General features: G+C 26.2%; 1 protein-coding gene across 1 annotated transcript; it reads right to left on the reverse strand.

Moving 5' to 3' along the window:
- Window positions 1-20,727: 20,727 nt before the first annotated feature.
- LOC145834711 (uncharacterized) lies at window positions 20,728-33,292 on the reverse strand. Its single transcript, XM_082942209.1, has 6 exons — window positions 33,025-33,292; window positions 30,998-31,117; window positions 27,697-27,789; window positions 27,403-27,522; window positions 25,795-26,012; window positions 20,728-21,969 (listed from the first exon to the last, which is right to left on the reverse strand). The coding sequence occupies exons 1-6, from the start codon at window positions 33,239-33,241 to the stop codon at window positions 21,691-21,693; spliced, it is 1,047 nt and encodes a 348-aa protein (XP_082798335.1). The 5' UTR covers window positions 33,242-33,292; the 3' UTR covers window positions 20,728-21,690.
- Window positions 33,293-72,089: the final 38,797 nt, after the last annotated feature.

Consider the following 72,089-nt stretch of genomic DNA (forward strand, 5'->3'; position numbering starts at 1 on the left):
CGAGTCAAAGAAAAAATTAGACTTACTAAAGTATACTTATGTGATACTGATTATTTACTGATACAAATTAACTTAAAAATATTGCCTGAATTACAGAAAACAGTATATAAGTTGGTGTTAACTTACTATAAAATAAAATAACTCGTGATTGATTAAGATAAACTGATCTCTTAAAATGTACAAAAATCTCGTAAAATGTTCAATAAACATACACCTTTTATATTTCTCGAGTTATAAAAATAATAAAACGTATTTATGTACTCTTAAAAGAAAAGTTTAGTTGAATTTGTTACTAATTCAAAATTAACATTATTTTAACTCACCTTGTTTCGACTGCGACTCTTTTTCTAGAAAATAAAGTTGTTTTAACTATTAAACTTAACATAACTATTACATGTTTATTTGTTGTTTTTAATAACCAATTAGTTTATTAATAATAGAATTAAAAAACACGCTTTGCTAGCTGTTTTGTATATCTATATTATTTAAGGATTTACTTTTTTGTTTAAAGACAGTCACTAATTTTCTTCCAATAGAAAACAAATGAGTATGAACAAACTAAATAAATAAATGTTTTTAAAAATGGATGTTTAAGATGGTATAAGAAATATATACTACTTTTAAAAGAATAAGGTAGATAATAAACTAAAGTTACAAAAAGTAGGTTAAACTAGTATTTATATAAATAGTTTAAAACTTGAAAATATTTTTTTAATATATAATATAAGTATATAAAACTTAATAAAGTCAGTTTGTAAACAGTTTAAGTTACTTATTTGATGAAAATGTTTACTATTTTTACTGCTTTACTGTCAAGTTAGCTCTACTAGATACAAAATAGAATAGTTTAATTTAAATAGTTTTAATTGGTGTTAAGTTTTACATACACTTCTTCGCTGTTTCTTTTCATTTTCAACAGCATCTTTATTACAATATGTTTTAGTTATTGCTTCACCGCATTTGCTCTTTATTCTTTTATCATCACTGCACTTATTCCTTGTACTTTTCTCAAAATCTTGATATTCAGCAAGCTTCTTACATTTGTTTTTATCTTTACTCAAACTATCAATATTTTGGTGTTTGCTTATCTCATCATGTTTAATTTCTTCCATTTTATTTTCATGTTTGAAATTTTTCTCAAGATTTCTCCAATCATTTGCTTTTTTATTTTTGTAATCGCAACATCTTTCCTGTAAGTTCACAAATTTAAATTAATCACCAAATAGCTATGTACCATCACTTCCTTTGCATTTAGTAAAACATTAGTTTTACTTATGGTATATAGGTTACTAAGTATCTAAAAGAAATAAATTTTTAGTTCTAAATAAACTTGAAAATTTTTTTTTTAACAAAAACCAAAAATTGAAAATTAATTTACACTGTTTTTTAAGGTTATAACTTTGGTCAATAGTTTTATGTTAATATGTTTGAATTTCATAAAAATAAATCACCAATTAAAAAAAAGAAATAAAACTTTATCAAACTTTTAGAGCGTATCCATCATCTTCGAAATCTCGCTCGCAACTGTAACTTTCCAAAACTCTTTCCTGAAATAATTCCTGATAATCTGTAACTGAAGAATGGACTGTTACATCGCTGCACTGTGAAATATAGTAAGTAGGTCATCAAAACACTTACTGTACTAAATACACAAAAAATATAAACTATTATTACTAAACGTAATCGATCTTTCGTTAAAAAAAATATTTTTGTTAGATCATATCTGATAATCTAAGCCGCTTCAAGCCCGAATAAGTTGTGTTTTTAATTGAAAATTTACAAAAAATCATCATAAAATTCGTCTAAGTCACGTAAAAGTAGAAAAAGATAGTTTTTGTTTTTAGGCTCGTGTTATATAAAAATCAGCATAAACAAGAAAAAATATGTTAACAGTTTATATATAATTTTACTTTGTTTTCATAGTTAAAAATATGTATAAGTGTTATGAAGAACAAAATATTTTATTTATAGTTAGTACAAGTACAAAAAATAACAACTGACGTCATAATACCCGTTGCTCCCATGCGCCCTCCGCGGCCGCTCCCTGATGCCCAGTTGGGGCACGTTGCCACGGTAACTGTTGTCCTCGTCTTCGGTGAACAGCCTGGACCGGGACCTGACCACGTGGAGGCGCAGTTCCGGGTCCTCAATTGAGAAATTGGACGAACATCGGGACAGTTCCTTGGTCATCCCGTGCTGCCGGTTCTCGAAGTCGACCCACGAGTCGCACTTGTTCATCATTTCCTTCGAGTCACATTTGTTTCTTAAAATGCTTTTCTGTAAAATATAAGAATAAAAAAAGATGAAAAAGTATTAAATCTTGTTTGTTGTACAACTTAAACTGATTAAAAGTTAGTGCTGATAAAATAAACTTTAGCCTTTATTAAAACACATGTGTACTTATAATTAAAGATACAATGTAGCTTAAGTTATTTAAATCTTTTATAACCACTAAAGTTTACTCGGATAGAGAACATATAACAGTTTTTTCAGAGTTAAGTTTTTTCAATGAGTTAGCTTTTTTGCGTTAATCGTTTAAAACTTTTTGCGAATATTGAAAAAAAGGTTTTTTTTGTATACTGTACTGATTTAGAAGCAGAAAAAATTAAAATTAAAGTTTACATAACCTATATATAACTTGTACAACCTTTATAATTGGTTCTTGATCGCACGAACCTTCTTTGTACATTTCTTTAATAGCTCTGTTACAATTAATGTTGCTATTTTAAATTAAAAACTATATAAAAGTAATGATAAAAGTATAACTTACTGCACACATGGTGGGAGCTCAGATTTTGTAGATTGATCTTCAGCTAATTGAAAGTTAAGTTTCGACGTTAGTAAAACACTTTGAAAATTAAGTTTAAAAATAGACATATATGCTGTGATTTAACTTCAATTTAAAACTTGTCAAAGTATTTATACGAAACTAAATGAAGTTTCTTTTAAAAACGTTAGATATATAAGTTGAAACAAAGTCTAAGTTGTTTTTAAAAAACTAGTTTAATTTTCAATTGCTACATACTCGTAGTAAGTGCAAAAATCATATATGTTGTTTATGTAAAAATAGAAAATTTTCCACATACATATAAAAAAGTTAAAAATTTAATCTAAAAATTTTTCTCACTTTTTTCAATTTCAACTGTTTCTTGTTCCTCGCAAGAAATTTTTTCCTCGCTAGAACTATCACTACTTTTGCAATCATCTTCAGAAAAATTTTCTTCTAATGTTGGCTCCTTCTTGAAAGACACCCTGGTCACTTTGTCTTCTTCAGTCTTCTCGAAGATGCACGGATCTTCTTCAGTCTTCTCGAAGATGCAAGGATCTTCTTCAGTCTTCTCGAAGATGCAAGGATCTTCTTCAGTCTTCTCGAAGATGCAAGGATCTTCTTCAGTCTTCTCGAAGATGCAAGGATCTTCTTCAAACTTGAGCACTTCCTGACACACTCCAGCACACTTGTTGCCAGGATCAATAATGATTTTGTCTTTACGCTTTGGCTTCTACGGTAAGGTTTTATATTACTGTTATACATTTTAGCAGTACCAAAAACTATCATTAAAATTATCCTTTAAAAAAAAGTTTTGGTAGATAAAGCAGACTTTTTCATTTTATGATTAGTTGAATATTTTTTTAATGCGTTCTTAAAAACATTTATAATAGTTTTTCCAACTTTACTTCCAGGTTTAAATAATTTATTGCAGGCAAAATAAAATTATTGTACTAAGTTTAAAAAGTTTTCAAAAAAAAATTCATCTGATAATTTTTTTAAAGTATCCTAAATAAACACTAACGTTTTTATCAGACTGCAGTTTATTTCCCACAAATTCGTCATTTTCACCTGCTTTGGCCATTTCGCACAATGCAACGTTCATTAAATCTAAAAATATTACAAAATATGTAAGTTTTATTAAACAATTACAATAGAAAAACTTACGACTGGACACTTTTTCAACGATGGGTCGCATTTCTACGTCTATTGTCTTTTCACAATGATCGTCATAGGAGTCATAAGTGTTATTGATGCCTGTGAAGTATTTATTGGTTTATATAATGTAGGGTTTATTTTTAAAACTGTGTAGAACTTTTTAATAACACATCATCTCTGAAATATATACTTTTACCCAATAACCAATAGCATATTTTAAGTTAAACTGCATTTTATCTTGACCTTAAAACCAATAAAAAACAACCGTGCAAAAGTGTTATCCTACACAATAGTGTTATCCCCTGAATTAATTTAACCTTATGCAATCTATCCTGTTTCCTTAAATGAAGAAAATTTTATAGAAAGCAAAAAAATTAGTTTTTACTACATAATGTTTGAAGCCTTTATTTTTTAAATATTTTCTTATGGTTGGATGCAAAAGAGATCGAAAAATAGGTAACAAAACAACAGAAAATGTTTATGTAAACTGACGATTAAAATCTAATCTCTGCTGGATATTTTCTTCTTTGTTGATCAATAACTCATCTTGTCTGTAGAATGATTGCACGTTCTTAGATTTTTCTCTCGCTTAAAGTTTGTTTTCAGTTAATGACATAAAACTCTTGTTAAGTTGATTTAAAAAAGTAAATTTTTATAAAAATCAGTTTATAATCTTTAATAAAACTTAAATTCTAAGTTAAAAAAGTAAAAATTATGTTTGTTATAGTGTAGTGAAAAGCTACTAATAATCATAATTATGCTGCTAATACTCATCTGCTACATTAATAGATGCTTCTATTTTGATCTTTAAAAATGCATTTTATTTATGATAATGCTTTAATTATAATATAAAAGATAAAGTTGTTTATATAAAGTTATGAGAAAACTCGTTACTTAAGAAGCTACAAATAAAACTAAGTCTAACAAAACTAAAAGAAACAAGAATTTAGAATTTGGTTAAGTATTGTGGTATAGAACTTAAAACCACTTTAGATAGATTAGTATATATAGTTGGTTTAAAATTATTTTATGTTTATTTTTCTACGTCAGATTAACTTATCGGCAATAAAATTTTACCACTGTTAATCAGATTAAAAACCAGAAGAAATTTGTACCAACTTTATAAAATTTTAACTTAACATTTAATATAAAAACTCAAGTTTCTAACATTAAATGTTTTGATAAACAATAACATTTTACTACTTTTAATCAGATTAAAAACCAGAAGAAATTTGTACCAACTTCATAAAGTTTTAACTTAACATTTAATATCAAAACTCAAGTTTTTACCATTAAATGTTTTGATAAACGAGAAGTTAATATTTTATCTTTCTATGTATCGTAATAATTAAGTTTATAGATTAGATTTTATTGTTCGTTTTTATCAAAAAACCAAATTAACGTGTTTAATTTCTAAAATTTTTTAAGGAGTCAAACATATAGATATTATGTATAGACTATTATGAAAACAAACAGTTTCTAGTGAAAAAAAAATTATTGTATATAAAAACGCTTTATTAATTTTAATAGTTTTAAGTTTACGTTTAAAAGTACTTACAATTAGAACATTTTTCTGAAGGTGGCTGAGTTGGATTGGTTGTAGATTCAACCAAAAAATCTTCAGTACTTTTCTGTTCTTTGCTTTCTTTAAACAATAGGTAAAGTTTGTAAAATTTACAAAACTATGATCATTTATTACATATTGGTAAAAAAAACTAATCTTTAGTAGCTTTTAAAACATATTGATTAGTAATTCTTAATTTCTATTTTTACATTGGAAACTATTAACTTTTTAATAATTCAAAAGAAAAAATTATTTAATAATTTTTGGCTTTTTGCTTTCTGTTTAATAATATTTATTATAAAACTTTTTTTCGATAGCTATTTTCTTTCCTTAAAGCTTATCTAAACACGACTAAAATTAAAGTTTAAACGTATACTGATTATGTTTATTATTTAATCAATTTACTATATTTTGTGTACAAAATGTTTTTTTTTTAGAAACAAAAGCTGATATGCTGATAAACTTTTGGAAATAAAAGAGCTTTGTAATTTATTAACATTCATTTACTCTTTTTTTTTACAAAATGATTAACTGTTAAGTTAAACAACTTGCTAAACCTTAAAGCTTAATTTTTTTAACTTTTCAAAAACTTTTTATAAACTCATAGTCCATCTAAACATTACTAACAACAACTATTTTTTCTACCAAATTACTGTGTACTTTTAAATTTAAAAATACTAATATATTTAAACTAGAGGCTTAAGATTTTACTTTTGTCTATTTCCTATTTAGTTCCATAGTTTTACAAACTTACTCTGTTTATGACGTTTTAAAAAAAAACTTTATTTTTAAACTTTTATGAAACTAGTATAAGACTCGTTTTGATATTATAAAAAATGTTAGATGTATAGCAGAATATTTTGTATTAATCTTCCTTCAGATAAGTTTAAAAACTTAACTGGTAAGTAAATTTGTTAGTTTATTTTACATTTACACTTATTATGTAAATATCTTTCAGCTATGTGCAAGTTTTTAAACTTTTTGTTTGTTTTAAATATTAATATTTAAGCTTTAATTAAACCCTTACCTAAAACACTTTCAACTGTAAGTTTTTTTGTCTCACTGTAAACTGGGTTAGAATTGAAAATACCATTATTAATAGAACCTAAAAACAAAATAAAACTTGTGTTTACTTAAGTATTTTATTTATTATTAAACCTTTTTTTTTCAGCTTTACATAAGCTGAAAACAATATTTTTGATTTACTACTGAATTTACTACTAAAATATGTTGCACAGATTGGTAAGTATTTTTCGGCACATTATTTTTTTTAAAGTCTTTGTTATGAAATATTATTTCAAACAGAAAAAAAAAGTTGTTGTCTAATAATATTCTTATCTTGATATTTTCCAATTATAAGCAAAAATAAAAATTCCCAAGTATTAAACATACTAAACGTTGGAGTATAACTTCGTTTAACCTTCAAAGCTTTATACAAACTTATTACTATTTTAATATGACAAAAATAAAATACTACTGTGTATAAATTAAAAGCTTAGCCTAAAACTTGGCATAAATAATTGACTTTAACCTTGTGTGTTTTCAGGTGTAGAATTTGTAATGTCATTGCTGGGCGGACACATGTTGTATACATTGTTGCTATTAGAACCTAAATATTATAATTTAACATAGTTTCACAGAAGCAAAGACAAAAAAGCTTTTCACTTAAAAAGAAACAAGCAATATTATCTCGAATACAAATAATAATCGTAAATTACCAGTTTGTTTTAGCGATTGTTCAAATGAATCGTCGTTTAAATATTCTTTAAGTTGTTCTTGTTCTTTGACATCTGTTCAAAATTTATAACTTATTGTAAAAAATAATTTTTAATGATCATATTAAATGTTCAAAGCTTTAAATTAACAAACACTTTTTATAAACTTGATACTATCTAAATATAACAAAAAGCAAATACTTCTGTATATAAATTGAAAGCTTAACTTTTAACTTGGCATAAATAATTAACTTTTACCTTGTGTGTTTTCAGGTGTAGAATTTGTAATATTATTGTCGGGCGGACACATATTGTAAACATTGCTGTTATTAGAACCTAAATATTATAGTTTAACATAGTTTGACAAAAACAAAGACAAAAAACTTTTCACTTAAAAAGAAACAAGCAAAATTATCAAAATAATAATAAATTACCAGTTTTTTTTAGCGATTGTTCAAATGAATTGTCGTTTAAATATTCTTCAGGTTTTTCTGGTTCTTTGACATCTGTTAAAGTTTAGAATTAATTGTAAAAAAAATTTTTTTTTGAACTCATTAAACTTTCAAAGCTTAAAACTGTTTTAAAATTTTTTACTAAAAGTTAAAACACACTTTTTAGTTTTAAATGTCATTAAACTAGATATCTTTTAAGTTTCATAATAAATTAATTAGCTTTTTTATAGAATCAAGTTTTATTATTTCCTCGTCTATAAATAGATCAAAACAATTTTGTTACTAAAACAACTTATTATTTGCAAAAAAATATTACAATCACAAATATTTAATAATTTCTATCTATACTTAGGAAGTTACCAAGTGTGGATCTCTTTTCCGGTACTGAGTTCGAAATGCTGTCAAAACTGCAACCTAAATAGAAACATTAAATTTAAAGTGGTATAGATAAAATAATTTCTAAAAAGCTTGTTTTATAAAAACAAATTATTTTAAATTTTATAAAAGTTATATAACTAACAACTGTATTTATTCAGCGGTTCTGATTTATCTAAGATATCTTTGTTTGAATTTTCTTCGGTATGTTCCGGTTCTTTACTTTCTGTTGTTTATTTAAAAAAAGAAAGAGTTTATAAACATGTTGTTTTGGGAAAGTATTTAAGTATTTCATATTAAAAATTGTGAATAAGAGCTACGGACATAATATTTAGAAAACAATGTATAATGAGTTTTCAAAAAGTATTTTGTAATTTAAATACTTTTTCCTTATTAATACAGCAAAAGATGAAAACCAAAATAAATTCAGTTTTATAAATTGCCAATAAAAAATTGTGATTATAAAAAGAAGGGAGCTTTTTTTAAGTTACAACTTTAAAATAAGTTTAGTTTTTATACAAAAGAATACACATGTTGTATACATTGCTGTTATTAGAGCCTAAATATTATAATTTACCATAGTTTCACAAAAACAAAGACAAAAAAAAATTCATTTAAAAAGAAACAAGCAATCTTATGTTGAATATAAATAACTGAAAAACTACCAGTTTGTTTTAGCGATTGTTCAAATGAATAGTCATTTAAATATTCTTTATCTATTTCTGATCATTGGAGTTAAAAATTTAAATTTATTGTAAAATAGAAAATTTATTGACTTTATTAAATGTTCAAAGCTTTGTATTTATTTATTAACTAAAAATAAAAACACACTCTTTTTGTTTTCAATGTCATTAAACGAGATACCTTTTTACTTTCATAAAATTTAATTAGCTTTTTTTAGAATGAAGTTTTATTATTTCATCGTCTATAAAGAGATCAAAACAACCTAGTTACTAAAACAACTTAATACTTGCAACAAAATATTACAACCACAAAAGTTAAATAGTTTGTTATAGTATTTAATAATTTAATAGTTTAACTTCTATTTATACATAATAAGTTACCAAGTGTGGATCTCTTTTCCGGTACTGAGTTCGAAATGCTGTCAAAACTGCAATCTAAATAGAAACATTGAATTTAAAGTGGTATAGGTAAAATAGTTTCAAAAATGCTTGTTTTATAAAAAACAAATATATTTTAAGTTTTACTAAAGTTATATAACTAACAACTGTATTTACTCAGCGGTTCTGATTTATCTAAGATATCTTTGTTTGAATTTTCTTCGGTATGTTCCGGTTCTTTACTTTCTGTTATTTATTTAAAGAAAAGGGTCTATAAACATGTTTTTTTGGGAAAGTATTTAAGTATTTTATATTTTAAAAAAACTGTGAATAAGAGCTTAGCCGAAAATGGACATAATATTTAGAATATAGTTTTTAATGGTATTTTGTAATTCGAATATTTTTTCTTTATTAGTACAACAAAAGATGAAAACCAAGATTAATTCAGTTTTATAAATTTTCAACGAAAAATTGTGCTTACAAAAAAAGAAGCTTTTTATAAAGTTTTAACTTCAAAATAACTTTTGTTTCTATACAAACAGATAATGATAACTTATATCTTACCTAAAATTTTTGCGTTTGTTTTTCTTTTTTCATCATCTGCAAATGAATTCAGCAGGCTGTCACGGCCTAAAATTAAAAATAATTTAAAATTTTAACACGATAATGTTAAATTTTTTACTCAACATGTAATAAGGTCGACGCGTGGGGTGAATTCGAGAATTTAAAACTTCCTAAATCAAATTTTTAATGTAAGTATTTAAACAACAACTTCCTAAATTAATAAAGTTTATTTTAATTCAACTCACACGTCGCCACTTATTTTCAATAAAACTTTACATTTCAAAATAAAACATGAAACAATAAAAATTGCTTGTTTTTTTTTAACAAAACATGTCATGTCCGAAGATTTAATGCCTAAATATATTAGTTAAAATTCATAATATAATTGAAATTAATTTTTAGGTTCGGTGGAAATAACTTTTAATCTAAATACTTATGCTTTATTTTTCTTTTTTATACTAACGGAAGTTTTTTATTAACCACTTCATAAATCTAATTTGGGTTTTAATTGAATGGATCATAGATAAAGTTAATAGATTTTCAAAATAAATACAATTTTTTCTTAGGTCGAATAGAAACAATTTATTCAATTTAAGCAACTATATTTTATTTCCAATTATTTTTTTATGTTTTTGAAACTTGTCATTGTATATAATTAATAAGTTTACTTTTAGGTTCAGTTGAATGGAACCTTTCATCCATGGAAGTGTCGCTTCCGATCGGAGTGTAAATATCAGAAGTGTCTTTCCTTTCTGAGGTGTCTAAATAATTTATTATTCAGAATTAAATTCACTTTTAAGCTTGGTGGAAGCGATTTTTAATGCAAGCACTTATGTTTTAAACTTCAATTGGGTTTTTTTTATGTTGTCGGAACCTAAATATTGTGTAAATTTCAAATTTACTTTTAGGATCAGTGGAATTTAGCCTTTCATCGGCAGAAGAACATTCGGTGTAAATCGACCCTGAGACGTCTTTCCTCTCTGAGGTTTCTTTCCTGTCTTCCCCCTTCGAGCTCGTCGCTTCTGACCTGACCCTGTCGTCGTCCGAAGGCTCCGTCTCCTCTCGGTCTTCAAGATTATAGAAGTCGCTTTCCCCGCCGCTGCTATTAACCTCTATGTCGTCATAATCGACAATTTCGAAGTCGTCGTTTTCGGATGCCATGTTTAGTTGCTTCTTTGGTATAAAACTGTCAATAAGAATTTATAATAAAAAAACGTTGCAATTTAGTTGTGATACATAAACATAAGTTTGATTTAACTGTTTTTATAACGTATTGCTAGAAAGTTTCTTATTTTATATAACCAGTAACTTATGTTTTTTATGAAAAAACTAAGTGTAAAACTGATATTTTACACAATTTTAACTTTATCAAAGGCTTGTTATTTTTAATTGTAATTCAATTAAGAAACTTCTAAGTAAAACTACTAGTTTTTGCAGTATAAATGCAATTTGAGCAAGTTATTTTTACTAACATATTGTTAAAGTTTCAAGTCTTAATACATTGAAAATTTAATATACACGACAAAAAGTTAATATAAAAAAATTAACAAAAAGTTAATACTATTTTGATTTTAAGTTTAGTGTTCTGTATGTACACCAGTTTTTATATCGATGATCAAGGGCTATACTTTACTTTCCATGAATTAACAACGCTACCTTTAATATAAGTTTACAACTTTAACAATAAAATGTCTGTTTGAAACTTGAAAATTTAAACACAATATGAGTATTTGATACAATATTTCTAATAATAGACTTAAGTTATCTTTTTAATTTCTTGTCCTTTTGTATAGAACATCTCTAAATATTATATATTTAAAAAGTTACATCTTATATACGACATGTTTTCAAAACTTAACTTTATTTTCAACATTTATTTCTTAATTTTGGATTATCCTAATAGTTTGTATAATAAAAATTGAGGATAGAAAAACTTTATACTTATCAAAAACTATAAGAAACACAAACTTTATAAATTCAAAGGTGAAACAGATGGAAACTTCAACTTGCAACAAGATTTTCAACTGGTGTTTTTTATTCAACCTACAATGTTTTGCTATTATTACAGCGCTTCAGAGTGTAGACAAATAAATTAACTTTAATATATAGAGATTTGATTATGCATAAGTAGAGAATAAAATTTCTTACAGATTTCAATCAAAACATTTACAGACGTTTTACTAAAATAACAAACATTGAATAAACTTTAATCTTAGATGGATCAGTATAAAAATACTAAATAATTGCATCAAATTTGTTTATCTGTACCTAAGGTTACGTTTAAGTAATTTTTTGGTTTCAAATAAAAAACTATACTAAGCAAACTTACGTTGACTTAAAGTTTTTCTTTTTATTTGATTTGCTTCAAATTGCTATTTGTTTTGTAAACCAGCGTGAAAAACTTCTAAAGGCTATGCGCAGCTAAAGTGTTCGGTTTTTTTATTACGTCACAATTAAAGTATTAAACTGTCTTATTTTTATCAAATTAAATCTAAAATGCGCTAAAACGAAATTTAATGCAGAGAGCTTCATTGAAGTTTTACCCACATTTAAAACTACTTGCATTTATAATTTGTTGTACATATATGAAAAGTTTTTGAGAAGACTTTATAGCTGATACCAAGGTTAATTTGACTAATTAATAATGAAACTTTTGTAATAGTTTTATTCCAATTAGTAATAAAGTATATTTTTACAGCTTATGCACTAGTATGTACTTCTAAACTTTATATTTTAAGATTATTTTAAAATTAGTGTCCAAAGCAATATGTATTAAGAGTTCTTGCTATATTGAAGTTTTTAAGCAATATAAAATATCTTTTATTAAATTTATTTGTAAACTACATGTATACTACATGTTTACATAAAAAAGCTTAAAATAAGATTAACTGACAGCTGTTTAAGATGTATCAACGATTAAATTTTTTTTTGATGTATATTTATGTAAAATTTCATGGTTGTCCAGCATCTGATTTATAACTTTAGATCAGAAATAACTACTGTAAAAAAATAAACATAATATTTTAAAAAATCAAAGGAAATGCTTTCCAAACATTGTTGCAAGAAATCTTGAAATTAAGAATATTTTCAAAGTACTTGAAACTTAAGTCAATTAACTTTAAAGGTGCTTAACACTCAACAACATTGTTGCTTTGATCTGTTTTTATTTTCAAACACATTTCTGTGTTTTTATCTTTTGAAGTAACCAAACTGAAAGTAAATACAAAGAAATAAGACTGGTACGTTTAAAAAACAAATAAAGACTTTATAATTAGTAAACATGAAATAGAAAATTTTCATTAGTAATTATTATTTGTTCAATGGAGACAAAAGTTAATAACTGTCTTGTATTGCCATAATTAAATGTGTACTATTAGGCGTAGATAATAAGCGAATTCAAAGTTCAATAACTGAAAAACATATTTATTAAACAAACAGCTATTAGAAGTATTTATTACTTTTATAACGTTTAGTAACTTATACAACGTTTTGTTAATAATATTGAAGTTAAGATAACATACATTATGAAAATATATTACGCAACTTTTCATAATGTTTTTTATGCAAAATTAGATTAAAGCAGTTAAAAAAATAGGCGTAAGGTTTAATGCAAAAGTTTGTTTTTTAAACTTTTCTCTAGTTTTATTTCTATTGTTTTAGATCCCGCCTACCAAAAATAGAAACTATAAAAATAAGTTAAAGGTCTAAAAATGCAATTATATAAGTGCAAAAAGTTGCATAACAGCTTAGCATATGTTTGCTTCCTGTTGGTGAAAAATAGGTTAAAAAACTATTATGTAAGTAAAAAGTCCACTAAAATCTAACTACTTTGTTTCAAACTATAACATGAAGCCAAAACTTGTAGAAAGTTAACAATGTTTGAAATAAAATACAAAAGTAATTAAGTTCCAGTAAATAAAATACATTTATGTAGAGCTGGATTTACAAATAGAAAAGTATTATGACCAAAACTTGTTTTAATAGATTTTTTTTTAACAAAACAATAATCCGTGAACTCATCATGTGTATATGCACATTTTGATGCAACTTTTTGCAAAAGTGGCCTCGAGCAAAAAGTCGCTATAATCTGTGAGAGCTGAGCATCCACTTTTATATAAACTTTTATATTTTTGCACATAGAAAGGTCACTTTACCGGACGCTGTAAAAGCGAAGTTGTAAAATAATTAATTTTATGTGTAACAAAAAACTTTTGTTTTTAGAACAATAGCTTATTTTTGTAAAAATATCAACCTAAAATAAAATAATCTTAAAGTTTATTAATATATTTTAAACACTAAGCAATTGTCATTTGGTTTTGTGTTAGTTTACCGATCTAGAATGTCACGATAAATATGATTTGTAAATTACTTTTTACATCAAACAATTTTACTTTATGTATAATTATATTGAAAATAAGTTATTTGATATAGCGGAAAGGCCAAAAACGAACTTAAAAATCATGAGATGACTAAGCTATTGTTTTAGATTACGTAAGCTTAACTGAGTTTAATATATATTTTAACTATATTATAGTTCGTTAAAATATTTTACGTAACTTACTAGTTTTAAGTTTAAATGGACTGAAGGAATTAAAAAACTGTGCATATGCATGTTCATTTTAAACAGTTGTTGCGACTATTTCAAAAATAAGCTTTATTTTTAAACATTTGAATATAATTGAAATGTCTATAAAATTTAAAACTTTATAAGGGAAGTGATTTATTGAAAAAACACTGAAAGTGTTAAACTAACTTCATATTCTAAGTACTACACATAAAAAACGGTACTGCTTATAAAAAAATAAACCACTACAACTTTATTTTTAAAAACGCCATAAAAATATACAAGTTTTTCAAGATAAAACGGTTAAAAACAATCTATTTACAAACTTTTTGATAGCTTATCGTCTACATTCAATTCAAAAAGTCAATTTAGCAAGTTCAAGCCAGTTTGAATGGCCTCACTTTGTAAATATTTACCTTCAAAATACTCGAATCTCATTGGAGGAAGTTCCAAGCAGACTCGCTTTCATTGGCTGAAGTTTTGTGAGCGTCCACAGGAGTGTTTCGTTGCATAACTTGATTGTTTCAGTTTAATTCAATTAAATTTCGACGTGCAGAACTGTTTCATATTACCAAAACATTTTTGCGGCTTGTAATCTTGTAAAACTGCCTACAGATAAGAAACAATTAAAAATTATTTTGTTTTGTGTTCTCTGCATAAAGTTAAGGCATGAAACATGTTCAACTTTTGAATGTTTTAATCTTTGCATTTAGTGGAAAGTTGTCTGTTTTCAAGTTGTTCAAAAGTTTAAGTTCTACCTTATTTAAATACGTAAATTAATTTATCGATATTATAGATTTTTAAAGTTATTGAAATTGTTTAAAATTTAAGAAAATTTTGTTAAAAAAAAACAACTTTATTCATTTTGTTGCAAAAACATGATAAAATAGTTTTTTTAACTATAAGCATAAAAATTGACATTAAACTTTACGAAAGTTCATTAGTGTAGTCGTAGATCTGACTTAATTACATTTTCTTTTATATTTTAAACAACGACTTTTTCTTGCTAGCGAGATTACAATCTTTTTATAGCTCGTCAAATAAAATATCTTTTGTTTGAAAGTAGTTAAACTTAATATTGCAATTTTAGCATTATATAGTTTGCACAGTAGTTGACTTTCACTTGTTCAAGTTGTTATTTGTGCCTTTATAATGATCCAATTTTCTTTGTTATCCCATTTAACTTTATTTCAGTAGCAAACAATTTGAACCACTTTAATAAACAATTTAATAAATTAAATTTTCAACTTTAATTTACAAGTGCAAGGCTAATTACTATGTCAAATAAATATCTTTACTTATTTTATTAAATGCATTGTAAAACTAGTTAAAACACCTATATAGTCAGCTTATTTTACAAAATATCTTCATTATTTTAGTTTCTTTTTTATTATTTACATAATTAACCAAACAAGCTACTAAAAATAAATTATCTCTTAGTTTTGATTTTTTGTTAGTATTCACAACATATAAACCATGAAATTGATAAGTAACCAGCGATGCGTAAAATTCAGCTGCCGAAACGATGCTGGCAAAATATTAATAAAAAAATCATAAAACTCGTTACGTGCAAAAAGCAGGAAATTGAAACTCGTAAATCTTTTTTTTTGTCCCAGTTTCGTCTTCCTGTGATTGCTAACCGGTGGTTGATGTAACTACAAACAAGTATGTCGTACAAACCTAACAACAGATTAATTATTAATATATAATTACATTTCGCTACATCTTCTGAAGGAATAATTAATGTTTGTTTCCTTGTACACGTCAACTCCAATGATAAAAGCAATTTTTCTTTTGAAGTTGTTCTAGTTTAACGGTTGGTTATTAATATTTTAGTGAATAATTGTTTGAGTTGGATAGTTTCATTATTATGTTTATAATTTACTTTTATAAAAAATATTTATTTTTGTATCTGGTAAAAAAAGTTTAAAAATAATTAATATTATATTTAACAAGCAAATTCAATTTTTACCCTACACGTAGCTCTAAAACTATATGTTGCTGCTAAATACTAACAACTTCAATTAAAATTTTTCGGTTTTAGATTAAATTATGGTTTTTAATTAAAATTTTTCAATGCTTTATCATTCCAAAGGCGATAAACTTAAACTTAATGTGTTTAATCTGAAACCAGCTATTTTAATTAAACAGCAAAACAGCTAAAACACAATACCTAGACAACTATTTTTTTATAATGTCTGAAATTTATCAAAAAAATCTTCATTAAAAAAATAATTAAAATTTAATGTTATTGTTGCAAACAAAAATTAAGTTGTTTTTCAACTTTTTTTATACTTATAATTGTCAAGAAAACTAATTTAAATATCAATTTATAATCAAGTCTAAAACATCAAAGTAGTATAAATTAATATTAAATTAAAGCTTATATTACAAAATTGTTTACTGCTAATGTAAAATACCATTATTAAAAACCTTATTGCATAACGTTAGCTATAAATCAAGTTTAGCTTTACTTGTCAAGCCTATCAAAACTGTGAAATCTAGGTATGATTCATTGTGCTAAATAAAAGAACTAGAGTTGATGTGTTTATATAACCACAATTTATTTTCTTAACCTACCGTTTTTAATAATTTTATTAAAACATTAGTTATGTTTTAGTTTATTAGCTTATGAATACATATTTAAATTTTTTAGCTTAAAAATAAAATAATACAATATTGGATATAAATTAACCTACAAAGTATTACTGCTAAAACTTTTAAAAAATTGATCAATATATACTTAATGAGTATATCTTTATTGTAAACTTATAAGCTAAACATAAGTTTCAAGTAAATTAAGCCTAAACATTTTAGATAAAGCTAAACTTTAGAACTAATTTTTTTTTCTACGGTTTTTTAACCATTGAATGCTGTATACTTTAATGTATTATAATCGTTTATAATACAAATAACAAAAATGTTTCAATTAATGACTTAAAGCTAAATTATTTTAAATAAAGTTATTAAAACAATTATATAACTGTTTATAAAAAACTAAAGATTATATAACGGTATTTGTTAAACAAAAGTCTTTAAAATGATTCACTTTGTCTTTTATGATTTATTTAAACTTTAGCATAAAGAAACAGCTATTTTGTTTTAATACAAACACTAAACCTAGGAAGTTTTTTAACAATAAATTAAAATTCTAAACACACAAATTTTGCATTGAAATACGAAACATTTTCTAAAGTATTGAGCAAAACTATTTTTATTTAAGGTTTTTTAAATAAAAAACATTTATTTCTGATACTATAATTATTTTAGTTGTTTCGTGTTTTTTAATTAAGATAATTTATAACAACAGTTTGTTTGTAGAAAATATATAATCTTTTAAAAATTATAGCCAGAAAACTTATAGCCAATTGCATGTAGCTAAATTTCAAAATCAGTTATATGTTTTAATATAAAGTTTGTGCATAAAAACTGATTTGATATGCTGATTTAGATTATAAAACGTAAACAAAATTGTCATTTAAAAATGGTTTGATCAGATCACACTTATATAATCTATTTAGTAAAAGTAGGTTTTATTGACCTTATAAACTAGTTCAATTTTATTTAAGTTTTTTTTGTTGTCGTTATAGATTTTCGTTAGTATTTTTAATATATAACTATTTGTATATTGAATGAAAAGAAAGCTTGTACTTACTATACAACTTTTACTACTTTTACTATTTATAAAAAATAAAGTTAACAGTAAAAACTTTTTTAGAAGTTGTAAAACAGAACATTATATTATTTATTTTTTTAAAACAAAATTTACAACTATTGTGAAGTTTAGTATGAATAAATATTTTTTTCTTATTCTGAATTTTTTTTTAAATTTCTAAAACTATTTAACGGTACATTTTGAACGCACAAACACCCGAAAAACAAAAAATAAAACAAACAGCAAAAAGAAAAGTTTTCTTTTTGTTTTTATTTGCACAACAGCCCCATAATCTGAAGGTCGAACTTCAAAACACGAACAGATGCTAAAGAAGAAACAAACATCAACACGAAAATATCAAAACAACACGAAACGTACCAGCACTTTAAAGTACAAGCTCTTTCTTTGTTTTCAGAAAGCTGCTAAAACTTTTCGCCCGATAAGAAATGATTTGAAGGTTTATCGATTTTAACACAGTGGGCAGTTTTGTTTTCGAACGAGGAAAACAAGATAAGGTTATACAACTTGTTTTCATGTTAAATTGCGAAATTTTAAAGTTGTCATATCCAAAACTGGCTTCAAAGTTTTGTTTTTGCGAATTCAATGCTAAGTTTTACGTTTTTGCGGTCAGCAAGAAATATTTATGGTAACTATTTCACTTTTAACTTTGCTAATAAGCTTAACCAAAAATTTGGAAAATTTGTTTGAACTTTTTGTTTGAACAATTTTTTATCAAACGTTTTTAAATCTTAGTTACTAAAGAAAGTTATTTTAAATAATTTCTTGTAACGTCAGCAAAAAATGTAAGAAAAAATCTGTTTTGTGCAGATTTTTTTTCAAAGATATAGCTTAGTCGCTATTTTTGTCTAAAATAAGCTATTTTTTAAGTTATGTGGCTTATAAGTTTTAGTTTTACAATTTTGTAGAACTTGAAAGAAAAGGAGTTTAAGGTATATTCAAACTTTTTCATTTTAATTTTAAGGGCATTTGAGGCAAGTTTCTAATTTTTTATGTTCATTTAGTGTAAAAAAAAGTAAATGCAAATGGTTCAAAATAAAACATAAATTTGTGTTACTATTCGTGGAAAAATGTTTACGCTTAGCATGCGTTTAGTTAAAAGTTTAAGTTTTTACATAAAACTTTCCACTATCAAGCAACTTAGTAATGACTAGCTTGGTTTTCTAAACAATTATAAATATAACTATTTTCATTTTAGGTTAATGGCAAACTTAAACTGTTTTATTTTGTAACTTTTTTTTAACAACTATTAATATGATAATAAATTTAAATTCATTTTATAGCAATACAAACTTTAAGGTTTTATTTTGAAATATGTTCAACAAATAATTTTTTCAAAACTTATGAATAAAACTATTTTCTAAAAACTTCTTGTATTTTAATTCAACTTGACTAAATTTTTTATTTCAGATATTTTCAAAATACTTTTACATATCTGTATATATATATAAGTTTTATGTTAACAAAGAAAAATTTAAACTTCTGTATAGCAGACATTACATTTTTGAATTTTAACAAAGTTAAAATTTACATAAATTCTCATGTTTAAAAGTGATTTTTCATAATCTGCAAACTGAATTACTAATATCCACTTTATTTTGCAAAAAACTTTAAAACAACAAATCTTAAATAAAAATAACAAATTTGTAACTAAATCGAATCACGAATTATTTTCAAAACAAACTGGTATAACTGATAAATCAGTTAAAACGTGTACAATATGAATTTGCATAGAAGAATTCGCTACATTTGAGATTAAAATCGGGTTTTCAAAAAATTTTATTAACTTTTTAATTAATTGGATTTTGAGAGGCTTAAATTTCAATTTAGTTAATATAAAATTAATTTAGTGCTAATAGATTATTAGCTGCCACATTTGCATATAGGTTTGTGTTTTTATTACATGTTTTTATGCTCAACTAAATTGCTGTAACTTTTATAAACATAATTCAAACTTTTTTATAAGTTCTTTAAAATTTTTGAAACTGTATTTGAACTCACTTCAACACAGACTGTTTTTAATAAATTTAAATTTTAAATGGTCCTGACAATATTTAATTGCAATTATATGTAATGATTTATAAATATTACTGACTGCCAAGTTTGTTGTACTTAATAATATTTACTAATTAATTTATGTTTCATCTTGCTTGGATTATCATTGTCTTAATATTTTTCACTTTTAAAAATTTTCTCTTTTCTTCAAACTTTTATACTTAATTTTCTAAACTTTTACTTATAACTGTTTGTTTATTTATGAACAATAATATTTTATTTATTTATATTAACTACATCATACACAAAATACAAATTTGTTTTATTTTTCTATCATATTTTATTGTCTAATAACGAATTTATAATAAAAAGTAACAAAAACAATAAAAAAACTTTTAAAGAAAACAAAGAAATCGAGACATGTATAAACTGAAGTTTATAAATAAAAAATTCAAGGAGTGTAGTTTCCTTTGTAAGCAAGAAAAATAAACTTTTCAAGTTTTTACTTGTACAAGTGCATACTCAATAAAATAAAAAAGGAAAAACAAACAAAAAAGTAATAAAAAGGGAACTGAAAACAATTGAATATTTTCAAAAGAAAAATACGTAGCTTTTTGTGTCTAAAAATAGAAAAATGTCCAAACGTTTTTAGACATACGTCGAAATCAAGAGAATCAAAGAAAAATGAAATTAATGGAATTTATAAAACAAAAACTAAATGCACTTTTTTTTGTTTGATTTTAAATTGTATCAAAAATTGAAAAAACAAAGTAATTGAAACTAACTGTAATGTGAGAAAAGAAGAAAGTAATGTAAAGGGAAATTAAAACAATGCTGAATTACAATAGAAATGCCTTATTATCTTAAAATAACTAATTAAAACTTTAACAGTAACTCGGTAACCATTTGTAATAAAATTAAATGAACTAATTAAGAAAAAGATTTAAATTAAAACGGAACAACTATTAACCCATTAACTTGAAAATTAATTGAAAATACCAACTGCGGAAATTAACCAATAGAAACGCCCCATTTTAACGCTCAACCGAAATATCAACCAATCAAAGGCCTTCGTAACAAAACTAACTTATAAACTAACTTAATGTGAAGATAAATGGAAAAACTACAACTTAACGACTACGCATACGAATCTGGGATTTAACAAAACTGGAAATATAAATAAAATTAAAAAGGAAAGCTACAATTGTTTGCGTTTTAAAGCAAATTTACCCAGGAAGAACTAACATTAACTTTAAAATAAAAACCTTCTCGACAACCCAACTTAACTTAATAAACTTGTTAGAAATATTTTTTTATACGGATACCGTCTACTATATCATGATCAATTCTTTTACTTAAACTAACTTAACAAAATAAATAAACTACAGGCATTCGGGCAAAGTTTTTGAAAATATACCAGAAAATCACTGCTACGTATTTCATATTTGGCTGCTACAGAACAACGTTAATAATTTAATTTGTATATATATATATAGATGTGTACAGAAAAAAGGGAATATAATTATCTAGAAAATAAAAGACAGCGTTCATGTATATGCTATTTGAAAAATAAATAAATTAAAATATGTATTAATATAAAACTTATAGCTTCGAGAGATTACAATGTAGTACCTTTTAATAAAAATTATACAATTAATATATATTTATCATAGAAAACACTGACGAACGTACGAATTGATTATGAAAAAAAAAACATTCATATAAATAGCTATTTTGAAAAAAAAATAAAAGCTTGGCTATCGAATTTCAAGAGAAATCCTCTTCGTATTGTGACGTCACAACTACCTGTTGTTGGTCGTTTGGCTCAGCGACCCGCAGAAGGAAAAGTTCAACCCCGAGAAATTGTCAGCCCTCTTCATATTTGCGTCCATGGCAACGCGCCTGGTCGCGAACGAGGTGATTCCCCTCTCGTAGTCGTCGAGGAGCAATTCTCCGTCGTCGTGGCGAATCGTTTGGTTGGTTCTGGAGGGGAGTTCCCCGAATATGAGCTCGCTCTTGCTCTCGTAAGTCTGCCTGTTGAGCTCCTGGATCACCGTGAACATCTGGTCCGGCGGCGGAATCTGTAATGAGAAAAAATTTGGTTGAAAAAAATATTTTTTAATTATATCTGTGTCTGATTTTAAAAATAAAACTATTTGATTTGTTTCAATTAACAAAATAGTATTAAAAAAGACTTATTTAATTTAAACACTTTTTTTATTTCATTTTCCCAGTTAAGTACATTGGAAATACATAAGTACAAAATTTAAAAAACTAAAAATAAAACTTTTAAAAGTAAAAATAAAAGCCGAGTGCGTTGATGCGCGAAAAGATAATTTCGTATTTGCCAAACAAACTGAGAGAGAGAGATTATATCTTGAATAAATATTTAAACAAACTTTTCAATTTTTTTGAGGCTCGCGCGAGCGTAGCGTGTTTACCTCAACTGTAAGCGAAGGATTGAAAAGTTTAAGGGGATTAAAACAACATTTTAAAAGATTTTGAAAATTATGAAACCTTCTGTCGCTGAGTGATTATTTTGTGCAGCAGATGAAAAACGGAGCTTTGTGTTTTGTAAAGTCTGGAAAAACTGACTTTTTATGTGGAAAATTTTTTTTTAAAGGTGACGTAATCTTGTGCAAACACAGTTTTGAATGGAAAAGACCATAAAAAAGACAAAAGGGAGTTGTGTTGGTAATTTGCGCTAAAAATAGAAAAACTTGCGAAATTTCCAACTCAGCTTGAACGCCGGCCAAAAAATTTGCTTCAAAGCGCGAAAGGCGATTGGCTCAATTTTTTCCCGGAGGAGGATTTTTCTAATTTCCATGGCGACCGAGGTGCGCGGGTTCGGTTGCTACGTGATCAAGTTGCGCAACGTAGCCGGCAAGTTGTTGGCAACTTTCGCAAAAGCATATGCTGTTTTTAGAGGCGCGCCAACTTAATCAAATCGAACCACAGTGAACCCCGCCGAGTTTATTATATTTTATGAAGAAATTTGAAAGTTTTAGGAATTTTCCACTCGAAATTTCGAAACTTGAGCTGATTGAGGCGCGAATTAATATCCAGTTGATTTAAAACTGAAGCTTGGGATAAAGTGAGTTTTGATCAACTTTCGTTTTATTTAAAACAGATTTTTTTATAACAGTTCTAAACATATCCAATACACATAAAGTTTTGAAATCAGGCAAAATTTAACATTCAGTAAGAACGTGACAACATCTTGCAAATAAAACTTAACTTTTATTAATAATTCAGCACAAACGCACATCTGTGTACGGACGATGTTTTCCACGTCGGCAAAGTACGTGCCGCGCATATAAAAGTTCACATTTAAATGTCAATTTCGCGAAAATTTTCTGCAGTCGGCCGCTTGTCAATCAAGTTTATTGAAAATTTTTACCACGAAGGCACTTGTTGAGAAAATGGCATTTGAATCACAATAGATTTTTTTGTTAATTATTTTAAAATATGTTTAGTTCAATACAAAAGAAGAACAATTTTTTTAGTTTATTGCGGAGTTTTAAAATTAAATCACATGAGCTTTTTCATTCAGTTGTTTTCAAAAAAGTACAGGTTAATAAAAAACTTTTTCAGTTCATCGCGGTGAAACGACCTTTTATGCTTTTTATGAAAACAGAGTGCGCAATTAATAACAATGAAACAAGCGCTGTTGAAAGTTTACCGCACTGAGAGAAAGGTCATGAGATATTAAATTCACATGAGAGTTAACAAAAACAACAGGAATTAAAACAAAAACGCAAGGCCGCAGCCTGTTTTCTTGTTTTTAAATTTAGAAAGCGGCCGCAAATCAGGTCGATAATAAAAAGATAATTTGCCTCTCCCTCTTACTTACTTTCCTCATTTCAAAAAAGCCGGTTTTTTTCGGCAGCCGACCGATTGCGAAATTATTTTCTTTTCTTTTTCGAAAGCCGGCAGCCGATTTTTCTCTCTCGGATGGAAAAATCGCCGCTTTGAGAAAATTCTCTCGAGTTTTCGATTTTCTCGAAGTTTCATGGAAAGCTGAGACGTGGCAGTTTGAATTTTTCTGCTGAATCTCGATTCGTTTGAACGTTTGAAAATTCGTTTCAACTTTTGAAGCCGTGTTCAACGTGGGTGTTTCGCAACGATTTATTTGGCCAAATTTATTATTTCAGAACGTTTTAATCGGCTGATTTTATTGTTTTGCGACGATCTAATTAGCCGAGTCGGCTTCCTTAATTGCAACACTTCCACACTACGACGTGTTATTGACAGACTGAAACTTCTCCTTATACTTCCAAGTGCCCCCCGAGTGCTTATCGTTAAAACGTTTAATTCTTATTCGAAACGAGAATGGCTCGCAGCTGGAAACTGTTGAGAGTTATTGAGGGGGCAATGAGCTATTGAGTGTCTGAATTGCAGCAGAATGGCAAATACATGAGCAGTAATAAATCTGGCATTGCGAATTGATTTTTAAACTGGCAAACGTCAAAGCTCTCTGTGCAAACTGCAGAGACAAATGTTTATTGTATAAAAAAACAAATGTTTTTAAAGTTTGTTTACAACTGTTTTAACGCTTTAATAAAACATCTAGAAACTTTACAAACAAAAGTAGAATTTTTAGAGACTTGTTTATAGTGCAACATTCATGTTGTTTGTGGGAAAGATGAAATTGTTAAAGCGGATCAGACTTATCAGTTTTAAATTATTTTAAGAAGGTTAGAGGTGAAAACAGTTATGAAAATCTTCCCTACAAGCCAATGTTTAATATAATTTTGTATATAATTGCTGTAAGCTTACACTTGCTAAAGCCTGAATAAATCAGCAGAAGCATTGAAGCTAAAAATACATCACTTTTATTACTTTACTGATAAAATAAAAATTATTTTGTATTTTTTTATTTGCACAGCGGTATAAACTTGCAATTGCGAAATATTTAAAGTTAATGTTTTACTAAAACTTAGTTTAAAAAGAACCCTAAAAATTCTAAACAAAAATCCCCTCACAAATTTTTTCGACAAGTTTTATTCTAAAATTATATGAAAAACTATTAGGAAAAAGCGATTTTTGCTGATTTTAACTTGACTTAGCACCCTAAAAACTCCCTTGCAACTTTTTTGAAAAATTTATTTAGAAAAAAAAGTTGAAACTCTACGCTTGCAATCTCGATAAAAGCGATTTTAACTTGACTTTGCGGCGACACGTTTGTGCAATCGATCACCCGAAAACAGGAAGAAACTTTTACAGAGACTACCAGCAGCTGTTTTTGCAGAAAGCTGAAACTGCTTCGTGCCGAAATAAAAGCGAAATTAATCCTGATTGGGTTTTAATGTTTGTTAAATGAGCCATGATTTCTTTTAGTTGAAAAATATTTTTCCCGAATGTACATAATGACCATGAGCGAAATTGGAGAAATCACAAAAACGTTACAATTTACAAGATAATTGCAACAATGACCAATTCTGAACGATGAATTGAGTTTACTAAAATAAGATTATCTAAAGCGTAATAAGATTATTTTTGTTTTACAATAAACATTGTCGTGCTTTTTATTTTGGATCACGCTGCTAAACACTTCCTGCTAATTAGATAAAATTTGTACTCAATTTTTAATTAAAACAAACTTACTTTTAGTTTGCAAAAACTAGTTCAATGTGTTATTTATTAAAGTTTAATTATATCATTCTAGTTTTTTACTCATTAAAGCTTGAATGCATATATATATATATAAATATATGTACAAACTGGCTAATGATTAAGGCGTCTAGTCATATGAAACATATGTACCAGTATTTTTAAAATCTTATTTTTTTAATAAATTATTTAAAGCCTTTCAAGTGGACTCAGTAGAAGGTGTTCAAGTTTAAATAACAACCTTTTATTACAAACATATATATACAACTATAAAAACATATATATAAACTTACATTATCGGGAACCCTGACGCTTTTTTCCTTCTTCTCGTTGTTGAAGCATTCGCAGTTGGTGTAGGTGGAAGGTTGGACGAAGGAGGAGGAAACGTTGTGCGACTGAACCGAGGACTTTTGGGATTTCGACGAGATTGCCACCGCCTGCGACCTCGTCGAGTTGGGGCGGGTGTTGGGGTTGGCACCGTTGCCGTTGACAACCAAGCTGTTGTTAGCACCTGAGGTTTTATTATTATGTTAAAATATTTGTAAAATAAGTGTTAAAGGATAATATTATAAGAAAACGTTCATAACTAAGTTTTAAGGCGAATTTCTTTGTTTATGTTTAAGGCTGTTGCCAACAATTTATTTCAAAAACAAAGAAAGCAATCAGTAGACAAAAGGTAACAAATAAACTTCAGAGAGTATTTTTGAAAAGGAAGTTATATTAGTTGCTTCCTTGTTTTAATTTTCGTAATTTGAGTTCATTTCAGTTGTGAATGCAATTGCACAAGGAAGAAGTTTATTTATTTTGTGGTTATTTATCAGTATTTTTAAAATTTAATTTTTTCTTCAATGAAAACTTCCACATCATGAGACTGTTTCGCGAAAATAAAACAATCAAACACGGAATAAGTATTTAATATTTCATTTGAGTTGAATAGAAATAAAATAAAATGTATGGGAAATTTTCTTACTTATCCGAGTTTTATTTAAAACCTTTTTACTTTTAAATATTTTCAGGCAGTTTTTATTCAAATCGGCTGACATGAACAATTTTCAAAAAAAAAAAAATTACGTTTAAAATTATTTTTACGTTCAGCTTAGATTAATTTTAGTACTTTTTCGCTGTGTGATAGAAAACACAATTGAAAAATTTTACAGCTTCAAGCTGATTGATAAGTGCAGATTAGGCACGGTTTAAGAGCAGACAAAATTGCGGTTTGCGTTGCTCGAGACACAAACTGACTCATTGAGCAGAAGCAGACTTCAAATTTTCAATTTAGAAAAAAAAACCATTGTTTCAACTTTTCGATTGTTTTTTCTTCAGCTTTTCGACTGAGGCTTAGCCGTTCAGTCGAGTGGGGATTTCGAACAAAAGGCCTTTTTTCTCGGGTCTTCAAATTTGCACCGGCATTGTTTCAAGGGGGGTGCTGTCGTTACAAGTAGAAAACGGCACTCGAGATGGTCGAAAGCAAACGTAGTTTACGGGTTTTCGCTTTTGGGTGGTCTCCTATGACTTTTACGGCTTGTTGTGCGTGTAATTGTGTTAGCACGAGCGAAATGGCTTAAAAATTGCGTAATGGTTGTTATTATTTACACACCGCACAGCTCGCGAGAGTTTTAATGAAAAAGCAATTTTCCACAATGAAATTTCGCCTTGCAATTTGGGAGGTGGTTGCAATAAAACCTAATAAAAAATCAGTAATAAAAGAATTGGTTGGTATAAAATATTGTGATAGTTTTCAGACAGGTTGCTGCATAAAGTCTTATACTTTCTTTGTGATAAATAATGGCTGTAAAACTTTGTAATTGTATTTTTAGAGGAAACTATATAAAACCATATAGATATTATAGAAAAAAAACTTTCTAATTTTATTTTTATTAGTAGATGTATTAAATTAAAACCTTGCGCTTGTATTTTCAGGGGCAGTGATTTGCTCGATATTTGATGATTTCTGTTGTGAATTGAATTTCCGTTTCTGTGGATGCAACGCCTCGACACTATCTGCCTAGAGTGAACGCAACCTGATAAAAAAATATTAATAATTAAAAAAAAAAAGTAATACTGCAAAAATTAACTGACGTCAAACTTTGCAACAGCTTGGTTCAATTTTTAACAGAATTCTACCATTCAAAATTTATAAATAACATCAGTAATTGCATAAAAACATCTTAAAATTATTGATTTAATTAAAAAACCTGCGCCATGACTTCTGTGAGGCCTCATCGGGCTCCTTTCGAAATTCGAACGCTGCTGCGTTTCGCTGCTCGACTCGATCTCGGCGAATATCGCTGCAAAATTAAAAATATGTCAGAAAAAAGTGAATGTTGCCGCAACAAGTCAATATTAACAAGAGCATGAGAACCGTAATCGAATTATATTCTTAAGAAGCACAAATGCTTGTGAGAAAGGCGAACATATGTTGCGAGAAAAACTTTTGTGACAGAAAAAATTCAAGTTATTGACTTCTCGTTTGTTTTTGTTGCGAATTTTTCTGTATTTTTTTTCGTTTGACGCAACGCATAACAAGAATTCTCGTGAAAAAAGGTCGACATGTTTTTGATTAGAAATTTGCGCTTTTCACGCTGAAATGTGTGGGAATGTTTGGTATTAAAATTTCACACTCGCCGCCTGAAGGGAGAATGAGAAGTTTGAAAAAATTTGAAAATTTGTTGCGTAACCTACTTTTTTTTGATGGCTGGCACCGACAGTTGGAAATTTTGATAGATGACGGATAAATAAAACATTATATGAAAACTAATTCAACATGTGTACATTAGAATGTGTAAAATGCTCGAATGAAAATTTGAAATTTTCCTGTCAACATGTTATGGTCAGAAAAACAAGATAAATTTAATTTTTTACATTATTTTTCATGTTGTGGAACAACAAAAAGCAACAGTGTAGCTTTTTTGTGTTTAAAAATCCGGCGTGTTAGAAAATAAAGAATATCGGCAATGTAATCGCTTTCTTTTCAGACAAAAACACAATGGATGTAAAGAAAACTGGCACCTGACAATACACATAACAATGAAAAATATGAAAATTTTTCATGAATAGAAAGCGCAAACGCAGCAGACAGGCGTCAGTTTAAATCTTTCATGTGTTCAGTGTTTAAAGCGTGGTCTGGTTTTAAAGCAAGATAGATCGAGCAAGCTGAGTTTATTCGAACCTCTTGAGAATTGAGCAAACAGATAAGAGAGTTCAGGCGAACTGAAATGCGCTGATAAAAAAGAGAAAGTTTGCAATCAATAACCTCTTTCTTATCTGTTTATAACCGCGAAGTTTTATTAAGACATATGTTGTAAACCTTTTTACGAATTTATAACAATTGTTGGCTTTTCAACCCTCTTCATATAATTGATTTGAAAGCAAAATCGATTTTTTTTAATACTTATGTTAATGCAATAAAAGCGATTTAAAACTCATCATTTCTGTTGCACAGAATCGATTAGCTGCAATGTTGCAGATGTGTAGTTAGGAAAAGAATAAAAAATTATATGAAAAATTAAGAGCGAGAAAAACGATTCTTAAGAGCCCTTCTAATCTAATTAAACCGAAAGGTCGACGTCGTTAGAGAAAAGAAAAACCAAAAGAAATTGTTAGGCAGCAAACACACACACATTCGACAGCTAATTAGATTTGAGCGAACTTCCAACCCTTGTTCTGAATTGAAAAGGTTATCAACGCTCGAATTTAATTTGAGAACCTGCGCAGAGCGATTGCACACATTTTAGCTGCAATCTCGCAAAAACTCCCCTTTCTTATTTGCGCCGAAGTCAATCACAGTTGTGAGTCAGACTCGCTGGTTTTCTGTGCGAGCCGGGAAATTTCGCTTGCGAGGTGGATTTTTATTTCTTAAACTTTTCTGCACAATTTAATTTATTGCTTATTTTTAGCACAAACCAATTCATTTTAATTTACTGCTTTTTTTAGCCCGTTTAATTTTTATTCGGCGAGTGTTGATTTAGAACAGCGGTGAATAATAGGATTAAAACGGATTTGTTCCTTCAACTGCGCTTTTATTTTAACTTGAATGCGCACTTACACACAAGCTTTTCTAATTTGTTGTTCATTCGAAAAACACTTGACCTATTGAGCAAACGCTGATTAAAAAGCGCTCGAAACGGGCAATTTATCGCCATGGAAACCATCGAGCGCACGCACGCAACCTGGAAAAGAACGAAATTTAAAAAAATTGGCGTTGTCTCTTGCGGTCACGGTTGAATTGTTTCCTTGTACACTTGCACAAGGATGTGCTCGTGCTTACACGAAAATTTTCAACACAATGTTAACTGTTTGACATCTTTTTCTTCTTCTATAAATACATTGACAACACATTTCATAAGTTTTCGCGAAGTCACGGGTTGTTGTTTCAATGTTTTTTAATTTAATCTTAATAGGATTGAGTATAAATAGACGTAAGCTTGTGATGGACACGTGTTATTTAGAAAAATTAATCAGCGAAATTAATTTAATTTAAATGAATTACGCGCGGGCGAAAGCAGATTTAATTGTTCGTTTGTTTTTAACACACAAGATAATTGCTCGAATTTAATTTGCAAATTTGAAGGCAACGGGAGGTCACTTTTTTTATTGGCCGCAATTAAATTACGAAATTCAACCGCTTTTAATTAATTAAATAAGTCTTTTCACTGCTGCAATGAAAAGTTTTAATGTTTGCGTTTCGGCCAGCAGAAAAATAAGCAAAGCGAAGAAAGAAAAACAACTTAACGACTTAAAAACGAAAACAAAGCTTTAATATAAAATGAGGGCATGTGGGCAGCAAAAAGACGATTAAAATAAAGTTTTTAATGCATGCACGGATTTAAACTTTTCAGTTAAAAGCAGCTTATAAGCCCTTAGTCATAAGACTGAGCTGCAGGTAACGACTCTTACACAACTTAGAGAGTTGATGGAAAATTCCGTGGAAAATTGCGCGTTAGTAATACATGATTGCCACTCATTTGTGTGAGGTTATTTAATTTGTTCTTATTCATTGAAACTTTTTATTAAACTTTTCAAGCGACCTAAGTTTCTCACCCTTTGGTTAATTTAAGAATTCAATTATACAAAATTAGCTGTAAAAATAAAATTTACAAACAAAAACAAGCTTTTTAGCTTTTTACGACCGAAAGGAGTTTCAAAAGAGAATTTTACTGCTGACACAAGCAGAAAAATCTTTGAAAAAACAAGAAAATTAATTTTTCCTGCACAAAAGCGAAGGAGGGATTTGCAAAACAAACACAAGCCACTGTGGTGAGCACCTGCACATTGAGAAAAATCGATAAGAAAAAATTTTGCAAGAACCTGTTGATTACTTGTAACTCAACTGGGGACAAGTTTCAAATTGAAACACTCGACTTGTTTTCAACTAATTTCAAATAAAATCAAAGTTTTTAGGGATTTTAAGCAGTAAGAACTTGATGTATACTTAGTATTGTGCTGAAAATTTATTTTTAAATATCAAATGATGATAACAATTTTTTAAAAACTAACAAGATTCATCGAATTCAAAATCGTCGTAGAACTGTTTTTTGTGTGGCGACTGGAAGTTTTGTGAGCTCAAAGTCGCTTGAGGGTCGAACTCTGTCAAATTTCTCGATGAGTTTTCTTTGGCTGTTAAAATAAAAAAAATGTTGAGTATCTTGTACAGTTTATTACACAGTTTGCTTGTAAGAAAAAATAAAGCCTAATTACTGCGTGTTTACAACGTTTTAAGCTCTCAATTTTCAGAGAACTGACTATATTTACATGAAAATCTGAAATTTCAGCCCAAAACATTTAGTACAGGTAAGTGCCACGTGTTTACAAAAACTCAACTTTTTCACAGAAATTGACAAAACAAGTAAAATTTAAAAAAAAAAAATTGCTCATTGCCCAAACAAGGCAAAAAAGGAGTTTTTTTTTTTTTGAGCAAAACACTTGAAAAATGATGCAATGCGTTAGACAGGAAAAGCGCTTATAAGCGTTGTAAGATAAATGTTGTGTTGAAGCGCGTCTTATTCTGTGCTAACAAAATGCAATTAGTCACTGCACAGCTAGCCTTGCAATCACTTTGCGAAGTTTAACACAATTTTCATTGTTTTCAAATTGTTGAAAATTCAACTTTTAAGCACAACTTGTTTAGATTTTAAACATAAACAAAACATATGTGAATTTTTCCTTTTGTATCAAAACCATTACTGTTTTGGATAGAACAACTCTAAAGCCATTATCACTTAAACCTTTTAACTTCAAGTGCGCTTTCAAGAAAACAGAGTGATAATTCAATTTGCTGCCTTATGTTACAAGTCTCAAATGATAAAGTGAGCAATTAAGGAGCAATTCAACCGTTTAAAAACACCAGGCTTCATTAACTTTACTCGAAATTGATACATTAAATTCAACTTAATTTTCAGCAGGTTTTTTAATGATTACAAAACTTTTAAACGTTCGCAGCTTAAATATTATTTTAATAAAAGTTAAATTGATATTGCCAGATAATGCATTTAATGATTATTTAATTGTTACAACATTGTTTACAGTAGCTAAACAAGTAGAATGACATGTACACTATAATTAAATATTGCTCATACAATTACTTCAAAGCAGCTTTTTGAGTGTGGGCTTACCAAATAAATTAAAATCCATTGAACTCAGCTGATCATTTAAATTAATTGCAATTTAATTACATGCTGATAGATTTACTTTCACTTTATTAATTTTTTCCATTAAGATAATTTTGATCAAACCAAGCAGAGCATGTGTCAATAGAATGGAAATCGAGCATATAAATTGTAAAACTGCTCATTGTGAAATATTTTTCTATGCAAATATTACAGTGGAATTTTTTTTCTCCCACATTGCCATATGCGCTCACAGAGAAAATGTTGCTCAACTTTTTATATTTGCTTAAATAACAATGTACAAATAAATTCAAGAGTTTAAAAGTTTAATTTCATGACAACACACTTTTTAAATACAAGTACAAATAAAAATAGAAAACAAACCACACTAAAATATATTTAAAAAATAACTATACTTATAATTCATAACAAACAATGAATTTAAATGAGCTAAATTGAGCAAAATTCCTATTCAGTTGGTTTTTATTGTTATAAAAAATTTCAAACAAAGTTATTTAGAGCAGTTTATTTTTGCCTATTGTACAATATCCACTTTAAACAAATCTTTTCATACGACTACATTAGTGTGAATTTTTTTTTCACTTATTTTTAAGATTTAACTATAAGCTACTTTATTGAAAACTAAAATTGTTACATTGCTTTTTTTCAAATAAATTAAGCTATTTTAAGTAAAATTGATTCTACTGTTAAAATTACCCATACTAACAGTAATTTTTAAGTAAAACTTAATTAAAAGCTACCTTAGTAAAAATTTAAGTTGTCATTTTACTTTTTTTTCAAAAAAACTAACGTTTTTAAATTAACTTGAATTAAATTTATTGTTAAAACTACACATCTGAAAGTTATTTTGAATAAAATATAGCTAGTAGTTTTATTTTTATAAAAAATCAAACTAACAGCTGTTGGTAGCAGTTTTCAACGGCGAGTGCCTGGGACTGGGCGTTCTCATGTTGGGGGAATTCCTGGTTACCTGCAGGGACGTCGGGGTCGCCCTGCTCCTACTGCCGTGGTCCACCACGGGAAAAGATAAAGACGAGAAGTCAGAGTTGTTTCTGCCTGCGTTGGAGGTGGCCACCGTCACGGGCGGGGAGGTGTAATCGTCGAAGGGTGGCATTTTAATTGAAAACTAGTGTTAATAATTGGCAGGAATTTAGCAAATTTCCTATCTGTGTCTGAAAATAAAATTTGCCTAGTCAGTGTTAATTTTCATAATAAAAATCAATAAAAAAAATGACAGAATTGATAAATATCGAGCTTGTTTGAGTGCACAGCTAAAAGGTGAGGTTTCAAGTGACTTCACGTTTGGAAGTTACAAGTTTTCAGCGAAACCCCGAAAAACCTCATCTGATAAGTGAGCATGAAACAAAAAATAACTTTAACAAATAAAATATAAAAATTATCACAAAGCTTATCATAAAACATTAAAGTCCTTCTGATCAGCCTTCAAACAACTGTAATTGAACACTAGTACAAAAAACATTGATTTCTCTCTCAATTGTTAGCTGTTGTCAATGGTATTGCGAAATAGCAACTGAATGCAAACCGGCAACTGACACAAGCTATATCAGCTACATCGGCCATACAGCGCACGAAAAAATGAGAGAACTTTTTTCCACCTTCTCACTCTCTCTCATTTTTATTTCAAACAGCAACAGATTTCTGACGCAACACCTCTCTCCTTTTTTCATTATAACTTTTTTTCAGCGTGTGCAAAATTGCCGTCACGTCTCATATTATTATTTCAGTTTGTTGCCAGCAGCCTGATTTTTTTTCCATCATAAACACGTTGGCTCGCGTCCATCTTTCAAGCTTGCTGCTCGTGAAGTTTAGTCATATATTTTCAGCGTTGCGTTGACAGCAAGCAGCTGCAGTGTTGGTGAGTGAATAAGCCTGTCTGATGGCAAATGTGCGCTGGGTGATAGGAAAGGAAGTTGCTTTGTGAGCAAGTGAGCTTAACAGCTGTTCTCTTCTGCTGCGTTTTGTATCCAATGTATGTGTGACAAGTTGGAATTTTTAAAGTTGAAATATTCATAATATAAAAATTTCTTTAAAGAATATCAGTTTAAGTTAAAACGGCAGTAAATTGCTTTTGTATTATTACCTTAAGTATTGCTTTATTTTTATTTGTTTAAAAACAAAAGTGGTGCGACAGTCACAAGACATTTCAACAACAAGCACCGGGTTAAAACCGTTCATTCAAGTTCAATGAACTTTAAATTGTTTTGATATGGTATAATATTGGAAAACATTACTTGGAAAGTTGACAAAACAAAAACTTAAATGACAGTTGATTGAGCTTTTATTGCACATTATTAAATATTTTATAATACTAATTAATACAATCAAACTTCCTTTAAAAAATTTAATCAATAAGGCTGTTGTTTAATAATTATTTGTCAAAATATAAAATTGTATTCAAAAAAAAATATGATAGTGAAAAACTGTTAACACATAAAGTTAGCTTATTTCAAACTAAAGGTATCTCTAAACAGTTTTATCAAATACACCAAAAGCGAGTCAGGTGCAATCTGTTCGTTCACCCCTGGAACCTTTTCTCCCTCGTCATTGTCACCTTCCTCATCCTCGTCATTGTCAGCCTCTTTCTCCCAAACGTAGTCCTCCCTGTCATCTGGGTAGATGAACTGGCACGGCTGCTTGCGGCTCATCCTGGCGTTTTCATTCTCCATCCACTTGTAGAACGTGTAGCCCACCACGAAGGGAGGGAAGAAAATAAACGCCTTGTCCTGGATCCTCCTGGACAAGTTGCTGATCCTGTTGAACTGCGACTTGAGCTGGAAGGGCGACTGCTCAAACGGGGAGACGGAGAAGATTATGATGCCTTTGGGCCGCCACCAGGGTTTTTCAAACTTCAGGCCGCGCCTGAGCAGAGGCGTCAGTTTCATATTTACAAAAGTTAATTTAGCTAAATCTGTTGGAACGATTTACAATTAATATAGAAAGTATTGCTTGTACTCTATTTCTTAGAAATACAAGTAATAACAGTAGAAACTATTTTGTTATGTTCTACATACCAAAAAAAAAATTATACATTTTTATACTTAAGCAAAACTAATTTAAAGCAAAAAAAAAAAGTTATCATTGATAGTAACTTACTGGTAACAATAATGTTATTCACAAGTGTTGAGAATTCATTTTTTAAGCCACTACTGTGTGTTTTTAATAAGTTATGATGAACAAAAAATAATTGTTTAAATTGGTGATGTAAACACAAATAATTGGTTATTTAAAACAAATGAGTGGAGATATGCACTTAGATAGTTTAAATAACATTTTTAGTATCAAAATTACAACTTTTAAATCTGAATTTAATGCTAAGCTAAGAAGTTTTCACAAACAATTTTGCAAAACATTGAGTTCAAACTAATTGTAGCATTTCTAATAAGATTTAGTTGAAAGCTAAATTGAAAATTATATGTTCAGTTTATATCTTTTTTGAAACTTTAAATCATAAGGCAAGTAAATTTTAAGATTATTTCTGGTCACACCCAAAACAGTATTTAAAATCTGCTACTTACAATGATTGTAAAAATAAGATAAAACTATAGAGATGAGATAAAACGCAGTTTCTCAATTGCGCTTTCGTAATTTAAAAAAATAGTTATTTGAAAAAACTAAACAATTCTCAATGTTTTGTTAAATGCATAAAATATTAAGCAATCTATTTAATATTACCTATGTAATACTGTATAACAATATTGATTACTTGTCAATATATATTTTAATTATTTTTTATATTCTGAAGAGAAATAATCTAAAATTTAATTATAAATTTTCAAGTGTTTAGTTTATTATAAACAAATTGGTTATGTAAAAACCCTTGTTCTCAGTAAACTATATTTATTATTTACTTACCATTCTGTATATATTTGTTTGTTTTAAAAATAGTTTAGCTATGCACAAAAATCAAAACAACATCCCTAACGATGTTGAGTGTAATTCAAATTTATGCTTTAATGGCATAAATATTATTTAAATCAAAATAACTTTATGTTAGAATTATGTTTGCACAAATCTTTTTCTTGACAGGTAAGACTGAAAGAGAGTGAATAACAAGCAAACTTATTTTATTACTTAGGATTTCAATTTAATTTTTTGTTTATAACTGACTAAAATAGGAGAATAAAACTTGTGCTTTTGATAATTTAAACAGTAATTCAATTGCTTTATTGTTACAAACTTTTCATTATAACAAAACATTTCAAACTTTTAAGTCAACTAAAAAGCACCAATATTTTCTGTAGGCGTATGATGAGAAGCAAAAAAAAACTTTTCATTACAAAAACAAATTGCATAACAGATGGACTTGAGAAAAACAAACTTATTGTTATACTTATTAGCAAAAATAACAATAACAAACACATATTCCTCTATTTAACAAGTATTTTTCAACCATAGTTTGTGTTTATGGTTTTATAGTATCTTAAATTAATTGAAAATTTAAACTGTGGGTATATTTGTTGAAGTCCAATGGTATATAATAGGTCCAAAATTTTTTGAAAAAAATAACATGGACTTTTATAGAAAATTTTAGTATGAACTATAAATAATTTTATATAGAATACAATAGTTTAAATTATAAATAGACATATAATCACTTATGTAAAATATTTCGTATACAAACCTATAGACTGAAATTTCTTAATAGTAAAACTTTTATCTGGAAGTTAAAAACACACTAATAATATATTGTTTATATTTTGAGCTAATGACTTTAAATTTTCTGGAAGTATTCTTATTCATATTAAAAATGGTTTGTTGGTAATATTTTTAATTGAATAATGAAAAATTTTACGACCAAAAAGCTTTGGTTTCTTATTAGTTTTAAAAATAAACTTTTCCAAATTATTCTAATATTAGACTGAAAACTTTATAATAGATTACTAACAATTTTTTGGAGATATTTTTTTATTGAAGCAGTCATTTTTCACCTTTTTAAATTGCACTTTTGATAGGAACCTTACAAATTCTTAAACTTGGATCAATTATAGCTCAAAAGATACTTGAACATTTTTAATGGCAAGAGGGTAGCTTAGTTATTTAGGTAAAAAATTTAAAATAAAGTTAGTGTTCACCCCCCTATGCACTCAAATGAAAATGTTTAAAATTATCTTGTTAAAAAACTACTCCTGAAAATATTTTTCACATATGTTTTACAAACTAAAAATAATATTAAGTTCAAGAAACTTTGAGCCAATATAACTGTAAAATACTAAAATGTTTACTGATTTGCTTACAAAACAGATTTGTATGCAAAATTAACATACTAAAATTTATCTATTTTCTCAACTTTTTCACACTAAAATTATCTATCAATTAAACAAATACTTGATTATTTAATAATAAAAGCAATGTCTAGACTAAAAATTGCGTAACTTTTTTAGCTTAGCTAGCTTTAATACATTTTGCTAAATTGTAACTTTTTGTTATGTTTAGTATGTGAAAAACAAAAATAATAATAATTTAAAACTTTACTAAAGAAAACATTTATAGTTGCCAGTTAAAACTTATCCATAATTAGAATAAACATATAAAAACTTTGATTGACTTATTTGTAAACCTTTCAAGATAAAACTCTAAAATTAAAAACTGGAACATTTTGTTAGAAGCATAAAAAGTTAATTGATATAAGACATATTTTACTCAAACTAAATTTAAAATTATTTTATATTATAATTTAAAATTTTGATATTAATAATACTATTTGATATTATAAACAGTAAACTTAAGTAAATAGTATATGAATTTATTCTTTCAAGAATTTGTTTTACAAATTAAGTTTGGATCAAAGACCTCGTCAGTGCTTAAACAAATCTAAAAAGATTTGAAACAGTCATGGAAAATAGCATTTAAATTGATATATAACATAACAAATAGAAAATAATATATAAACAAACTAACTTCAATATTTTTTTTACTAATAATTTTTTTAAAGTATTTTTTCTAATAAACCTTTGCTTTACTGAAGAGTATATGGGACGTTATATCTTATATACAAAACGGATGTCTAAATCTATTTGTTTATTATATAATCTAATAAATTAATGTAATATATATATATAAATGAAACTGAGCTTTCGAAGTATGTTTGCGGCCTTAAGCGCAAAAAAATAGATTTTAAATTTACTTGGGAGATGATAAAAAGAGCACAGCCAATAGCAGATGGTAACAACCCTGTTTGTAGGCTATGCTTAAAAGAATCTACAGCCGTTATGTATGCGTTAAAAAAGGAAGGTTGTTTAAATAAGAGGAGCAAATTTATATTGCCTTGTCGACATATGAAAAAGCTCCTCTTAAAATACAAGAAATTTTGAAGTATTTTATAGTCAATTAACTGTTGTATTTGTTAATTTTGGTTGTTTGATTAATTAGATGGTAGATCGATTTTTGTGCTGAATATTTGTAATGTACAATGTTCATACGTCATATTGTTTTTGTTTTTTTGTAAACTTTTGCATCTTTGTTTACCAAAGTGCTTTTTATTTTAAACTTGAACTGGCTGAAGATTAGAGACAACCTTCTTATTTTTATGAAACATATGTTCCAGAATTTTTAAAATCGCCATTTCAATAAATTATATATATATATATATATATATATATATAGAAAAATGGTTTATTTAACATCTGAAAACTTAAACAATACTGACTTACATGCTTATTAAGATATTTAATAAATAACATATATTTGACATTAAAATTTTTTTTAGTATATTGTTTAGAAAAACATCTATTTTTTAAAATTATACATATCTACAATTAGTATTTTGACAATAGTTATTAATTTATTTTTGATATTAATAGTAATAAATTTCAATACTGACAAAATATTTTTTGAAAATTAAAAAAAAAACAATTATTAAGTAATAAAACTAAAACAATAGCTATTGCTTCATATCAAAATATTCATTTTATCATGCTTTTAATATTTCTCAATTCATGACTTAGTTAATGATATTCAATGATGCTGTGTTTATGAACTTTAAAAATTCAAAAAAAACAAATTACATTACACTTTTCTTTAAGAAAAAACTAACTAATAATTAATTATATGTAATTTTATGTATAAATAGCTGAAAACTTGTTATCTCAGCATTTAAAAGGTATACAAATTAATTATAGCAGGAAGTATAGTCATTTTATAAAATAATATGTTTATTTAAATTTTTATATCACCAATATTTTCATTATTTGTTTTTATTAAATTTCTTAAAACATAAATAAATCAAATATATGCAAAACACCCATTTGTTTTGTAGCAATAATTTTTTCTCACCAAACACTTTACCATAAACTTATGTAATTTTTTACTCAAAATATATCACGACTGATATTTCAAGTATATCGCTTTGTAAATTACATGAAATGTTTTAATTTTGATTGACTTTTATAGAGCATGACCTTTTGCAGCACACCGTTTAATCTATGTAACATTTAAAAGTAACCACAACCTTTTCACCTGGGATTAATTTAACGTTGCAGTACAAACCACATTCAAAATTGAAACTATAACAGAATTTGAAAGCAGAGTGCAGTTGAAGGTTACATGTGCTTAAAATAAGCATTGGATTGCTAAAGCTGACAGTTTATGAGATAATGTCACACATAACCACTCTATTTGAATATTCAAATTAATTTGTTTAGAGTTTGTTTAAAATTTAGCTTTAAGCTCGAAAAAAAAAACAATGTTTTAATGGATTTTAAACTAGGTAACAATTTTAGTAAATTATCAAAATTAAAAATTAAATTTAAAGGTTTAATAAAAACTTTTTGGTACAGAGCTAATAAATAATCTAACTAAAACAATGGGATGGCTAATTTAATGTGTTGGTAAACTATTATGTTTTTATTTTTATTAGTTTAAATTTATATTTAAGGAACAGTTTTATGGCTGTAACAAAATAATTGACATGTCAGTTTTCATTAATGTAGTTTAATTGAAACCAATTAATTTCGTAAAAGTTCACTAGACAACTTAAAAAAAGTTATATGAGAGAAATTATTAACTCACATCAACTAACTTGCTTTCTTTCCAGCTTGAGCTGCATTGAAGATACTCATTGATATTAGTGAGCAATGAGTTCCTCCAATTTTGAATTCAAATTCTAGAGAGTGACTTTGATAAAATGGTGGTTTCTTGGAAATGAACCATTTTAATGAAAAATCAAAATAGTATATTCAAATTGAAAGTTAAAAGTAAACATAGATTCAATTTCTGCCCGGGCGAAAACTAAAAACCAAGAGTTGATAAAAAACACTTGGGAACAAAAGAAATCACGATTATTTTTCTTAAGTATCTTATTGATAAATGGTTTAAATTTATTATTATTTATCACACATATATTTTGCCCAGGCGAACATTTCATAATGAAATATCTGTCAATCTGTTTGATAAAGCGTAGCGAAGGATTCTAAAATTAGCCGAAAAAAGAGAAAAAATATTTACGTTAAGCTTTGTATTGTACATTATGATTAAACACATAATGTAATTTAAAAAAAATGTAAATTTATACGTGGTAAAATTTGTAAAAATGTAGAAAGTTTTAAAACTACTAAACTATCGTTTTTATCGTATTAAGCAAAAACAGTTATGACTTTAACGAGAATATATGTGTTAAATAAAATAACTTTATTTATCAAAACTAATAAAAAAGTATTTAATTTCTAGTTTTGGAACAGAATTATAAAAGTTAACACTATAACTTTCTACGAGATTTTTTTACACTTTATTTTTCTAATAGCCATTTAACAGGACTATTTAAAGCGAAAACATACTACGATTTATAATTTATATAAAATATTTTTGATTAGGTTTTCAACTAAGTTTTTTACTAGTTTAAACAGTTTATTTTTTTTTTATAAAAGGGTTGTTTGATAAATAAATAAAAATTCATCAAGTTCCTAAAACTAATGTTTAAAAGGAGTAAATTTTTTTTTAAGTAACAAATTCGTTAAAGGTTTGTATGTAAAACATAAAAGGTTTTAAAATGTTTTTAAATAAATTTTGTCTATCGATGCTATAAAAGAAAACAAAATATTGTTTAAACAGTAAACAAGTCTTTGAAAATTAAATACAATTAACTTTAAGCTTTAAAAACTTTAAGTGTATGTACTTTGTACAAAATATTAAGTTTTAATTGTAAAATAATTAAGTTGTTGATTAAACTTTTCTAGATATGGATTAAGTATAGTTTAGTTTTCAGTACGACTGCACAAAAGTTGTAATATAACTGTCAGAAAAAAGTGCTTTTATTGATGTTTTCAGTGTAAAGTTTAAAATAAAATTGTTATTTTTATACCTTTTAAGCACAACAAAAAAAGATAACATAAGTAAATTTAATATCATTACAAAAAATAAATAGAAAAGAAATTTCTGTGAAAATTTAGAGCGTATAAAAAAAAAACTTCTTAGAATATTCTGCTTGTGGTAAAACATTCACTTAAACTTTTTTCAAATTAGTTGCCTTTTTACTTGGAAGTCATCAACCTTTTATGCATTAATTAAATATTCTAAGCTTGACCGATGCGTTCTATTTCATTCTCTTTTAGCTGGAAAATTTTGCGTTAAATTTTGCAAGAAGACACAAACTGAAAAACTTATTTATAATTTAAAACTTATTTTAAAACGCTAAATCAAAAAGATTTAAATGTAAACTGTAGGTACGTTTCGTTTATCTTTTTTATTCGAAAGTTTGAGCAATTTGATTCAAAAATATTATTATTAACATACAAAAAACAATTCACTTTTTAGGTTTGAAGTGCAAGAAAAATAAAAACACTATTTGAAAATTTTTAAACAAAAAGTTTTGAGTTGAAAATTTTTGATGTAAAATAAAATAGAAGTGTATTTAATTGCAAAAATCATCAAAATTATTCATAATTTTTCAATCTATTACCAAAAGAGTTCACACTGTTATTTTTTTTTGATGTTAATAAATTAAAACACGACTAAAAAGAAGTTAGAAAGCTTTGAGTCAGTTTTTTTGAAACACGAAGTAAAAAAAGCTTTTAACGTCGGCAATCATCACGGCTCAGTGCACGCTCTGTGACGTCACGTAATCCAGTTATTGTGACGTCACGGAAAGTTTTCGAGAGAACATTATGCAATAATAGCCGGCTCGATTGTGACGTGATAATGACCGGCCAATCGTGTCGTCGCATTTTATGCCAGGAAGTTGTAAAAACATTAAAAAGTTTTTAACGTGTTTAACAATTATAACTTATTTTTTTTTCTTTTTAACAAATAAATATGTTTTTATTTGTATTTCTCAAGTGCAAGTACACGAATAAGTTTATTTATTACACTATATTTTTGTTTCTAAGTAAAAACACATAATTTTAGATAAATACTCAAAGGTAGTTGTAATTTATCAATTTCTTGAAAAACTAAAGATAATGTTTAAAAACAAGGTTTCTTTTTACTTTTATTAAGTTATTTTAATCACGAAAACTAAGTCTTGCTTTAATTTGAATATACCATGAGATTCTGCGTCATTATATGTTGTTTTCGTAACATATGAAAAGGTGAAATGAAGCTTTCTACTGGTTTTTCATTGTAAATAGCAAAATTTTATGTTAATTGTTAAAGTGTTGTTCTACTGTTAAATTCATCAAAAAAAGCATGTTGATTAATACTTTTACAATAAATTTTACTTTTAAACTTTTTACAAATTAAAAAACGTGTTTCATCATGGCTTTTATAGTTCATTCTTTTGTGTTTCTGAATTTTAAGTACATCATTAATCTGGTATTAAAAAATTATAGTTTACAAAGAAACATTTATGTTTAAAGCTGTATGAGTAAAAACGAGTTTTTCAAATAAACTTCTCATTGTATGGAAAAATGAGAGACTAAAGCTCTGTTGTTTAACAAGAGTACATGAATAATTTATATTTAACCAAATCCGCTAATTACAACTGCTCGAATCTCCCTAGCAATCAGATAAACATTCAGGATGGGCGGGAAAGTCCCCTATTTTGCATGTACGACCGATGTTATCAGGGTCGTGACAGAATCAGATTATTAGTTTGATGTTAATCTGTTGGAAGGTTACAAGACGCAGTCTGTTGTTGATAACAGAAAAACACGGTCGCTATTAGCCGTTTGCTCGCTGATGAGAGTTTCAAATCACGATTTACTTAAAGTTTTAATTATGATACAAGTTTGGCTTATTGAATTAAAATATTGCTATTTTTTCAAAAGAACAAAATTAATTTATCTCAATTTAATAATTAAACTTAATCCACATGTTTTTGAAATAAAAATTTACTATTTTATTTATCTTTAATGATTATATCTTCAGTTTATAGAGTTACATTGTTTAATTTATACTTTTAGTGCTTTAAAAATAAAAAATAAAAAAACAAAACAAGTATATATATTTTCATGTTGCAGAGATACAAAATAATTTTATTAATGCTCAAAAAGTTTTGAATTGATTCAATAACTCTACACAGTCTCTTATAGAAATTTATAAATAAATTGCTTAGTTTGTTTAAAAAACACTTAAGTTCTTGCACAAACATGTCTCAATGTTTTTAATAAATTACGTCATGATGTTTTTTTTTTGAATCTGTTTATTTTTATCTCAAATTAAATTATGTGTTAGCCGGAAGTCTGCTCTTGAGGAAGTTTAAGTTTAGTTGTTATTGTTTGCATATTGTGATATAAAAAAGCACCTTTAAATGTACATATAAATTTATTTACAAAATGTAAATTATAACAACAAAAATCAAGTTTTGACTTCCGACTTCTGAGAAGTCAATTCAAAACAGAAACAAAAATGTTAAATAAAACAAATTTTCTAGATACACAGTTCAAGTCTTTTTGAATCGGTTCAATAGGTTTTGTGTAAAGTTAAAAAAGTACTCCAATACTTATGCTATTTAAGAAAAATAACTTATTTAGATTGTAACTATTTTTCAGTAAACACTTTTGATTTTTAAGTTGTAATAATACTTTGAGGGTTTATACAACAGTTAAAACTATGTTAAAAAACTATATTATAAACTTAACTTGATAAGTTATGCTTATGATGAGAATATTATAGAAATTTTTGTTAAAAATTTGTTAGTTTAAATGGATAAAATTATATTGTAACTTGAAATAACTAAATTTAAAAGAATTTTTACTTAACAGATAAAAAATAACCAAAAAAATGAATCCAAGCTTAAGCATTTTAATAAAAAATGTTGTCTACTTCTGAGCAAAACAAGTTTATAGCATTTTAAAGGTATAAAATATGCTTATTTACTTTAATTATAATTTGCAGTAATTTATGCCGAGTGCTTTTTATCTAGTACTAAGAGTATTTTATTTGAGTAAATTTTTAGAAAAAAAAAGCGTTTAATATAAAATTAAATAATTGCACAAAATGTTGATTTAGTTTCTTACGCAAAAAAAAGATAAACAGAATTTTACGTTGTTGTAAGCAACTTAGTAGTTTATATAAAATCAAAGTCTTAATTTGTTATCATTTACTTCTATTAAATTTATCATAAGGTACTTAAATAACTTACTGCAGCTTTTCTTACAATTTTCAAAAACTGTACACAGCAAATCAATAAAAAATTGAAACTTGTGCAAAATTTGTTCTTCATGCATAAACCAATTTCGTTATGTTTTTATTTCTCATCTTTTTACACACAATATATTAAAACTTGTTTTGAAATATCAAAAAGAAAAGAAAATAACAATTTTCACCTAGTAAAAAAAAAATATTCTACACCACTAAAGGTTTGCGTAGTAAAATACTTTATATATTTTTCAGTTCTCAGGTTCATGCAAGCTTCAAGTTTTAAGTCGTACAGCCGAATATTAAATTTTACTGAACTACTATAATAACTAAACAAAAAGTACAGCAGTAGGGTCAATACTAAGTATTAAAAACAACAAAATTATCTATAAAAAACATATATAAGTAGCACTTTTTGAAACAACTGTTACCTAATAAAAATAATACCAAATTCAAAATAATCTTTTTTATAAAATCCGTTGCTGACTGTAGAATTTACTAAACTGTGAAAATTTAACACTCCTAGATACATAAATGTTTTAAATTTTGATTCAAGCTGTATTAATTATCACTTGTGTTCTATAAGTACTAGTTCATTTAAAAATTAGTACTTATTTTAATTATTTTAGTTAAAGTAATAACATTTTGAATAAGCAGTTTTCAACTTACATTCATAAAAGCTGAACAAATGTACAAATATAAAAAGTTTACATATAAGAAAGTAACAAGTATTAAGCCAATTAGCACTTGTCGTAATTTTATTCATACTAGAATTCTTGAATTAAAAGTGATCAAATATAAATATGCATTCGCATCTTTCGAGTCGTAAAACCAATAAATTTGTTTTTAATTAAAAAATTAAACTCAACTTGAATTGTAGATGAAATACTTTATCGAGGAAACAATCATTCATGGTAAAATTGAATTTAATATATACATGCGTTAAATCATTATCTTAATTAACTTAAGTTCTACACTAAACACTCTGATTTTTACCAAGTCTGATCTAAAGACTAAATTTATTTATCACATTTATCAAAAAAAAACATTTAAAACTTTGATTAAAAATTTCTTTTAAATGCAGCATTAAAAACCAAAGATGAGGTTAAAACTTTTAGATTTAACTTCTCACAAAATTTGTTACTAATTTTCAAAGAGAGTTTTCAGTGTAAAGCTGTATGTAATTAGCCTTTTATTTTATATGCACAAAAAAATTCGTTAAAATTAAAAAAACTAAGAGTTGTAAGCTTGAAAAAAACTGTTTACAGTTCAGAAACCTTGATAACCGTAAGCATTAATTTATTATTACAGCTTATTAAAAGTTTGTATTTTAGAAATAACAGCAATGTTTGAAGTTTAAACATAAACACAAAAATATCTGCTTGAATTAAAATAAATAAATGGTTATTACTTTTCAGCAATCATTCAAAATGTTTATTTATTTTATTCGTGTTAAGAGTCGTGTGAGTTTGATAATTACGTCAAAGGTATGACAACTGCAAATGTGTCACTCTTTAAATATTTAATTTCTGACTAATTTTAAAATTACTGTAATCTGACTGTATGTAAAAGATTTGTAAATAACCTGCTTATAATGCGTACTTCGGCAATAAAAAATAGTTTACTCTGTACTTTGTTTATTTTTAATGTTTTTTGCCTTTACAATTGTTATAAACTTACATATTTAAATTTTAAGAATAAAATAACTTTTCAAAACAGGTATAATTTATATGCATTGATGTTACGGATAGAGTGCTTTGTCTGTAATTTAAAACTGTAAATAGTAAGAGTACCAATTAATATTATTAATTTTAAAAACTATTTACTCTTTGAAAAAACCAAAAACTTTGCTTATTGTCCTATTAGTAAGTGTAGTTTAAAATTCAAAACTTTAACTAACAACGGTTGAGGATAAAACAGAAAAATACATTGATTTCTGCTAATAAAATAAGTGACTTTTTTCAAAGAAAGATCAGAAACCCAAAACATCAGACTCATTGGAACTAAGGTTTTAAAAAGTAGTAGTGATTTATTTGCTAAAGTATTTTAATTAACTAAAGACCTTGTTTTTTGATAGCCTGTTGAAATAATATATACTTTTAGGTAAAAGTTTTTGTATCGAACTTTGAACAAATTATTAAAAAAAAGATTTTATGCTTAAAAACAAATTTCTTCAAGCTTAACCAAATAATAGACTTTTTAAGAGTTTTTAATTATTTCAAGTATTTCTAAACAATATTTTTTACAATTTAGATAGTTCACTATAAATTCTGTTAACTGTCTCTTGTTTATTGGTTGTTTTTTGATGTTAGCCCGAACTATTTTCCCAATATCATCTTAAACTTGTTAAATTTTAAAACTTTGTCATGTCCTAGACAAAGACACTAAACTGTATCTAAGTGGTGTACAACTCAAGAACCGAAATATTATTAGGACCAATTACTTAGACTGCTTTTCTTTTATCAATCAATTTACAAAATTTCCATATGATTTAACCGTCAGGTGCTACTAGTGAGTAACTTGATACTTATCTGTTGATGTAAGTAACTCGAAAAACATTTTTTTGTTCAATTTAAGTTTTATTTATATGTTTAAAACACAACTAACAAGAAAGTAATAAAGAATTTATTATGAACTAAAAATTGTAGTTAACAAACTTGTTGTAAATATAAAACTAAGTTTCATCTTTTTGTATACTTTAAGTTTCAACAAAACTCAACGCCATTGATCTTGTTAAGTATAAAAACTTGATTATTTACTTTATAAGCATAAAGTTTAAAAAAGTTCTAATTATTTAAATAAAAAACAAGAAAGATTTTTAATATGTGAAACTAATTAAATTAATCATTTTGAAGTTTTAAGCATAAAAACTAAATCAAAACTTTTATAGAATTATACTATTACAATTTTCTATTTCATATTTATACTTATCAATTTAGTTATGTGATTGAATTTTTTTTGTATATGTTTACAGTTTTTATTATTTTCGATTGAAAAAAAAGTAGGAGTTAATTTAAAGTGTTTGTTTATTTAAATTATAGAAAAAAATATTAACAACTGTTTTTGTCTGTGTACTAATTCTCGATAGATTAAGCTTTGGTATATAATGTAAAACTGAATTTTCTAATCCTGAAATTTTCAGTCGTTGAAAAAAGTTTAGTTTTTTTATCACTATAATTTTTTAACCCCTTTTAACTTTAAATGACACTTTTTTTACTAGGTTAATTATTTTTCTGACAATTTTTTCAGTAATCATAGCAGAAATTCTAAACTTATTTTTATATTGACAAGCTAATATTATTTAAAATGAAATTTATTCCAAATAATGCACATTTTATATTTTTGATTATTAAACAATTAAAGCATTTGAATTATATATTTTAATTTATACTGGCTTTAAAGCTGGTTGTTTCAATAAAAAAAATTCAAAAACTTTTGTGTTCAAGTTGGTACAAAAAAAGTCAAAAACATTAAGTTATAATGTAACAATGAACATCACAAATTTAATTTATTGAGCATTGTACCAACCAATAAACAATTTCAAGTTGAAGATGATTTTTTTTTGTATTATATTACACGAGAAAGTTGCATTTGTTAAATTCAACTATAAATTACCTTTACTTGAAAATTATAATCATGTATAAAGTTATAAATTGTTGTTTATAAACAACAATTGTTATAAACTTATAGAATGGCCAAGTACTTCAATATATTACTCTTTTTATTGTTCTTAATTTAACATTTTTAGTTTAAAAATAGTTTTAGAATATACATTTGTAAACAATAATATATAGTTTAAAGGTTTCAAAACTTTAATGGTGTTCCTCTGTATCCAAATTTTTCAGTTTATAATAAAATATATAACCATTTATCCAAATTTAAACTAAAATTTTGCCTTTGTCAATAAATTTAAATTCTGTAGAATTTTCATGAATAATATTTAACAGAGCTTTTTACTGAATTTCGTTTATGAGTCTGTATAATTCCTAAATTAGAAATACCAGTTAAACTCTTAAAGAATATTACTTAAATTTAACAAAACCTAATTTTTTTTAAGGTTTAAAACTTAGCTGCAATCAGTAAACGTCCCGGTATAACTGAAAACAGTTCGATGCTACCAGACAAAACCAGTAAAGTTGAGATGCAAAATACTCCAAGCTCCAGTGAAAAAGGTTCAGAGTTATCAATCAAAATAACTAAAGTTGAGATGCCAAAGAATCCAAGAACGAGTGAAAAAAGATCTGAGTTACCAGAAGAAACCAGTAAAGTTGAGATGCCAAATATTGCAAATTCCAGTGAAAAAGGTTCTGGTCCACCAGACAAAACCAGGAGTCCAAGGAAGCCAGCTTGCTGTTATTGCGAGACAACAGGCTTATGTCCGGAGTGCCGGTCAGGAAAATTTACAGTCTGTTTTGAGAGTCCATGCGAGTTGATAAGATGCAGAAACTGCGGAAGAACATTTCACCTTCACTGTCATCTACTAAACACATGTGGGTGGTTGAAAACTGTCGTATTTGCCAGTAGCTGTTTATACGTTTTTAAAATACTACTTCTCTTTTATTTACTTGAAGAAGGTTTAAATGTTTGTGGTTACTCGTTCTTGTATACAGTGTACTCAAGATTCAGCTAGTTGCAGAAAGATTTGTATAAAATGGGTTAATATAAGTTATCTTTACTGTTAGGCTACACGCAATTCCAAGCTGTTTTTTATAAATCCAAATCATCAATATAAATTACTTAGTTATTATATATAAGTTTGATATGTTGCACTTTACTGAATTAAAAAGATATTTGTGTAACAAATGTGTCTATTACTGTCTTTTCAAACTAATTATTATATCAATTCTAAAAAATATATAAAGTAGAGTATTATTTTAATCGTCAATTTTTGTTAATAGCAAACTTTTCAAATGGTGCACAAACTAAAAAATAGAAGCTAAAATTTAGGTCACTGTGATTCAAAGCCGTTAAGAAAATACTTTTCAACTCTAAAAGTTTAACTTCCACATTATTTAAGCTTATTAATAAAAACTAACTGTTCATATTTTCTGCCACTATATTAAAAAAACTTTCCGTTATAAAGGGTGAAACTCAATGTTTAGTGTTGTAACAGCGAAACTAGTATTCAAATTAGATAGGTTCAAAATCATTTTATGACAATTTTGTAGTAAAAAAACTTGGTGTTTTAGCTTTTATGTAAAAAGTAAATAAATATCGTTTGTTTTACATGCTTATTCAATGGTATTTTTTAACAAATGAAGTCATTAAATACTAAAAAAGTAATACTAACAATTATATATAACAGTTTTGTTTATGTCTCAATTAAAAATTTTTTACGAGCTCAGCTAAAATAATATTCTATTGATAGTAACTTGGTTTCAATAAGTATTTTAATATTTTTCTGATATATGCGTGATTATGTAAACTAAATATTTTTCAAGCATCACGACTGTAGTTTTACGTTTTGTTTATCTTTTACAATTATTTCATACAGTTTTGACGAAATCAACAAATATATTTACTGTTAGTAAATGCTCCAGCTTTAATTTAACTCAGTTAAATACTTTTCCTAATTAATTTCCATTAATATATTTGATTTGTTTATTTTACTAAAATTAAATTATTTGTGTTCTAAATGTATTTATTGTTACTTTTCTAAACTGATTGACTTGCAAACTTCTACTACCAAGTCTATACATGGTAAGATAACTGGTCAAATTTCGATATGAAAATACTTTTTAGATAAAGCTTAAAGAAAAAAAGACACTATTATAAGTGTATGTAACAAAAAGTTAAAATAAATATGCTAAGAACATCACATTTTACTGCCACTTAGTACACCAGGTTTGGTACAACATAGAAAACTGTTCACTAATCAGCAAAGTTAAAAAAGTCAGATTAAAAATAAAGTTTTTGGTAAACGAGCATAATTATGCTAGACACTGATGATCAAGTTTATACCGTTAACTGATACTGATGGCATACTTGTTTTGCATCTGAGCGAAAAATATTCGATGATCTTTGTTTGTCTAAATCTAAAAAAAACAGTTGTAAAGTCATAAAAAATAAGTTTTAAAAAACTCATATCAATGTTGTTCATTAAATCTAACTTACTTATTATCCGTAGATGTTCTCTTTGAATCCACAATGTTTTAGACTAAAACAATAAACAGATGCTCGTTTACTATCTTAATTTCTGTTTAAGAACATCTAACTGTTAAGTAAAATCTTTTAGTTTAAACTGTCTGTAAAACTTTTGCTTCTATTAAGCAAAAAAAAAATGAAATTTGAATGTGTTTCGGTTTCGGTATAACAAAGTTGTGATAGTTTATTTGCAAAAGTATTCAAACTAACCTTTCAAGTTACTTACAGACCTTTATTTTATAATGGCCTCTAAAACTTATATATACCTCTTGGTATAAGTTTTTGTATCTAGCTCTGAACTAATTATCAATTAAAAAACTGTTTTTTTTTTGTAAACTACAAATTTCTTCCACTTTAACTAAACCACAAATGTTGCTAGAATTTTTAAATATTATAACTATATTTCAGACAATACTATCATACATTTTAGATATTTTACAAATAGCTTTGCTATGGATTAACGTTTTGTAGCACTTGTATTTTTTTTGTTTGTGTATTTGGTATCAGCCCGACATAACCTTTACCGAAATAGTATTTAAACTTCTAAACAAAGATGTTTTTTAAATTTTGGCTCCTTTTTTTACCGTCAGGTGCTGCTAGTGAGTAACTTGATACTTACCTGTTGAAGTAAGTAACCCGAAGAACATTCACTTGTTTAATTAAAGTTTTATTTAATGTTTAAAAAACAACTAGTTATAAGTCATAAAGCATTTTTTATAAACCAAAATTTTAATTTAAATTTTCTTCGTTCAAATAAATACAAAACTTATTTTTTTTTGATAAACTTTAAACTAAAAAAAAATCACTAAGATTTTTGTTGCTGACTGTAACACTTTGTTCAAATGTTTTAAAATGTTTGTTAAAGACAATATCAACAAAAATATCTAGTTGTTTAAATCTAGAACAAGACAAATTTTTTATATGATTAACTTAATAATTTCGAAGTTTTGAAGTTTTAAGCATAAGCAGTAAAAAAAAACTTTTAAAGTAATATACTATTACAACTTTCTATTTTTATATTTATATACTATTTAACTTAGTTATGTATTTGGAAGATTTTTTTTTCACATATTTTTATAAATTTTTATTATTTTCATTAAAAATAATAAGCTGTAAATTTAAATTGTATGTTAATACGAATTAAAAACTAAACAAATATTTGTTAATTTTCTTTATGTCTGTGTATAAATTCTTGATAAATTAAGCTTAAATATATAATGACATACTTAATTTTCTAATACTGAAATTTTTATTTGTTAAAATTTAAATTTTATCACAGTAACTATTTCATACCTTTTGACTTTGAATGGCACTTTTGTAATTGTTTATTGAACGACAGAAAAAGCAATCAAAATGTTTGGTCCTAGGACCTGGTGCACGACTGCCCTTTCGGTTATTGAGTCGTGTCAATGTTGAGTACCTTTTAGTGTCTTGTCCAAGAAATTTAATTTAATTATTTTTCTGACTCACAAAATAATCATAGCAGAATTTTTACATTTATTTCTATAGTGATAAGCTAATATGATTAAAGATTAAAACTATTTCAAATTATACATTTTTTATCTTTTTTCTATTAAAGATATTAAAGCATTAAAATCAAATATTTAAATTTAGATTGGCTTTAAAGCTGTTTGCTTCGAAAAAAAAAATCAAACACTTATGTGTTTTAGTTGGTAAAAAATTAAATACAAACTTTCAAATGAATATAGTTATTTCATATTGTAGATTGAAACTGAAAGCACTTATGATAACTGGGCAAAGAAAAAAAGACAAAAACATTCAGTTATAATGTAACAATGAAAATCACAATTTTAATTTATTGAACAAAATATCACCAAAGAAACAGTTTTAAGTTGAAGCTGAAATTTATTTGTATTATACTTACGAAAAAGTTGTATTTATTAAGCTCATTTAATTACTTGTACTTAAAAAGTATAATCATGTACATAGGTTTTTTAGGTGTTATTAAAAAATAAAAAATATTCTAAACAGAATATTCAAGTAGTTAAAAATATTACTCTTTATTTATTTTTAATTTAACATGTTCAATTACTAAATAGTTTTATAATATACATCTTGTAAACAATAGTATCTAGTTTAAATATTTTAAAATTTAAATGATGTTCCTTCGTATCCAAAATTGTTAATTTATAACTAAATCTGTGAGCAATAACTAAAATTTCAACTAGAATCTTTTTTTGTCAATAAATTAACTTTGTATAAAAATACATTAATTATGTTTAATAGAGCCTTTTTTTCTGGTATTTGTTTCTAAATCTGTAAAAGTCTCTTTCTTTACAAGTCTATAGTTAAACTCTTAAAAGTCAGTAGTAAAATTTTAGAAAACTTTAAAATTGTTTCTTAATACAGGTTTGGAATTTAACTACAATGAGTAAACGTCACGGTGTAACTGAAAAAGATTTTGAGCCAGCAAACAAAACCATTAAAGTTGAATTGTTACCCATTAAAAGATCCAGCGAAAAAGGTTCTGAGCCACCAGAGAAAAACAAGAAAATTGAGAAGCCAAAGAACCCAAAAATATGTTGTTATTGCCTACTTGAAACGGCAGAGTTATGTGAGTTATGTCGAAACAGAAGACGTTATCTTTCGACGACTCAATGTTTAAGTGGAAAATGCAGTGAAAATAACTGCAACGAAGAATTTCATATGCATTGTTATCCAAATTATTCAACAGGATTAATTGATCCGAACTTTTTATTCTGCCTTATTTGCTCGATTCAAAGATTGCCTCTTTGAGGATTTGAATTTCCATCACGCGAAGAAAAGTCGATATAAAAAAGTTAAATCAAGTTGAACTATCTTTATTGTCAGTTAAACGCTAGTTTAAGCTTGTTCTTTATAAGGTGATATAGTCTACATAAGTACAAACTGCTTGTTTTTATTGATAATAAAACTTGTATTATAAATGTATTGATGACTGTTTTATTAAACTACTTAACTTTGAAAATTCTGTTTTAAAGTCTTAACAAAGTAAAGCGTATAGTTTAATCATCGATTTTTGATATAATATGAAGAAAATAGATTTTTAATGGAGATTAAACAAAAAAATAGATGCTAAATTTTAGGTCATTGTTTACTTCGAAGGTTTTGGTAAATACTTTAAACTATATTAAATATGCTATTCATTTGTTAATGAAAATAAAACTTTCCCATTTTACTTCCACTAGATTAAATAAAAGCTGTCAGCCGTGAAGAAAAAATTGTTTTTTATGTTCTTAAAATAAAAACAGTATTACGTGTTTAAAATGTTTAAAAACTATAATAAACAAATTGGTCGGCTCAACATCAATTTATGAAAATTTTATGGTCAAGGACATGGTGTTTTAGTCCGCAAGTAATTTAGATAAAACTGTTGTTTTAAATTCTAGTTTAATGATACTAGTTAAGCATACAACCTAATTAAATACTTTTATTAAAAAGTTTATTATTAAAACTGAAACTAATGTAAAAACGAATTCAATTTTTTTATAATAAGTGTAGTAACTTCAACGTTTTTACAATCTTCTTTTAAAATGTAAGGCATTTATTCGTTAGTAACTTGGTTTCATTAATTTTAGTATTTTTATAAAATAAATAAAAAACTTATCAAGTACACAACTGTACTTATACATGAATTTTAAACAGTTATTTATTAACAAAAAAAAAGGGCTGGCCCAGCATCTTAATTACAACTTAGTACAAAACAAATATATTTCTAATTTTTCTAATAATCTAATTCAATAATACCATGTTAAAATTTAATCTGGTTAAATGTTCTTTTAAATAAAGCGCAACTATAAAGTTGAAAACTTATCTGAAGTGGAATCTAACTAAAAAATTGTTAACTGTAATTTGTTCTTACTTACATATGAATGCACATTTATTGGTATATTTTGTTTTGTTTTTTCGTCTGTTTTGTAAATAGGTGAGCTACTTAATTTTTTTTCAAGTGTTACTACTGTACTTATTATACCTTTATTTTACTCCGTAGAACAATAAAATCAAATGCAATATCACAGATGTTTATTGTTTAATAATTTTTTTCTAAAGAAATCCAATCTGTTTTTTAAACTTGTAAAAATTATCGGATTTTTTTATTATAACTTTGTTTGATACCTTAAAATCACTCAACCTTATATTTTATCTTAAAATTTTTTATTTTCTCTCCAGCAGCTGTAGTGTTTTATTTGTTAAGTATTTTTTATAAATAGTATAAAATTATTACGACAGAACGATTATTTCCATTGTTTACAATCTACATCAAGTTTCTTTATTAGAAAAAAAATCTTCATGCCTGTTTGATAGAATAAGAATTTATTCAGCACAGTACTAAAAGTTGAAGAGAAAATTTAGATTATTAGTGTATTTAATTCGACTTTATTGTTCTTGCTAAGTATAAAATTTTCTTCATTTGTTCTACGGTGTCTAAACTTAGAAAAAGTTCTTTTATTTAAACATAAAGCAAGAAACATTTATTTATAACACGTTTAACTAAACAAACTAAATGCTTCGAAGTTTAAGCACAAACAATAATTACAAAACTTTTATAGAAATACACTAAAACGACATTATAGTTTTAAGTTTATTAACTTGTGTATGTACTTGAACACTCTTATTAATGTAACTACATATTTTATAAATATTTTGAATTGACAAAAACAAATTAAATTGATTGTCTAACTAAAAGAAATCAATCACTTTTAATTTTATGATCCTGAAGTTTTAACTGGTTAATAAAACATTTTTTTATCACAATAATTAATTTACACCTTTAACTTTTAACGACATTTTTGTAATTAATTATTGCTCTGTCTTACTCAGTGACTATAGCAAAACTTTTAAATTTATTTTTATATGACAAGCTAATATGATTTTAAGCGAAAATTATGCTAAATTTTACATTTCTTATCTTTATTTTTAGTTAAAGAAATTTGAAGCATTTAAATCAGATATAACTTAATTATGCTATATAGTTGTTTGCTTCGATTGAAAAAAAACATTTTTTTATTTGTATAAAATAAGATGAAATCTTTCAATTAAATATATTATATTAAATTTTTCATATTGTAGATTGAAACTTAAAGCACTTATGATAGGTGTACAAAAAAAAAAGACAAAAATGTCAAGTAATAATGCAACAGTGAACATCACAAATTAAATATAATGAACAAAGTACCAACCAATAAAAAAATTCAAGTTAAAGCTAAAAGTATTTTGTATAATTATTTACAAGCAAACTGTACTTGTTAAATGCATTTAAAATTTATCTACTTTTTAAAATTATAATCATGTATATAGGTTTTTAAATTTTTATTTAGAAGCAAAAGCATTATAAACTGAATAGTCTAGTACTTCAAAATTTTACTTTGTTTATTGTTCTTAATTAAGCATGTTAAGTTTAAAAATAGTTATAGAATATAAATTTTGTAAACAATAATATCAAGTCTAAAGGTTTTAAAACTTAAAAGATATTCCTTTGTATCCGAAATTGTCAACATATAATTAAATCTGTGTAAAATTGATGTAAATTAAAATCATAGTCTTAACAATTATTTTTAACCCTGTAGAAAATTTCATTAAATACATTTAAAGAAGTTATACTACAGAATTTAGTTAATTAATCTCTAAAACTTTCTTAAATTGAAAAATTGTAAACTCTTAAAAATTAACGAAACTTAAAAATTGTTTTTTCAAAGGTTTGAAATTTAACTGCAATGAGTAAAAGTCCCGGCACCAGTGAAAAAGGTTCTGAGTTACCAGGCAAACCCAGTAAAGTTGAGACGCCAGAGATTAAAAGTTCCAGTGAAAAAGGTTCTGAGTTACCAGGAAAAACAAGTCAAGTTGAAACACCAAAGATTCCAAGCTCCAGTGAAAAAGGCGCGGAGTCATCAAACAAAACCAGTAAAGTTAAGAAGCTAAAGATTACAAGTTCAAGTGAAGAAAGTACTGATGATGAAGAAAAAACCAGTAAAGTTGAGAAGCCTAAGGTTACAAGTTCTAGTAAGGAAAGAACTGATAGAGAACAGAAAATACCAAAGCTTTGCCCGGTTTGTTGGACTGAGTTCAGAAAGTTGTGTCCAGACTGTTTACCACAAAGTGATTGGGTTTTTTTGTGTCACTGCCCATTAATAGAATGCAGTAACTGCAACAGAGCATTTCATCTCCACTGCCATCAATACTTTATGAATGACAAAAATTATCATCCTCAGAACTGCATACATTGCCTGTAGTTGATAAAGCTGTATTATCTGTTACAAATTTATAAACAATGTTTGAAGATTTTACGCTGTTAACCAAGTTTTGATGTTTATTAGTATACAATAATTTGTAGATATATTGATACAAAATATCTTAAACCAAGATATCTGTTTGTACTGCTAGTCTATACGCCAGTTTTGAATTTTTTTATTATTATTTAAAGAATAAATATTGTTTTCTGAGGTGTACTATTTTATATAAAACTTCATTTTTTGTGTTTACCGAAAATAGATCTACTTGTATAATAAATGTGTCTATTATTGTTTAAATTTTTTTTTATTAATTCATTTGAAACGTCTGTAAAGTTGAAACTAATTCAAATAAAAGTATCTGAAAATAAAATTCTTTTTAGAATTGCTTTTTTAAAAAAAATGTTTTACAAAATAACAAACAAAATCGTTAAAAGCAAGATTATATTTAAAGTTTTTAATATTAAATGACCAATGACCACTTAGTTGTTTTAACTATAAGTTAATTGTAAGTACACAAAATTCTATGTACACACATAATACTATGAATTTTCAGTGAATAAACTGTGATTTTCTTTATAAATTCGTTAAAACTTGTGAACAGGTTAAACAACATATATAAAAACTTTAAGTGCCTCACCGGCCATAGTTTTACTGATAATATGTTGGTAAAATGTTGATTTAATTATGTTGCACAAGTTAATCTATACTTTAATTGTTTCTTCATAAAACAAAACCTCCATGGTTAGTGTGTGTTTATATTATTATTTTTGTACTGAAGTAATAAACGGTTGTTTATTTCAATTTCATGACACAAAAGTTAAATATTTATTTATTTATAAAGCGTACTATCATATATAGCGATTTTTGAACTGTTTGTATTGGTTTATAAAAGGTATTACCAAAGAACATATGAGTTCAAAGTTAATTGTACAAAAGCAAACAGTCTATAGTCAAATTAAACTAAAAGTTTTGTTTATACGATTAAAAATAAAAAAAAGGTATTATCTAACACAATTTTAGTCTAAAAATCTTTTAGTTTGTAAAGTAAAACGGAAAATCTAAACGTCATACAATGGTTATTGTGCAAGTTAAATTTCGCAAATAATAATGGTAGAGTTTTCTTAAACATAAATTGTATTGAAATAAAGACTTAGTTTTATATATACACAAAGTGTATTAAATAGTACAATTGTGAGTTAATAATAAATATTTTTGGACTATAAACAGTCACGTTTAAAACATGTTTAGGACATTTAAATAAACAATAAATTGTTCATTTTTCTTAAAAGATAATATATTGATATCTCAATTTCAAAATCTAACGGTAAAAAGCTCAATACTAAAAATTTGACATAACTATACTCATTAATTAGAAACTTTTTACTCTACTTATACTAATTATGCTGACTAGTGATCAGTTTTCTGAGCTGCTGGGAACTGATAGTGATCACTGAGATTTAACTGTTTTTTCATACAGAATTTACATCTAGACTGTAGACAATTGGAAAAATCTTTAGTTGTGTCATAGTAAATTTTGTATGATTTTGAAATAGAAAGCTTATAAATGGAGCATTGCATCAGCTAGAAAGAAAAAAAATATTGTTGAAGGTAAAAATTAAGGTAGAGTGAATTTCCAAGAAACAAATCTTATAGTCACGTGATATCAGATAACATTATGTGAACTATAAAAAGTTTGTCTTTAATGAAATTTCATTAAGAAAATATAGTTAATCTAATTAAACTTCTATTTGATTTTCATAAAATGATGTTTAATTAAATATTTTTTAAGTTCTATCAAATTATAAATTTTAGTTAAAACATTTTAAAATATAAATCTATACTTTTCGTAATTGAAAGTTTTTTTCAACCTTGTAAAATAAAGTAAATTGATCTTTTTACTTTAAACAGTAAGCCTAAAGCACAAGTTAGGTAATGAAAACAAAATGACAAAACCATTGGAGTTAATAATATTTATTTTGGGGCACCGACCTAAATATTGCTTTCATTTCTTTAAGAAGTGTTTTCTTAACAAGAGCTGAATATTCGAATAAACGTTCATTAAAAAAAAAACTCTTTTTTATTAGTTTTGCTGGTAACTATTATAAAAAAAAAATACATACACTCAGATAAATTAGCAGCTAAGGTTATTTTCAGTTCATCTACTAACAAACCAATTTAACTGAAATACAAGTTACCTCAAAAAACGTTTTTGATGAAGTTATAAAAAAAAAACTTAAATTAACACATAGACTAGTTAAAAAGTATAAACGTGGTTTACAGTATTTCTGCAAATTACAGTAACTTTAATTAAGAAAAGAACTTTGGTTCAAAAGCAAATCCTAAAAACACCAAAATTTAGTCAACAGCGAAAGTTTTTTTAATAATGTTCGTAGCTTCATAACAGATAAATAGGTTTGTTAACTTTAACAAGAAGGACATTTTAAAGGATTTGCGTAATTATTTAATCCACCTAATAATCGTAAAACCAATAAAAATACTTGATGACAGTGAAGATGATATTCATGATAACATGAGATTCTACTACATCTCAGTCTTGGACAATCTCTGTTTTGCTGCATCAAACAATGCGGACATAAGATCATGACATTAGTATCGCAATAAAGGCAAAATATTTCTTCGTTTCCAAAATTCCTGATTTGGTCTGGTGGCTCAGAACCTTTTACACTGGCAGCTGCAACCTTTAAAAACTTAGTAGTCCTGATTATGTTTGGTGATTTAGAACCTATTTTACTCTTTCTTGGAATCTTATGCAACTTAATAACCCTGATTTTTCTCAATAACTCACTTGGACTATTTGGCATTTCAACTTTATTGGTTTTGTTTTCTAACTCAGAACCTTTTTCTCTGGGACTTGGAATGTTTGGCATCTCAGTTATAGTGATTTTGATTGGTAACTCAGAACTTTTTTCACTGGAACTTTGAATCTCTGGCGTTTCAACTCTACTGGGTTTGTCTGGTAACTCAGGACCTTTTTCACGGGAACTTTGAATCTCTGGCGTTTCAACTCTACTGGGTTTGTCTGGTAACTCAGAACCTTTTTCTCTGGGACTTGAAATGTTTGGCATCTCAACTTCAATGGTTTTGTCAGATGACTTAAAAACATTTTCACTAGAACTTTGAATGTTTGATATCTCAACTTTAGTGATCTTGATAGATAAGTCTGGATCTTTTTGACTGGTGCCGGGATGTTTAGTCATTGCAGTTTATTTTAAACCTGTAAAAGAACTATTTTTAGGTTTTGTTAGATTCAAGTAGTGGTTTTTATAAATTTAAGTACAATTTTTCATTGAAGTAAGTGTTAAAAGTTTATTAACGAAAGTCAGAAAATGATAGAATCTTTCAAAGATAATTGATCAAGTTTTCTACAGATTTACAATAAACTAATTTAAGCAAGATTCTAATTAAATTTGGATACATTTCACAGATATAATTATAAATTGACAATTTCGGATACAAAGGAACATCATTTAAGTTTTAAAACCTTTAAACTAGATATTACTGTTTAAAAAATGTTAAGTCTAAAACTATTTTGAAATTAAACCTGTTTAATTAAGAACAATAAAAAAAAGGAATAATTTTAAGTTCTTTAATTTTTTGTTGATAATAATTTACTTTTTAATGAATAATTAAAAACTTATATACGTATTCATAATTTTTAAGTATAAGTAATTTTTAATAAAACTTAAGAAATACAACTTGCTAGTAAAAAATATTACTAAAAAGTTTAGCTTTAACTTAAAAATGTTTATTGGTTTGTGTTACGTCAATAAATTAAATTAGTCATCTTCACTGTTACATTATAACTTAATATTTTTGTTTTTGTTTTTTATAGTTATTATAAGTGCTTCAAGTTTCAAAATACAATAATATATAATTATGTTTAACTGAAAGTTTGTTTTTTACTTTTTACCAACTAAATTATCGAAGCAACCCAGCTTTATACCAAACTAAATTTAAATATTTAATTTAAATGCTTTAAATATCTTTAATAAAATAAAGATAAGAAATGTATGATTTGGAATAGTTTTAATCTGAAATCATATTGGCTTGTCAGTATAGAAATAAGTGTAAAAGTTTTGCTATTATTATTGTGTAATTCGTATTAACATACTTTTTAAATTTACACCTAGTTTTTTGTAAACTGAAAATAATTAAAATATATGCACCTATGTAAAAAAAAAGTGTCCACATACATAACTAAGTTAATTAGTAGAAATAAATAAAACATGTTTTGAAAATATGCTTCTTTAAAAGTTTTGTTTTACTGATCATGCTTTAAACTTCGAAACTTCGAATTTATTTAGTTAGTCCATATGAGAAGTTTTTTTCTTGTTTAAGATTTAAATAACCATAGTTTTTTTTTTTTTGTTAAGAGTGTCTTTAAAAAACATTCAAAAATTTTGAACAAAGTATTACAGTCAGCAAGAAAAATCTTTGTTATTTTTTTTAGTTTAAAGTTTATCAAAAAAATAAGTTTTGTATTTATTTGAACATGGAAAAATTAAAACCAAAATTTTGGTTCATAAAAAATGCTTTATGACTTTATAATTATTTATGTTCTAAACTTATAGACAAAACTTTAATTAAATAAACGAATGTTCTATGGGTTACTTACATCAACAGATAAGTATCAGGTTACTCACTAGCAGTACCTAACGGTAAAAAAGGAGCCATAATTTAAAAAATGTCTTTGTTTAGAAGTTTAAGTATTATTTCGATAAAGGTTATGTCGGGCTTATATCAAATACACAAATAAAAAATAAACAAGTGCTACAAAAAGTTGCCCCATAGCAGAATTTTATGTGAAATATCTAAAATGTATAATAAAACTGTTTAAAAATAATCCTATCAACTAAATATTTCTTAAGAAAATCACATATCTGGGTTTATACAGCTCAAATTAACTCCACGAACAGGCTTTCTTCTAGTCCAGTGGTTTGCTTAGCCACTGTTCAGTCAAAAGGTCTTGAGTTCGTGCTCTATCATTGGGGACTAGGCACCGTTAGCCTGACTCGCAGTGAAAATATATATGTTTTTAAGATAGCAATGACGTAGTTTGCGACGTGAACAATGACGTAGTTTGTGACGTGAACCAAGAACGCGTTGGCAAGCGGTACCACTGGTTTAAATAGATTGGCAGGGTGGTCAGTTTTTGACTAGCCCTGTGTTTTTGGTAAGCCTTTATATATAGGTAACACCTATGAAAATTTGTACTTTGAATATTTTTTCTGTATAAAATTTATAACATTTTATATACTATAAATTTTCTATGATATAGATACTCCAAATTTATATATAAATTTTGTATGGTATAGATAGTCCAAATTTACATACACAATTTATGCAAAAACAGTTGCTGTTAGCTATTTAATATAAAGTATTTTCAAATCAAATGTTTTTTAAAGTAAAAAATTTTGATAGTTTTTAGTTTTTTACAAATTGTAGTTTTTAACTTTTAACAAGAAAAATAAGTTTCGCTTTCAATGAATATTCTCAAAAATCTACAAAATTTATTTATATTTACCTCCACATAATAATTATAAATTTTACTTAATAAGCTTCGTGTTTAGTGAATTTATATCAAATAAACAATATTATATGTAAAAACATTAAATAAAGGTAGAATTTTTAGAAATTTATAGACCATAATTCTCTAAACTAACCATCGTAACAGAATTAGCTTAAAATAGAAAACTTAAAAAGAAGAAAAACAGAAAATAAATTAAAACAGAAATAAAGCGTCGGTGGCATTAAAAGAAAAAAAAAAGTTTATATGACTCATAAATCACGTCTAATTTTATACTTTTTCAACACTATTTGATAAAGTAATAATTGACTATGATTTCTTAGAGAATCTTTCTAACCTAAATTTTTACTTTCAAAAACTTCTTTTTTCTATCAAGTTGCTCAATAATTATTTTGTCTAATTTTTAACGTAAGAGATTTTACAAAAATCAACTTAAATCTCTGTAGTAAATTGTATCTGTCTAGTACAACACATAAAACTAATCACTAATCAGCATAGTTATAAAAGATTGATTTTTTTTTTGTATTTGAACATAATTTTGTTAGAATGTTGGTTTTTAAACTTTTGCTTTTAGATGTTTAAAATTAGATGAAAATATACGTATATGTTTTAGAGAAAAGTAGAAGAAGTGTTGACTGTTATTTTTAAATGGTCTTTATATGTTTAAAACATAACTTTTGGTCATTAATATTTATTATGAAGTTATAATTACACTTAAACAATGTTTTATCTTTTTAGTATACTTAAGGTTTTAACAAACTTTATGATATTGTTGTTTGTTGAATTTGACTTACACAAAAACTCTAGCAAAACATTTAGTTTTTATATTTTATTCCCGAAGTTAATACGACTTTAAAACATAACTACGCCCAAGTAACTATTTTTAAATTTAGAATATTCAAAACATTTAAAAATAACCTTTTAAATTATTTCAAACGCAAAACTGTTTTATTTCATCAGACGAACAAATTAAAACTCTATTTGTTTTGATGAAAACAAAGCAAAATGATAAGCTTATATATTATACTTTTTAATTGTAGTGGTTAAATAAAAGTACTTATGATTATAGTAGAAAAATATTACAAGACTTAAAAAGTCAATTAAAATGTAATAGTAATTATTACAAGTTTTATAGTGTTAATTTACTAAACAAAACAGCAAATGAATAAACAATTTAAAAGTTAAGGATATAATTAAAACTGATGTTTTGTTTTCTTTCTTAAAAGCAAGTTGTATTTATTAAATGCAATAACTAACTTAATAACTTTTATTTAAAAAGTTTATCTATGTTTATAAGTTTTTAGGGTGTTGTTAAAAAATAATAATATTAACAGATAAGTCAAAAACTTCAAAAGATATCTATTTTTGTTCTTATTCAAACATATATACTTTCAAAATATTTTTATACTATAGGTTTTGTAAACAACAATATCCTGCTAAAAGGTTTCTATTTAAAAATAGTAATTGTTAGTATTCTTAAGTATCAGTTTGTAGTTAAATTTATAATAAAACTCTTAAATAAAATATATTTTTCATATGAGTTTTATTTGTGAACTTTGCAAAGCTTGACTATTCAATTCCAGCATTTATTTTTTTATCTCGTCAAGTTATGTATGCTTTATTTCGATTATAAAATTGTAAAACTTTCTTAACTGTTTAATTGAATTAAATTAAAAGTAATTAAACTAAACACAATCTAAAAGTATCATTTTCTGCAGGTTTTAATAATTTTACTGCAATGAGTAAACGTCCCGGTACCAGCGAAAAATGTTCAGAGCCACCAAACAAAACCAGTAAAGTTGATATGCATAAAATTCCAAAGCCGTGCATTTACTGCAATTATGACGTCACAGAACTTTGTGAACATTGCCGGATGGTGCAGCAAAACGGAGGATGCCAAAGAGGACAATGCATTAGATGCAAAGAAGAATTTCATTTGCACTGTCAACAACAATTTATAGACTTTATGAATGGTAATGCTAAACATCAAAACTGTTATAATTGTTGGGAACGAGTCTAGATTACACGAGGTTACTAAATTGTACGAGGTTACTAAATTGTACGAGGTTACTAAAGTTCACGAGGTAATTAAATTGCATGAGGACAAGTTCGTCTGTTTTGGGTTAATAAATCTTATTTGAATAATTTTTCCGTCAGCTAGTGTTTATGTTTTTGAGATTTTTTTTAATAGATTTTTCATAAAAAGTGCACTCGAGAGTTTACAGAGTTAAAAAATATTTTAAACCAAATTTATCTCTCTTTACTAATCTAAACGCAAACTTTTACTTTTATTTTATATAAATCAAACTAAGCAATGTACATTTTTAGGTAATTTTGTTTTTGTATATGAGTTCAATTTGTTTGTGCCAACTAGTAATAAATTTTGAAGTTCATTGTTTTGAATGTATGTAACATTTGTATATACTAACCAACTTTTGAAACTTCCATTAGAAGTAGTTAGTAGTTATGGAATTGTGTATTCTAATTATCAGTTTTTGATTACAAAATACTCATGAAATCAAGCTGAGACAAAAAGGATGCCAATATTTAAGTCACTGTGTTTCCGAGCTTCAATATAAATATTAAAACCAGAGTGGTTTAGTGATTTTTATTAATTTAGCTAAATTGTAATTAAGGCTCGTTGATATTAAAAACATTTACAAATTTTAAGTAAAAATTATTTACTTATATTTCTGCTGAATTCTATAAAAAGGTGAACAAAATGTTATGTTAATTTTCGTAATGAAAGAAATTTTACTAAACAAAACTGGTTTAAAACATTAGTTGATATTTTTTGTAAATTTCCTATTTTATTAGTTTATTGAACGACAAAATAAGATGCTCAAAATTTTTTGACCTGGGACATGGTGCACGTAGAACCTTACGGTTATCACTATAGTTAAATCAAATTTATCTATTTTTTCTAATCTATAATTTTTCTTTAGAAATCACCTTAAGTAATATAGATTTTGAAGTAATTTTGTTTATATATGACAATTTGTTTGTGGTAAATAGTATTAAACTATTTAACCTGCATTTTAATATGATTTTTGAACTGTAGTAATAAACAGTTATTTGTTTTAATTTCATGAGACAAAAAATTATATATTTGTTTACAAAAGGTATAACCAAAGAACATATGAGTTTAAAGTTTATTGTATAAAAGCAAATAGTCTATAGGCAATTTAAACTAAAATTTTTGTTTAAACGATTGGAAATAAAAAAAAAGGTATTATCTGACATAATTATAGTCTAAAAACATTTTAGTTTGTCATGAAAAACGGAAAATCTAAACGTCATACTATGGTTATTGCAAATTTCGCAAATTTCGCAAATAACAATGGTAGAGTTTTATTAAAACGTAAATTGTATTAGAAATTAATAATTTGTTTTATATTCACAACAAAATGTAACTATAAGTGCAACTGTATGTTCATAATAAATATTCTTTGATTATATACAATTATGTTTTAAACATATAAACGACATTTATTTAAAAAACTTAACTTTTTCCGCTTAAATGTTAAAGCAATAAATATATTGACATCTCAATATTAACATCTAACGGTTAAAATCTCAATACTGAAATTTTGACAAAACTATGCTCATTTATTAGAAACTTTTTATCTACTTATACTAATTATGCTGATTAGTGATCAGTTTTCTGTACTGTTACAAACAGATTAAGTGATCTTAGAGATTTAAAATGTTCTTTTATTCAGAATTTATATTTAGATTATAGATAACGGAAAATTTTTAGTTGTTTTATAATAATTTTGTATGATTTACAAAAAAAGAAGCTTATAAACGGAACACTACGGCACGCTAGATAAAAAAATATTTAGCCAATAAAAGAAAAATTGTTTTCAGTCAAACTATTCTTTTATTCACTTATTACGATTTGAAATAAAGTCAGTCATAATCAGATGCGTTTTATACGTTATACAAACTGACAGAATTTTTCAAAAAAAGAAGAAAATGGAATACTCCAGCAGCTAAATAAAAAAAAGTTTTGAAGGTAGAATTTCCAACAAACCAGTATTTTAGTCACGATTTGTCAGATAACATTATGTTTACCAAAATCAGCTTTGTGAATTATAAAAAACTGGTTTTTTAAGAAAATTCATCAATAATATATAGTTTATTTAATTTTAACTACTTTTTTACTGTCATAAAATGATGTATAGCCAAGGAATTTTAAAGTTTCATCAAGTAGTGTTTGTTCCATTACAAAAATATATAGTTTAAGTTCATATTTTTCTTAATTCACAATATGCATTTAATCTTAAAAAAATAAAGTCAAGTGATCTTTTTACTTTTATTTTTAAGGCTAAAGATTAGATTAAGTAATCATATTTATAAAACTGCCGACGTTAATAATATTAGTATTGCAGCTGAACTACAGTAGATAATGTTTTAATTTGTTTTCATAAAAGCTGTGTTTAAGAAGTGTTTTCTCAACAAAAGCTAAATATTCGAGTAAACGCTTCATTTTGAATTTAACTCTTTTTTATTAGACTAACTATGATGGTAACTAACTATTATAAGAAACAAAATACATACATTCAGATAAATCAACAACTAAGTTTATTTGCAGTAGGCACAAACCAATCGAACTAAAATACAAACTACCTATAAAAACCTTTTTGCTTGAAGTTATAAAGAAAAACTTAGTTGGCGCATAGACTAGTAAAGATGGATCAACGTAGTTTACAGTATTTTATACCAATATTTCTGCAAATTAGAGTAACTTTAATTCACAAAAGAACTTTAATTCAAAAGCAAATCCTCAATAACACCGAAAATTTGTCAACAGCAAAAATTGTACTAGTTTTGGCATAGAGGACAGTTTGAAAGATTAGTATATGATATATCTTCTTCATCTAAAAACTCTAAAAACCCTTGATGACAGTGAATATGATATTCAACATCGCATAAGATTCTACTACATTTCAATTTTGGACACTCTCTATTTTGCTCAATCTCACTCAAACAATCCGGACATAAGTGTAAGACATTAATCTGGCAAAAAATGCAAAGTATTCGATCTTCGACATTCCTGTTTTCGTCTGGTGGCCCAGAACCTTGTTGATTGGTACTTTCAATCTTTGTCGTCTTTACTTTAACGGTTTTTTTTGGTGACTTTGAACCTTTTTCACTGGTATTCAGAATCTTTGTCGTTAATACTTTTCTGATTTTTTTTAGTGGCTTGGGACCTTTTTTTTTGGCACTTAAAATCTTTTGCAACTTAATATTTCTGAATTTTCTGAGTAACTCATCACCTTTTACAAGGGAACTTTGATTCTCTGGCGTTTCAACTTTACTGGTTTTGTCTGGTAACTCAGGACCTTTTTCACTGGAACTTTGAATCTCTGGCGTAACAACTCTACTGGGTTTGTCTGGTAACTCAGGACCTTTTACAAGGGAACTTTGAATCTCTGGCGTAACAACTCTACTGGGTTTGTCTGGTAACTCAGGACCTTTTACAAGGGAACTTTGAATCTCTGGCGTTTCAACTTTACTGGTTTTGTCTGGTAACTCAGGACCATTTTCACTGGAACTTTGAAACTCTGGCGTAACAACTCTACTGGGTTTGTCTGGTAACTCAGGACCTTTTACAAGGGAACTTTGAATCTCTGGCGTTTCAACTTTACTGGGTTTGTCTGATGACTCAGAACCTTTTTCAGTTATACCGTCACGTTTACACATTGCAGTTAAATTTCAAACCTGTAAAAGAACTACTTTTAGGTTTTGTAAGATTTGAGTGTTGGTTTTTATGAATTTATTAAAAATTTTCTTTAAAGTAAGTTTTAGAAATCAGTTAATGATAGACTCTTATAAATTAAACCAACTAAATTTTCTGCAGAATTATAATAGATTGATAAAAGCAAGAATGTAATTAAAAATTGGATAAATTTCACAGATTTAGTTATAGATTGACAAATTGTTATTTTCGGATACAAAGTAACGCGATTTAAGTTTTAAAACCTTTTAATTAAATATAGTTGGTTACAAAATGTATAATCTAAAATTATTTTGAAATTTAACATGTTAAATTAAGAACAATAAAAAGAGGAATAATTCAAAGCTTTTGACTCTTTTGTTTATAATAACTTTCTTTTTAAAGAAAAAGTAAAAAACTTATATACGTAACCATAATTTTTAAGCAAAGGTAATTTATAATTGAACTTAACAAGCGCAATTTGCTAGTAAGAAGTATTACCCAAAAAGTTTTGACTTTAATTTAGAAATGTTTAATGGTTGCTGTTTTTTCAATAAATTAAATTTGTAATCTTTACTGTTATATTATAACTGAATACTTTTGTCTTTAACTTTTTTATACAAATATCATAAGTGCTTTCAGTTCCAATCATCAATATGATATAATAATATTCAACATAGTTTTTATAGAATTTTATACTAATCAAAACACAAAAAATGTTTTTTTTTTTTTAATCGAAGTAAACAACTGTATAGCATATTTAAATTATATTTGATTTTAATGTTGAAATTATTAATTTTAAAAATAAAGATAAAAAATATACGATTTGGAATATTTTTAATCTGAAGTAATACTAGCTTGACAGCATAAAAATAGTTTAAAAGTTCTACTATGATTATTGTGTACGTCAGAAAATAATCAAATTACAAATCAAATTCGAAATAAAAGGTACCCAACAGGTGCACGACTTGATAACCAAAAGGACAGTCGTGCACCAGGTCCTAGGACCAAATATTTTGATTTTTCTGTCGTTCAACAAACAAATAACAGTCTTGCACCATAAATAACATATTTAGACAAAATATTTTCTACTACCATGACTGTAATTTAATATTTATTTATATTATTATTATAATTATTATCTATTATAAAATTTGTTATTTATATAACTTTTTGTTTATTCAAAAAAAAATTAAAGCAGGTTTGACTAAACCATAAATACATTTATAAATTTTATTTATACATTTACTTACACAATAACTGTAGATTAAAGTTTAATTTTATATTTTAATCCGCAAGTTAATACGACTTTAAAGTATAATTATGCCCAAGTATCTATTTTCAAATTTAAGATATTCGAAACATTTAAAAACAATCTTTTAAATGTTATAAATGCAAAACTGTTTTATTTCATTAACCGAATAAAATTTAAACGCAATGTGTTTTGATTAGTACAAAGCAAAATAATAAGCTTCAGTTAAATATATTATACTTTTTGATTGTGGAGTGAAAACAAAAGTACCTATGACTATAGTACAAAAAATGATTATAAGACCAAAAAAGTCAATTAGAACAGGAAATTTAGGAAATAGTAATTATAACAAGTATTAAAGTGTTGATTTATTAGACAAAACAACAAACAAACAATATAAAAGTTAAAGATATAATTAAAACTTATGTTTTGTTTTCTTTCTTAAAAGCAAGTTGTATATATTAAATGCAATAACTAACTTAATAACTTTTATAAAAAGGTTATCTATGTTTATAAGTTTTAAAGGTATTATTAAAAAAATAATACTTTAAACAAAATAGTCAAGAACTTCAAGAAATATCTGTTTTAGTTCTTATCAAAAAATACTTACTCTCAAAATAGATTTAGATTATAGAATTTGTAAATAATGATATCCAGCTTAGAGGTTTTCATTTTAAAATGATAATCGTTAGTATTCTGAGGTACCAGTTTATAGTTAAATTTATAATAAAACTCATAACTAAAGTCTTTCTTTTATATGAGTCTTGTTTGTGAACTTAACAAAACTTGACTATTGAACTTGAGTGTTTATAATTAATATCGCCAAGTTATGTATGCTGAATTTCGACTATGAAGCTGTAAAACCTTCTTTACTATTTAGTTGAAACTGAAGTAAATAAATATCAGAACTTAATCTTAACACAATCTAAAAATAGTATTTTCTACAGCTTTTAAAAAATTTAACTGCAATGAGTAAACGTCCCGGTATCAGCGAAAAACGATCTGAGCCACCAAACAAAACCAGTAAAGTTGAGATGCCAAAAATTCCAAAGCCGTGTACTTACTGCAATTATGACGTCACAGAACTTTGTGAACATTGCCGGATGGTGCAGCAAAACGGAGGATGCCAAAGAGGACAATGCATTAGATGCAAGGAAGAATTTCATTTGCACTGTCAACATTTTATAGACTTTATGAATGGTAGTGCTCAACATCAAAACTGTTATAATTGTTGGGAACGGGTCTAAATTACACGAGGTTACTAAACTGCACGAGGTTACTAAATTACACAGGTTATTAAATTACACGAGAACAAGTTCATCTGTTTTGGGTTAATAAATCTTGTTTGAATAATTTTTCCGTCAACTAGTTTTTATGTATTTCAGATTTTTTTTCATAAAAAGTAAACTCAAGATTTATTCATTAACAGATATATAAAATAATTTAAACCAAATTTATTTCTCTTTTCTAATCTACACGCAAACTTTAGATTTCTTTTATAAATAAAGCAAAGCAATTTAGATTTTTGGGTAATTTTGTTTGTATTCAGTTCAGTTTGTTTGTGCTAACTAGTAATAAATTATGAAGTTCATTGTTCTGAATGTATGTAACATTTATATATATTAACTAACTTTTGAAACTTCTATTAGAAGTAGTTAGTACTAGGTGAATTGTGTATTCTAATTATCAGCTTTTTATAACAAAATATTCATGAAATACAGCTGAGACAAAAAGGATGCCAATATTTAAGTCACTCTGATTCCGAGCTTCAATAAAAATATTAAAACCAGAGTGGTTTGATTATTTTTATTTATTTAGCTAAATTGTATATAAGGCTCGTTTCTATACATTTCTAAATTTTAATTTTAAAATTATTTATATACTTTTATTTCTGCTAGATTGTATAAAAAAAGTTGATAAAATGTTATGTCAATTTTCGTAATGATATAAATTTTACTAAATAAAAAGGCTACAAACATTAGTTGATATTTTTTGTAAATTTCCTATATTATTAATTTATTGAAAGACAAAAAGAGATGCTCAAATTATTTGTCCTGGGACCTTGTGCACGAAAAACCTTTAGGTTATCACCATAGTTAACTTTTAACGCCTTGTCCAGCTTTTTAATATGAATTTTGAACTGTAGTAATAAACGGCTGTTTGTTTTAATTTCCTGACACAAAAGTTTAATATGTATTCATTTATAAAAGTTAAGAACGTATGAATTTTAAGTTTATGGTATAAAAGCAAAAAGTCTTTAGTCAAGTTAAACTAGAAGTTTTGTTCAAACAATTAGAAATAGAAAAAAGAATTCGGACATAATTATAGTCTAAAAACGTGTTAGTTTGTCAAGTAAAACGAAAAATCTAAACGTCATACTATGGTTATTAAGTAAGTTAAATTTTGCAAGCAACAACGGTAGAGTTTTCTTAAAACATAAATTGTATTAGAAATATAACAATTTGTTTTGTATTCACAACAAAATGTTATTATAAGTGCAACTGTATGTTCATAATAAATATTCTTTGATTATAT

The sequence above is a fragment of the Thalia democratica genome, chromosome 4 (genome assembly GCF_965202585.1).
Source record: "Thalia democratica chromosome 4, ktThaDemo2.hap1.1, whole genome shotgun sequence".
NCBI classification, from domain to species: domain Eukaryota; kingdom Metazoa; phylum Chordata; class Thaliacea; order Salpida; family Salpidae; genus Thalia; species Thalia democratica.

Coding starts and splice junctions, on each gene's coding strand:
- LOC145834711 (XM_082942209.1), bottom strand. CDS start 33,241: ATGCCACCCTTCGACGATTACACCTCCCCGCCCGTGACGGTGGCCACC. Junction 27,523..27,696: donor TCACAGAAGTCATGGCGCAG/GTTTTTTAATTA, acceptor TTTTTTTATCAG/GTTGCGTTCACTCTAGGCAG. Junction 26,013..27,402: donor CCTGAAAATACAAGCGCAAG/GTTTTAATTTAA, acceptor ATAAAACCTCAG/GTGCTAACAACAGCTTGGTT.